At 38.0% G+C, this 72,089-nt stretch overlaps 4 protein-coding genes and 1 long non-coding RNA gene across 10 annotated transcripts in view; 2 read left to right on the forward strand and 3 right to left on the reverse strand.

Annotated features, from left to right (window-relative positions):
* Positions 1 to 915, forward strand: part of LOC109239463 (inositol-tetrakisphosphate 1-kinase 3-like) — a 6,823-nt gene extending 5,908 nt beyond the window's left edge. For all 3 annotated transcript variants that reach the window (XM_019406033.1, XM_019406031.1, XM_019406032.1), the window contains exons 9-10: positions 138 to 222; positions 344 to 915. In XM_019406033.1, the coding sequence (XP_019261578.1) occupies positions 138 to 222; positions 344 to 414 (156 nt within the window). In that variant the 3' untranslated portion in view covers positions 415 to 915. The remainder of the gene's footprint in view (positions 1 to 137; positions 223 to 343) is intronic.
* Positions 916 to 9,115: 8,200 nt separating this feature from the next.
* LOC109239457 lies at positions 9,116 to 11,417 on the reverse strand. The gene is made up of 4 exons (XM_019406025.1): positions 11,245 to 11,417; positions 10,332 to 10,401; positions 9,659 to 10,060; positions 9,116 to 9,574 (listed from the first exon to the last, which is right to left on the reverse strand). The coding sequence occupies exons 1-4, from the start codon at positions 11,415 to 11,417 to the stop codon at positions 9,116 to 9,118; spliced, it is 1,104 nt and encodes a 367-aa protein (XP_019261570.1).
* Positions 11,418 to 13,898: 2,481 nt separating this feature from the next.
* On the reverse strand, positions 13,899 to 21,203 carry LOC109239458 (uncharacterized protein At1g66480-like). The gene is made up of 2 exons (XM_019406026.1): positions 20,802 to 21,203; positions 13,899 to 14,150 (listed from the first exon to the last, which is right to left on the reverse strand). Exons 1-2 carry the CDS (start codon positions 21,201 to 21,203, stop codon positions 13,899 to 13,901), a joined length of 654 nt encoding a protein of 217 aa, XP_019261571.1.
* A 4,582-nt stretch (positions 21,204 to 25,785) lies between these two features.
* Positions 25,786 to 46,710, reverse strand: LOC109239464. Of its 4 annotated transcripts, XR_002069899.1 has the most exons (5): positions 46,655 to 46,710; positions 42,890 to 46,527; positions 41,793 to 41,896; positions 26,795 to 27,432; positions 25,786 to 26,524 (listed from the first exon to the last, which is right to left on the reverse strand). It is a non-coding gene; the product is annotated as an uncharacterized LOC109239464 (long non-coding RNA). The 4 variants fall into 4 exon arrangements; XR_002069901.1 differs by having other exon boundaries at positions 26,795 to 26,983; positions 42,890 to 46,703; XR_002069898.1 differs by having other exon boundaries at positions 42,890 to 46,703.
* Positions 46,711 to 65,037: 18,327 nt separating this feature from the next.
* On the forward strand, positions 65,038 to 65,652 carry LOC109239459. The gene has a single exon (XM_019406027.1). The coding sequence runs from the start codon at positions 65,038 to 65,040 to the stop codon at positions 65,650 to 65,652; it is 615 nt and encodes a 204-aa protein (XP_019261572.1).
* Positions 65,653 to 72,089: the final 6,437 nt, after the last annotated feature.

Below are 72,089 nucleotides of genomic sequence, written 5' to 3' on the forward strand. Positions count from 1 at the left end.
TCTATTCCACAAGGAACAATAATAAAGGAAGCGACTGCGTTGGCTTCCTGTACATGCCGTGTGTTCTTATCTGTAAGTTCTTGTTCTACAGCTTCATAATGTGTTGTTTTAAAGTTCTATTGCAATGTGTCGTGCAGGGTCTCAGGCTCTTCAACTTGGATATAATTAGAGAGCATGGGACTAAAGACCGCTATTACGTGATAGATATCAATTACTTTCCTGGTAAGTTGCGTCGTCATCAGTAGACTTAACTTTCCCTTGGCATATACCAGTTTCGTTTTAACATTATCCACCATTCCTTGAAACCAATGATTGTGACAATTCTTTGCTATATAAACTTCAGGGTACGGGAAAATGCCAGAATATGAGCACATATTTACAGATTTTCTCCTGAGCCTGATGAAGCAGAAATGAGAATGAAATCCTCCGCAATTACAACTTGAATGTAGAAAAAAAGAGGATATCATCCAGTCAGGAGAAAACTTACATGAGTGCAGTGCCTAAAAGCTGTCTGTTCGAAGAAGCGGTCAGAGAAGCAAGAAAAGAAGTTGCAACAACTCTCTGAAACTGCTGGCTGAAGGTTGCTCCTTGGGAACCTTGCCCCCGTTACACAATTCCGACATCCATGCCTGGGCTCCACTTTTTTGTTTCATTATTCAAAATTTTAGGCCATTTTGTTCTTTCTTGTTGTTGGGTGGGTTTACCATAGTACTGTGTCTGCATTCTCCTAGGGGTGATCTTTGGTTGGTAGTGGACTGAAGAAGAAAATGTTTTGTGAAGAGTGAATGTGCCTCATGTATCTAAAGTACAAAGAGTTTTGCAGCCAATCCACCTTGTAAAAATGCCTGTCTTGGTAGGAATATACACACTGTACCTTTTTGCTCTTTTCAATCTTCGCTTTGAGATTTGAAATCAGTGGATTATGTACTTGTACTTAAAATGACACTGTATAGCCGCTTTCAAAATAATAGCCAAAAAAATGTATATTTTGTATGTTATATACAAAAATTTTATATACTTTTTCGGCTACTGTATGTTCCCAAAGTATGATCAAATATTTGAAGAAGTTAATTTTTAAAAAGATTAATTTAGAAGTTTGCATCTCAAAAAATTAGAGGAGTGAACTTAAAATTTCAATCAAAAGTAACTTTAATTAAAAATATTGATGAATTTTATTATTAAGTGGTATCCTATTTAGTTTTGATTTTCGGCCACCGATTTTATTGAGTCGCCTCTAATCATAGTTAAATGTGGTAAAAATGGCGTGTGGTAGCCACTAAATAAGGTGATGTTTATTTTTTATCCACCAATTCTAATGTTGAGCAAAAATAGTCACTACTATATTAAAATTATTTTGAAAAGACAATTTTACCCTTTCTTCTATTCCCAAACCCTTTCTTCTATTCGTTTATTCCCAAACCCTTCTTTTATACGGTTCTGTGGTTTTAATTTGAGAGACAAAATTTAGAGGCAAATTTCGCTCCCTCAGTATCAGTATCGTTCCTTGCATGCAAATCTTTTTTCGATTTTGTTCCTGCCCAGCAATTCTTTGCGTGCAGTTTGTTCCACTTAATCTCTTTTCCTTTGTCATCTTCTCTGCATCGAACCAACGAACTGGTATGTTTTTTATTTTGCTTTTTTGCATTTTTCTTTTTGTATATCTCTAATCGCGATTAATGTTGTGTTTGTCATCAAGTATGTGTGAAATGTCGAAAATAATGATTATAACTTGATTCAGTATGGAATAAGGAGCGGATTTTTGTGAGGAAGTTATTCAAAACTTTTTGATATTGAAATGTGTTTGTGGTTCAATCAATATATTTGATTATGTAAGGACATTTCATAAAAATAGTCCTAAGAATTTGTAAGCTAACTGTGTTTATGATTTTTTAGTTAATTGTGCTTCTATAAACGATGAATCTAATTAGGTCCTGGATTATAGTTTTTTAGTTTAAATATTAAGAACATTTCGGAAAAATAGTCCTAAGAATTTGTAAGCTAATTTGAGTTAACTGTGCTTCTATTAAAGATGCATCTAATTAGGTCCTGAATTTTAGTTTCTTAGTTTAAATATTAAGGACATGTCAGAAAAATAGTCCTAGGAATCTATAAGCTAATTTTAGTTAACTGTTCTTCTATTTAAGATGCATCTACTTAGGTCCTGGATTTTAGTTTTTTAGTTTAAATATTAAGGACATATCAGAAAAATAGTCCTAGGAATCTGTAAGCTAATTTTAGTTAACTGTTCTTCTATTTAAGATGCATCTACTTAGGTCCTGGATTTTAGTTTTTTAGTTTAAATAATAAGGACATTTTAGAAAAATAGTCCTAATTTTTTATGTTCTTTTTCTTTCTTTGTAGTGTGCTAATGGAAGGAGATCGTGTTTTCGAGTTTGATGTTTGGCGTAATTCGATGAGCTATTTGAAAGGAGATTTTCAATTTAAGGAAACAATAAAAAGTTTCTTCTCGAACACGCAATGGAAAAAGTTGAGGGATAGTGTTTTCGGAAACTATTTTGATTACAAGGTGTGAAGTTTTGTGGTAAACTTATTCATTGTGTGTTGCTTTTAGAAATTGTAAGCAATGACCCGAATTCAATGACATTCAAGGTTTTTGATCATGAAGTGAAGTTTACACGTGAAGCGTTCCATATAATTACTGGGTTGAAATGTTCTTCTTCAGTGGACTTCAAAATTTTGAGTGAAAGAGAGAATAGGCTTTCGAAAGTCTACTTTCCTGGAAAGGATAGAATCGAGTTAGGCGATTTGTTGCATTTTATTACTAGTCACCCAGACGGTACAACTGCATCATTTGTAGGCAGCGATGATGATGCGGTGAAGTCGGCAACAATTTCTTTTGTTGAATCTGTGTTGATGGGGAAGCGCAAGAATCGGAATGTGTCTGAGCGGGTAATGAAAATTGTAGATGACGATAAACTCTGCTCTTCTTTCAGTTGGGCTCTCTTTGTTATGAAAAGTTAGTAAAATCATTGAAGAGTTGCTTGAATCCCAAACAAAATACTTCAGACAATGAGAATGAGAATGATAAGAGAAAGAAAAAGATAAAGACAAGGACAGTTATACTATACTTGGCTTCCCTTTCGCCTTCTGTGTTTGGAATATGGAATTATTCTCAATTTTTCAGGAAAAACAATTTGTGAACTTCAGAGAATGTGGGTTCCCTCGGATGCTATGTTATTCAGATATGAAATCTCCACATTATGATACCCTGTGTAAAAAATACTTCCATAATGAAAAAGTAAGTTAATCTGATTACTAGCTATTTTTATTTATTTATGTGTTTTAGTTCTGAAAACTTACGTTTTTTTCCCTTATATAATAGGTGTATCAGTTGGAGGTGGCACCATTTCTTTCTTGTGAAGAAGATGCGGAGCCCGTTAGTGTGCATGAGTCATTGTCTCAAGATCAAAGTTCAATGACTTCCACACAATTTGATGAAGTTTTGCTTAAGGAAATTGTTAACGTAGGTTTTCTGTCTTTGAATAGCATTAGTTTTTTATTTGGTTATTTTTGCTTAAGAGACTTTTTTATTTTTATGGTTTTTGATTCAGAGATTATCGGAGAAGTTCAAGAAGGATATGCAGGCAGAAGTTACTAGAATAAATCAAAAAATAGCTATATCAGGAAAAAAAAAGATTCAAAATGACATCAAGGTAATATCATTAATTTCAGTGCTTGTAACTCTAAGTTAAGGACACCACGTCCTTAATTTTTGAGCTTGTAACTCTAAGTTCAGGACTACATGTCCTTAACTTTTGAACTTGGAACTCGAAGTTCAGGACTACTTGTCCTTAATTTCTGTTCTTGTAACTCTAAGTTAAGGACTACCTGTCCTTAATTTCTGTGCTTGTAACTCTAAATTAAGGACCAAGTGTCCTTAAATTTTGAACTTCTAACTTGAAGTTTAGGACTACCTGTCCTTAACTTTTTAACTTGTAACTCTAAGTTCAAGACTACATGTCCTTATTTTTTGAACTTGGAAATCTAAGTTCAGGACTACATGTCCTTATTTTTTGAACTTCAAACTCTAAGCTCAGGACTACCTGTCCTTGTTTTTAGAACTTGTAACTCTAAGTTCAAGACTACATGTCCTTAAATTCTGTGCTTGTAACTCTAAGTTAAGGACTACCTGTCCTTAATTTCTATGCTTGTAACTCTAAGTTCAGGACTTCCTGTCCTTAATTTCTGTTCTTGTAACTCTAAGTTAAGGACTAGTTATCCTTAATTTCTATGCTTGTAACTCTAAGTTAAGGATCAAGTGTCCTTAACTTTTTAACTTGTAACTCTAAGTTAAGGACTACCTGTCCTTAACTTTTTAACTTGGAACTCTAAGTTCAGGACTACATGTCCTTATTTTTTGAACTTGGAACTCTATGTTCAGGACTACATGTCCTTAATTTTTGAACTTGAAACCCTAAGTTCAGGACTACATGTCCTTATATTCTGTGCTTGTAACTCTAAGTTAAGGACCAAGTGTCCTTAATTTCTTTGCTTTTACTCTAAGTTCAGGACTTCCTGTCCTTAACTTTTTAACTTTTAACTCTAAGTTCAGGACTACATGTCCTTAATTTCTGTTCTTGTAACTCTAAGTTAAGGAACACTTGTCCTTAATTTCTGTGCTTGTATCTCTATGCTAATTCTGATTCTTATTTTAAATACTCTCTCACAAGATTTAAAGAAAAACTTAGGATCAAAGATTGATACTTTGTTGAAGCTTCTTGTCAAACCTCATGAAAGGACCATAGAGAGGGAACCTAGTGTTCCAATTAGCAAAGATGCAGCTGATGATCAATGTGATGATACAGAACCTAGTGTTCCAATTAACAAACATGCAGCTGATGATCAATGTGATGATACAAATGTGCATGTAGAAGATCATTATGAAAGCGATTATAGAGATGCGCATCTAGAAGATGAAATTGATATTGGCATTGAAATTGGGAAAGGTTAGATATAGATTTTGAATTTGTTGTCATTGAAATTTATATTCAATAGCGTAATACATATAAACTTTTTTGTGATTACAAATGTGTGTAGAATCTATTGATGGAGTGGAAGTTCAAGATGGAGTGGAATGTCAAGACCAGGAAAATCCAAATGAGACATGAGTAACAGAAATAATTTGTAAATGTAGAGTGCAATCTCAGGATTTAGAAAATCCATTGGGAACAAGTATAAGTGAGATTGTATGCAAATGTGTTGAAGGAATATATGATCTCTCTACACCTCTCTCACTTAACGAGAAATTTAGAAATCAAAATGATGTCAATCAAGGTTAGATAAAACTTTCATGATATGTTGAATGTTAGTTTTAGTAAACTATTAGTAACAAGTATTAATTGTAAATGTTACAGAATCTTTTGAAGCTGCAAGGAAAGAAGATGGAGTGGACTATCAAGAGAGAAGTGGAGGACAATCTCAAGACTTAGAAAATACCCAAGGAACAAGCATAAGTGAGATTATTTGCAAATGTATAGAAGGAACATATGATCTCTCTACACCTCGCTCTCTTACCGACAATATTGAAAGCCAAGAAAATGCTATTCAAGAATCAAGATAATGATATAACTGGCATGATCTTGACAGTTGCAAAAGGTTAGACGGAGTTTTTTTAATCTTATACATATTTGTTTTAATCAAAGATTAGTAACAAGTACTAATTGTGTTAGCTCTTGTAAATATTTTGCAGAATCTTGTGAACTTGCAATCGAAGAACATGGAGAACAATTGCAAGATAAAGAAAATGCACAGTTGCAAGATAAAGAAAATGCAACCGATATGTCAGCTCGATTGTCTGTTGAAGAAATACAAGAAGGCAGCATGGCCAACACAGGTATTGATTGTGTCCTTAATATTGTATTCATAATTCAAATCGCCAGGACATTTCAAAAATTATGTCCTTAGTTTTTGTCTCTTCATTTAACAATTTGTCGTAGAATTGACGACTTGCAGCAAACTAATGTATATATAGTGTTGTTTGCAGAGCAAAATAAAGATGAAGCCGTTAACCAATATACTAGGAAAAGGAAGAGAGATAGTATTGGTTTTGATGGTCCATCATTTGCTATTCTTACCCTACTCCTCCAACTACACAAATGAGCATTGATAGGGTTTGTCTATGGAGGTTGAAGGAAATGTTGAAGAAGATCTTGGTCTAGGGAAAAGGAGTAAGAAGCTTAGTTGGCAATTGATATCTTCTTTTGAACAGAAAAGAAAAACAAGAACATCGATGGCGCACAATAAAAATACTCCCAAGTATACGGGCTGGATAAAATCAAAAAAAATATACTCGTACATGTATTTTTCATTATGCCAAAGATGATGAAAACTTATTGAAGAAATTCATTGGATGGTTGGGCAAGGAGAAAAGGAAAGGTCGCAAAAAAGCGTAAGTCCCTAAATGTATTCATTATTTCTTAATTGCTTACATTCGTACTTGAACTTGTAATTTTAAATTTAGGACTAAGTGTATTGAGCTTTCAAGTCCTAAAGTTAAGTGTCCTTAACTTTTGAGATTGCAAGTCTAAGTTCAGGACTAAGTGTCCTTAACTTTTGAACTTGTAACTGTAAGTTAAGGACTATCTGTCCTTCATTTTTGAACTTGCTACTCTAACTTCAAGACTAATTGTCCTTTAATTTATGAGCTTGTAAGTCTAAGTTCATGACCAAGTTTTCTTAACTTTGAACTTGAACTGTAAGTTCAGGACCAAGTGTCCTTAACTTTTGAGCTTGTAACTGTAAGTTAAGGACTACATGTCCTTAACTTTTGAACTTGTAGTTGTAAGTTCAGGACCAAGTGTCCTTAAATTTTGAACTTGCTACTGTAAGTTCAGGACCAATGGTCCTTAACTTTTGTAACTTGTAACTGTAAGTTAAGGACTACCTGTCCTTAATTTTTGAACTTGTAATTGTAAGTTCAGGACTAGATGTCCTTAATTAGGAATTGAGGACTAACTTCTAACTTTGATATTTTTAAAATTTTCAGGGGACAAACTGATATATATGCTGACGATAATGGTGTGAGAAAGAATACATATAAATTGTACCATCAAAAAATCAGTAGCAAAGTGTTCTTCCTTGAGCTTTCAGATAGTAGCTTTGTACTTGATGATAAGGTTTGATAACTCACAAGGCATTTTTTTTCTTTATTCTTAATTTATTGTTTTTCAATTATTTATGATTGATGGATTTTTTTTTTGCCTTTTTATGAAGCATATTGACATTGCCATGTATTATTTGAGAAAGAAGGAATGCTACCACCCTTGCGCCCATCCTTTTCGTTTCACAACTACAGATATACTTTTTGATAACTATATGTTACTTGTGTATAAGGATTTCAATGAAGATGCTACAAATGAGTTTTGGTGTGGTGATAATCAATTGGTTCTGACACTATATGTGTGGGGTGACAATCGTAGATGTGGAATTTCTTGGACAGAGGTTGACAAAATCTTTTTTCCATGTCGGCTTCCTTCAAAAGATAATGATGCTATGACACATTTTCTTTTGGGGTATTGGACTTGAATGAGAGAAAGATTGATGTGTATGATTCCATATATAGTGAGCCATATGAGAAAGGAATGAATCACATTGAAATGTATGCATGCATGATCCCCCACTTGCTAAAGTTCTCACAGTTTGAGAAAAATCACAAGTCTTTTAGAAATGCATTCATCAAATTTGATATTTAATGGCAAAGATCACTATACCACTCTGGATCGTACGTGTTGTCATTTGCTTATAATTTATATGTACTTTAGATTTACTTTATTAAAGATATTATTTAATTGACTCCATATCTTACATTTTTCTTAGGACTGATTGTGGTGCATTCCTAATCAAGTATGTGGAGTTGTTGATGATGGGAGATGATGTGGAGAAATTCCAACCTGAAGACATAACAAACTTTAGAAAAAAACTTACAGCAAATCTTTGGGCACATGGAGAGTGGAAAAGAAATTCTTATTATGATACACCACCAGAAAATGTCGGCGACGGCTATGATAGTGAAAATGAAACTTCCTGCCAAAAGGAGTTGTAGTTTAGTTGCAAAGAAAGTCAGATGTTATTGAATTTGGTATAAAATTGCTGTAAAGAATCCATATGAATTCTGAAATATCCTGTAAATTGTTCACATGGCACTTTTATTTTGTTTGCATAGCATAATTTTTTGGTCATAGCTATGCCAAATGATAGTATCTGCAGTAATATGAAGGCATCATGTTATTAATTTCTTTCTTTCTGTTAACTATTGATTTGTCCATTTGTAATTCCTAAATTAAATGTATTGAGCTTGTAAGTCTAAGTTCAGGACAAAGTGTCCTTAACTATTGAACTTGTAACTGTAAGTTAAGGACTACCTGTCCTTAACTTTTGAACTTGTAACTGTAAGTTCAGGACCAAATGTCCTTAACTTTTGAACTTGTAACTGTAAGTTAAGGACTACATGTCCTTAATTTTTGAATTTGCAACTCTAACTCCAGGACCAACTGTCCTTAATTTTTGAACTTTCACTCTAAGTTCAAGACCAATTGTCCTTAACTTTTTAGCTTGTTAGTCTAAGTTAATGACTAAGTGTCTTGTAAGTCTAAGTTCAGGACTAAGTGTCCTTAACTTTTGAACTTGTAACTGTACGTTCAGGACTATTTTTCTGAAATGTCCTGAACTTCTGAAAATCTAGACAATAATCCGAGATTTCTAGAAGTTAAGGACATTTAGAAATTTATATACTTAATATTAGATTCATAATTCAAATTTTCAGGACTTTTAGAAATCTATGTCCTTAACTTTTACTTGTACTAATGTGATTTTAAAAATAAAGATGTATCAAGCTGGAGGCGTCAAATTCTATAAAGGAAAAGACTTTCTTGTTAACTTACAACAAGAGTAAAATCCCATAAACAATAATTGGTCCGGCAAAGGTAAATTGAACGCCCAAAAAAAGAAAAAGAAACAAAGAGCACATAAGCGCAAAGAAACTTTGAAAATTCAGGACATCTTTTATATAAACATCTGCTCAAATAAAAACAATCTAAATGAATCCAATTTATAGCAAAAACTTAAAAGAGTAGACAAACATAAGTGGATATATCTATTATTCTCTATGCTTCCTTGAAAATGGATGGACTGCCGGAGAATATATACATGATGTTCTATTATGACCAATTCTTCTGCAACGACCACATTTGAATGTTATTTTTGATGACTCAGTAGCTGGAATATGCCTTTTCTTCTGCCTTCTACCTAGCGGCACTTTTAAATCTAGAGGTTTAATAATTTGTGACTTAACACTCTCTGGTACAATCCAAGAATCAGTATGTCCTACATGATGTATTTGTCTTTCATATGTTTTAAGCCAAGATTCCTTTAAGTACCAGTGCGAGCAGAAATTGGACTTCTTGATGTTTCTCTTCTCGATAGCTGCAATTACTTGTATACATGGTAATTTATCAAATTGAAACTGATAACAATCACATGTTCTTTTGTTTAAGTCCACCAAGAAAGTAATTCCTTCTTCCTTAACTCTAGAACGCCATGAATCAACAGGGAAGACCTTCAATGTTGAAAAATTATGAGTTAGTACATTATGTTAAATTATCATTACAATAATAAGCTAAACAAAGAATATAATACTTACATTTAAAGTAAAAGCTAAATCTATCTTTTTCTTCAATTCCTTTTCTACCCAACAAGAAACGTCATAAAACGTTCCTTCTGCTTCATTTCTTCTTTCATAAAACCAACGTTGTTGCTTCACTTGGATGAAATCCATCATTCTTAATATAGGCAGCTCCACTGCTTCTAATAGCACATAATTTATTGACTCAACTATGTTTGTTGTGAGCATGTCATATCTTCGTCGTGGACTACAAGAACGTGCCCACCTTTCCGGTGGTTCTTCCATCAAGTAGTCAAAAGTCTTCTTATCAACTTTTGCTATATCTGACGTGTATAGATCAACTTCTTTGCGCCTGTATACTCTTGCAGCACTTTGGAAAAGTTTTATGACCTCACTTTTCACTTTCCTTCGCTTTAGGTTCTGCTCCAAATGATAGATACAATCCCATGGTGGCTTTCAGGATATACCTTTGCAATGCCATGTGCATATAGATTGATGCCTGTCTGATAAAAAAATTAAATTGTCACGGCTCCTAATTGCATTGCGAAGCACACTAAAGTACCACTCATAGGAATTGTTATTTTCAGATTCTGGAATTCCAAAGGCTAGTGGAAATATTTGGTTATTTGCACCCTTTGAAACTGAAATCATTAAAACACCACGATTTTGACTTCAAAAAAGTTGCATCAACAGCAATCACTGGTCTACAATGATTCCAACCAGCTATTAATGATCCATATGCATAAAACATATAAAGAAACCTGAAAATACAGTATAACAGAAGGTTAAAAATATAGGACACCAAATTAAGGACATGTAGTCCTTAACTTAGAGTTACAAGTTCAAAAGTTAAGGACAGGTAGTCCTTAACTTAGAGTTACAAGTTCAAAAGTTAAGGACATGTAGTCCTGAACTTAGAGTTAAAAGTTAAAAAGTTAAGGACAGGAAGCCCTGAACTTAGAGTTACAAGCACAGAAATTAAGGACAGGTAGTCCTTAACTTAGAGTTACAAGTTAAAAAGTTAAGGACAGGCAGTCCTGAACTTAGAGTTACAAGCACAGAAATTAAGGACATGTAGTTCTGAACTTAGAGTTACAAGTTCAAAAAATAAGGACATGTAGTCCTGAATTTAGAGTTTCAAGTCCAAAAGTTAAGGACAGGTAGTCCTAAAGTTCAAGTTACAAGCTCACAAATTATGGACAGTTAGTCCTTAACTTAGAGTTACAAGCACAGAAATTAAGGACAAGTAGTCCTTAACTTAGAGTTACAAGAACATAAATTAAGGACACCATGTCCTTAACTTTTTCACTGCACGCATCAAAGTTAAGGACACCATGTCCTTAACTTTTTCACTGCACACATCAAAGTTAAGGACACCATGTCCTTAACTTTCTCACTGCACATATCAAAGTTAAGGACACCATGTCCTTAACTTTTTCACTGCACACATTAAAGTTAAGGACACCATGTCCTTAACCTTTTCACTGCACACATCAAAGTTAAGGACACCATGTCCTTAACTTTCTCACCGCACATGTCAAAGTTAAGGACACCATGTCCTAAAGTTTATAAAACAGACCAATAAACTCTTTTTGATTGTTTACCTGTTGTTGTCGTCTATCTTTATGTTAGTATATGTTCCCAGCTTTTTACTTTTCCTTATATACAAGTATGAAGACAATAATTCATAATTCTCTTCAGGAGTTCCTCTTATTAAAGTTGAAGCACGTTGAATAGCATGCCACGCCTTGTGATAACCAATGTCTAGTCCATGCATTTTTGCATTTCTGCCATGACAAAGGCTGGTGTAACTTCAAACCTTGGGTCTCGAAGATTGTCAATAATGTAGCACTAATCAACTTTGAAGTTGCATGCCTTTGAACAGCTTTCATAGTGTTAACTGAGCAGTCATGATTCTTCTCAATCTTTACAATCTTGAACAGTGTTGGATATTTAATTGTGAAAGCACGCACACACCACCCACACCTATCATCATTGCATTTCAAGGAATATCTGGTTGAGATTGATCTAACAACCTTGAATTCAAAATGTCCTTTAATTGCTATATTCGAAAAACAGTTAATTATACTCTTTTTTTGTCAACTATTGATCCCACTTTTATTTTATCCAACGAAGCATTTTCTCTTAATATCGTAGTTGGGGATTCTTTTTGTTTCGAATTCGAGCTTCGTCTGTTAGTTGAGTAGAGGTTTTTTTAGCAACTTCTTCTATTACCGGTGCACTCTCTAAGACTTGAATACCCAAAGCTTGTTCGTTGTCAATCTCTGTAATGTTTTGTCCTTCCACTTGAATAGAATCAAATGTTTGAAGCATCTCTTCAGTTATTGGTTGAGCTTCAACCACATCTATTTCCATTATCTGTTGGCATTTGTCTTGATTGTCATGTTGATTTTCTCTATTGACATGTTCAAAGGTGCTTGTAGAACCAAAAGCTCTTTCCGAAACATCAACAGTGAAACGACAGCCCTTGAAGAGTGAATGACTTTTTAGTAACTCTATACATGTGTGAAGATCTAAATCCTTGGATACAAGCATTCCCTTGCTTGTTCCCAGGTTGATATCAAACCATATCATTGCTTCAAACTTGTCTCTATCCAATTCAATAACTTCAAAGACCTGTTTAATGAAATCTTCAAATCGAATTGCCTCAGGTACTAGAACAAGCTTTGTTTGATGATCAAGATACTTATAGTCTGCAGTCCATCTACCATTAAAAGCAACTATAATACATATTGTTTCCATCCTGAAAATCAAAAAATGGGAAATTCAGGACATATTTATACAACAATTGTGAAGTTAAGGACACGATGTCCTAAACTTTATCAATAGAACTTGCAAAACATAGGACACTATGTCCCTAATATTTAGAACAGTCATGAAGTTAAGGTACTCTATGTCCTGAATATTTACATAGTAGTCATGAAGTAAGGACACTATGTCCTTAATATTCAGAACAACAGCAAAAAAGTTAAGGACATCGTGTCCTTAACTTTTTCAATACAATTTGCAAAAACAGGACACTATGTCCTTAATATTCAGAACAACAGTCATGTTAAGGACACCAAATTCTTAACATTATGTCCTCAATATTTATAGAATAATCACAGAGTTAAGGACGAGATGTCCTTAACGTTATTAATCCAGAAAAGCAAAAATAATCAAATTCCTAGTAACGAAATAAAAATCCACACAAACACATAAAAGCATAAAGATATATCTCAAACATTAGAACTTACTGTAATTTTACGGTGAATTTCGGACGAGAAAGTTGAATTTTCTAGTTTGAAATCGGAAGAGAAGCTTCTGCAATTCTGGACGATCACAACATTTGCAAGTTACTTACGTAAGTTTGAGCTGCTGCTGCTGATCGTTAATAAGGAGCGTAGGTATAAGCCAAATCCTTATAACAGAAGGGTATTTTCGTCCGGGCGGATAAAAGTTTATTAAAGCGGTGGCTAAAGACTAAAGACATTTAAAATAGTGGCTTAAAAGTAAAGACATGTGTTATTAATGGCTATCTGTGCACATCGCCCTTAAATGTGCCTCAATTTCAAATACTTTTCTCTAATCTGATTCTTTTCTTTAATAATCTTTGCAGTCTGGACGTTAGAAAAGCAGCATCTTGCTAGTTACTACTTTTCTTTAATAATCTTTTCTCAGTATGATGGTTCCCCTTTACTACTTGGCGACAATTATTTTTTTTAAAAGTTTTATAATGATGGTGTTTGAGTTAATTTGCGCCTACACTTTGAATATTTACTATCTTCCACCCTATAAGTAACAGTTATATCTCTTCTTCCATGTTAACCAACTTAGAGCTGGAATAAGAAATATTACATAATAATTAAATTTCGGTCCCTATATCTTTTTTGAAAAATAATTTCTTTTAACCAATAAAATACTAAAAAAATATTTTTATCGTTTCTGAGGGAAACATTTTTATGACAAATATTATTCATGAAAAATAACTTTTATCCTATCAGACACACCCAAATGCAAAATGAGAAAGAAACTTAACAACCTCGGAGACTTGAAGAATTGGGTTTTGCTAATATGAAATATATTAGTACTTGCATCAAATATCAGGTCCCAAAAAAGCAACAATTTGCTTAAATTAGTGCTGAAAATATACATCTAAGCACTAAATGAGTGCTTCACGCCTAGTCAGGGCAACAGGGGATCTTATCAACAGGGTCAGTCAAGCGGGAGATTCCAGCCACAGCAGAGGCCCCATGCCCTAGGTGTGGAAAGATGCACTCGGGAGTCTGCTATATGGACCATCTTGTATGCTACGGGTGCGGTCTTGGGGGTCATATTCAGAGGAATTGCCCTTCTTCCCGTTAGAGCGCTGGTAGGGGGTATGGGCACATCCAGCCAGTTCAGCAGCCACCACTTCTGCAGCACCTCCTCCAGCTCGAGGTACTCTGCCACCCGCAGGCCGTGGTGCAGCTAGGGATGATTCAAAGAGTTCGGGAGGACCCAACAGGTTCTATGCTATGAGGGAGACAAGGGGTGGGAGGGGAAGAGAAGGAACCAAAAAAAGTAAATTCAAACATCCGCGCTCAAGTTCAAATTAACTGCATATTCACCATTTTGAGTCCACAGTTATGGTGGTTTAGTAAAAGGCAAAAGTTCTGATATAGGGTGTGTTTTAGTTGATCAGTTTGCTTTCAACCTTTTTGGTTTGCCTTTATTGAAATTAGCTTTTTTGCAATTGTATATTGGTGAATCTTTAAGGTGTTCTGCTGATGTTCATTTCAATGTAACTTGATCCTTTCCTATTTTTCCTTGAGAAATTAATGCAGACCTTTTAGTTGATTAACCCATTAAAAAGCAATCTTTTATAGTGGTTTAAAATAAACTAAGGGTTCGCTTGGTTGGAAACAAGTTATAACAAGATTAATTATCCCGGGTTATTATCCCATCCTCTCATAGCGATAAAAATAACACTACAATCCCGGGATAATTAATCTCGAGATTAGTTATACCGCGATTTTATCCCAACCAAACGCGGGATAAACTCATCTTAAATTTAATTTTGAAATTAATTACCCCTTATACCTCGTACCAAATGAGCCCTAATAGTATAAGAATTTTTTTATATTGCTGTTGTATATAACTTAAATCTTCTGCACATATACTTCTCCCGTGGGAAAAGAATGTGGTTGTGCTATTTAGGAATAGGAAGTGAAATAGTTTTTCTACCATGTTTATAACGTATTTTTAATTACAACAAATTTGATTTTAGAAAAAAAAAACGTAGAGTTTAAACAAATTTCACTAAAATTAATTCAGTTTTTTCCTCTCTTTCAAATATACATACACAGAATGATTTCCTATGCACACCAACAGATGTTACGAAACTTAGCTCAAAGTAATAATATAAAACAAGAAGATAGACAACAATGTAGAGAGAAAGAGAGGAGAGAATCTATTTCTTCCATGTATTCAAGTGTGTACAATGTGATGCCCAAACCCTCTATTTATAGGATGATATAGGTAATACAAAGGGACTCCATAAACATGGTATTAACTATTGAGAACATGGGGAAAGATCATGGAGGTGTGGGAGTTACATCCATAATGGTAAGAAGTAGTGGGAGGTTAATGGAGAAGAGTAGTGGCTGTTACTCCCTTATGAGTTATGGACATCCACCATAATCAAGTATTTCATAACACTCCCCCTTGGATGTCCAAAGATAATGTGCCTCGTTAAAACCTTACTAGGAAAAACCCTATGGGAAAAAAATCCTAGTGAAGGAAAAAGAGTACACATATCTGTAATACGCTTTATTTGCTGCCTCATTAAAAACCTTGCCAGGAAAACCCAGTGGGATAAAACCTTAGCTAAGGGAAAAAGAGTACAGCACATATATGCCTCCCCCTGATGAAAATATCACGACGAATTCCAAGCTTGTCTAACAACTTCTCTAATATTGAGATCGGCAATGCCTTGGTGAATTATTCCGCCAAATTATCACTTGAACGAATTTCTTGAACATCTATTTCATCATTCTGTTGAAGATCGTGTCTGACAAAGAACTTTGATGAAATATATGATTTATTCAGTCTCCTTCAATATTCTTCTTTCAATTGATATAAGCAAACAACATTATCTTCAGTATTATTGGAATCATCTCTTCAAAGTCAAGTCATACGTCTGTTGTGTGTTGAGCCCCTTGCTTTATCAGTTGCTTATCTTGGCATGACTTGAATAAGTATCAACAATTAACTGCCTTGTAATATGATAATATGACAGTACTCTCACATGCAAATAGAACGTTTGAAGAACGAACTTCAGGAAAATGCCTGCATTTGCATAACCAAAAAAATCTTGGCAATATTTGTTAGAATAAACAAATCTACATCAAGTATTCCTTTTGAAATATAATACTAATTGTATTTCAATATATCCACATTGAAATAAAACTATATCTTGCTAGCATATTGTTATACTCATGGTTCTAGCCAGATATATTAGTGCACCAATTGCACTAGACACAAAAATAAATCATGTACGCCATGATCGCTCTAATCTACATAAGGATCTGCCGAAGATTTATTTAATAAATTTCTTGGGAACCTTAATATGCTTCACAACAATTTAAATCATTCAAGGATTTTCATTATATGCATATCAAATTATTGTCAGACCAACATCTGAAATGACTCCATTCCCCATAGGAGAACATGTCTCCTAATACCAGGATATTAACGAAAATTTTGTGCCACAAGTCGTCTTTATGTCTATCGACTTGATTTTTCATTTCACTTTCAGGTGTGGGGACTATCTGTCCAACTTCACATTTTTCAGGTGAAGTCAATTTTCATTGCATATTTTTTATTTGGCCAATCATTTATCTGTCCAAATTCCATGACAGATTTGAGCTCAAGATCCTCGTCAATATTAATAATATTGAGCGCTACATTATATTAACAACATCGTCGACGATCATTTTACATTGGTTCCATCATCGCACAATAAAGACATAACTTATCGAGATCTCATTATTTTCAAGTACCTGAGCCTCTCCCATGAGGTCTTATAAAATGTTATGTCATGGTGCTCTTATAAAGCACTTGCCTCCTTATTATGACCATCTTGAACATTTGCTCCCTCCTTCTTCAAGGAGTTTTATCTTTGGAACCAACGTATCATAGACTCTGTCCATCATAGACTTTATTTTATTTGGAGCATTAGCAGCTGGAATATGACATTTAGCTTTGGGTCAGCAATGTGCCTGGAAATATTTTAGAAATGAATTATCACTTGAACTTCAAGTTCACATTTTCTTGTACGAGGATCTAGATGTATTCATAATAATTCATTTCACGTATCACTTTTTCAGCTACCCATTTTCTCCCCCTAATGTCGGGATCACCAACGCATTTTCCAACCTTCTTTGGAAACCCATCTTTGTGTATTGTGGCAGCACAATTAAATCATATAGCACATCCATATTTCTAGATGGGAATATTTGGTTCCTGACCGTGAACCAATTGTGACGGGGAGAATTTATCATAACTTGGTGGCTAGATGCGTAAAAGTGTTGTTGTATATTAAATAATATACCTCATACCAAATTTTTATTTGGGAGTTTTGTTCTCATAACCAATGGTTTAGCTATAATTGGAGGCATACAATTTCTGCTAAACCAACTTGGATTTAAACCAGCATTATCAAGATAAATTATTATGATATATATTCTGGAATTGTGCTCTAAGAATTTGAGCAAACAACCTTGCAAAAACCAATGTGCAAGCTGATAACACATGCACATGTGACCATACAATAGATGCATCTATTAAAATTATATAATAGTAAACGGTCCACATGGCAGGTGATTGGGCCCATACATATATATCACCTTTTATTCGTTCCAAATATCAAGGGATTCAACCCCAACCTTAACTGGTATATCATGAGAGAAAAAACATCACAAGATAATTCTTAAAGAATCTTCTATTTCTTTAATATATGCCAATGTGAATTCTCAATCAATTTTCACATCATAATTGAACCGGGATGGTCAACCGGTCATGCCAACTAATATTTGTTTCAATAAACCTCAAGTTTACTTATGGCATGTGATTCTATCAGCATGCTTATACATTTGTAGTACAAATAAAAGAAAAGTCGGGTAACCTTTTATATTTACCCGGTATGTTATAGTAATATGAAGATAATCAATTTTCCTTTCATTTATAGTCTCAATATGCCAACCACTTTGGCTAATACATTTGAAACTCAAAAAGTTTCTTTTGAGACGTACTATAATATCAATATCATGAACATTTTTATTCATCCGGATGGTAACAAATTAGCTCTTCCGGAGCTCTTAATTAATTTTGTACTACAAGATCTTCTGTCACACCATCCATACGGTGAATGTCTCCTTCACGGAGAAAATCATATCATAATAATTGTCATGGTCAAAATCATCATAAGCAAAATCATTTCTTGCTTTACTTTTGCCTTTAATAACTTTTTATAAGGCATGTCAAATTATTTTTTGGCGTACCACATGTACGCGACCAATGACATATTCATGTAATCACACAATAATATTCATTATCTCTCTTTCTCTCAAACCTCCCGTAGAGGTGAGTTGTAGTATTTATTCAACCATGCATAAATACATTCTTGTGGATAATTTGTATCATATATATATGTTTACACTCATTTTAGAAATGAGTCTACATTTACAATGCTTATCACAAGTCGCATTCTTTCAAAAAAAAAAAAAGGACTATAATCATCTGAGCGTGCCTCATATTTACAGACCATATTGATACACAATTCCTTCACCTTTGAAGGATTATTTTGAGAAACCTTATTGTTCTCCTTTTTACGATTACCATAATGATGACTATTATTATTTTGGTCTTTGGCACACCACTTTCATTGAACAACCACTTGTCTTCATTTAGACTTATTATACACCGCTATCACATTCACTTCAAGAATGGTGCAAATCAAGTGGGACAAGATTCATGCTTTTCCATGAAAAATATATTGTTTTTCTTTAGTCATCATTATATCATCAATACGGTGTATTGGGCTCAAATCCAATGCCTTACCATATAAAGGCATGTTAGGCCAAATGTGTTGGGACTCAAACCCAACTCTTATCATTATAGTGAACCATAACATAAATCTGTTGTCTTACCCTTAACTAGTTGCATAACAGGCCAAAGTACAAGATTAAATTATCAATCTTGTGGTCAGAAACATAAAAAAAATTAGTTATAACAAGATTTTAAAAAATAACCACTTTTTAAGGTTGCAGGATGAAAACGTTTCAGTCATTCTAAGTATTATGTATTCAAATAAAAGTGCGTTCAGATAAATACTAGATAATCTGTTCGAGCGTTCACTAATTTTATAAATGATAAACCAATTCAATAAACTAAGAATAAAAATTAGGACTTGGAAGCATATATATAATTCTTGTAGTACTTTCAGTATCTACACATGTGATCCAATTCACATCACAATATATAGATTATAGATGATAGTCAAAGGCTAAGATTGACCATAAATAAGAATACTTGTTATGATTACGACTATCCTGCAACAGTATTATGTTCTTTTATACATGCATTTAACCAACTATGCAGAAATAGTACCAGCTTAGTTCTATTTATTAAATATTATCATAGTAACATTTATCTTAGCATGAAAAGTGAAAAGGACACATTGGTTATCTGGTATCTGCGCACATATATGTAAGCACTATTAACACTTTAAATGTAAGTTAAAGAATTGAGTAGAGAGTACCTGTTTCAAAACTTAATTACGAAATAAATATTCATGCATTTTGATTTGGTTCACGAATAGATACCTTGAAGGATAGCCCAACGACAACTAAAGATTCAATATAAGACGTCATGAAAGAATAGAGAAAAGTTGTATTTTCCGACGCAAGACTTGCGCACTTTCAAGCTATAACAACATGGAAATGAAATACTGAAAGCAGCTTATTGTGAGTTATCATGGAAAAATAGATAAATTTTGAGACTAGTGAAAGATAAAAATAAAAATATAAATAAGCTACAAAGATGAAAACTTATCTTCTATTAGTATCCAACCCATTAGCTTCCATCTTCATTTAGTTTGATAGCCATAGAATTGTTGGTATAAGGATAGCAAAACACAGAGTCTATGCCTATACGGTGGTGTACGAAAACAGAAGCACATTCGTGCTGATAACGTGTTACGAAACTTAGCTCAAAGTAATAATATAAAACAAGAAGATAGACAACAATGTAGAGAGAAAGAGAGGAGAGGATCTATCTCTTCCATGTATTCAAGTGTGTACAATGTGATGCCCAAACCCTCTATTTATAGGATGATATAGGTAATACAAAGGGACTCCATAAACATGGTATTAACTATTGAGAACATGGGGGAAGATCATAGAGGTGTGGGAGTTACATCCATAATGGTAAGAAGTAGTGGAGGTTAATGGAGAAGAGTAGTGGCTGTTACTCCCTTAGGAGTTATGGACATCCACCATAATCAAGTATTTCATAACAATTAGAAAATATTACTATTATTTTTACAGAGTTCATGCATTATTTTTCACCTATTTCTATAGAAAAGATCGTACTCCCTCTCCACTTTAATTGATTTTGTGTTTTTTTTTTTTTTTTGTGATTCATAATATTTGATTTTTTAAATATTAAGAAGGAATTAATTTCTTTTCTCAAAGTTGCTCTTGAAGTAAAGAGTCTCGAAGTATTTGTAATATTTTCAATGAACATATTAAAGATATACATAGTAAATATCAATTTTATTACTAATTAATATTAAAATATGAATTTTTTAGTATGTATAAGAACAAAAATAAAAATAAAACAAAGTGAGTATATAAGTAAAATTAACACTTTGAAGGAATTACACAAAACGAGATAAAAAAGATTTCCACGGAACCAACGGTCAGTTGAACACCTCAACTGAGATTATTTCCAGTTAAACACTTCAAGTACTTATAAAGTATATCAAATAAACACTTTGCGCTGACATGGCAAATCAATTGTGTCTCACTACAAATTGAGCGCGTGAGGACATGAATTGTGTTCTTTTCTTTTTCTTTTCAGTTTAAAAAATAACCTTTATTTTTGTGGACCCACATACCTCCATCTTTACTTCCCCTTCTTCTACCGGCTTCTGAACTAAACTCCTCGGTTGCTTCATTTTCAACTGAATCGGTCCATTATTCGGCTTCGAAATCGACAAATCAGAAGCCGATCTTCGTGTTAACATGAGACACTCGAGTCGATCCTTTGCACTCATCTGAACAGCAGATTTCACTCTTCTTGGAACTCTACTAATTTCTTCTTTAGGAAACAAAGGCATTTCAACAAGGAAATATATTTTGTTTGGCTTCAGTTCTTGTTCTGGTTTCAGTGGCTTAGCTCTGACACCAAACTTCTTCACTGCTTCTGATTCCAGTAAAACATGACCTGGGTAGTCTTTTACTACGTCCAACGTTGTTACTGGTGTTTTCAGTTTCAAGATTTCGCCATTAATCTTCATCACTTCAAGGTTCAATCTAAATTTTTCTTTGCCCAATTTTTTCAGATGAAATGGTCGTCATGGGTTCAACGAGTAAGGGGAAGGGTTTGAGAAAGCTTGGAAGAAGAGTTAGGGGAAGGAGGAACGCTGGTTTAGGAGAAAAGTTTTTTTCTTTTTCAAATATTTTTTTTTAATTATATGTGTCAAATTCTTATGACAAAATTACACATGTCATTTTTTGATTGGTTCATTTGCCATGTCATCCGCAAGTGCAACTCATGCATATGGCCTGCTGTGTTGAGGTGTTTACTTGACCTACTTTATAAGTACTTGAAGTGTTTAACTGGAAATAGTCTCAGTTGAGGTGTTCAACTGACCGTTATGGACAACTTGAAGGGGCCGTTTATGTATTTTGCCTTTAATTATCTAATGTTCTTTTACTTATTTAGACCAAAATACCCTTCCATTTCGATATGCACGAGGCTAAGCAGTGCCTTCAAAATTAACCTCTTTTACCATGTACCTCTCTATATCAAGTTTTTTCACTTCCATTACTTTTGTGGCAAATGGAGTTTTCAAGATTTTGGGTTTGGAGAACAAAAAAGGGGTTTGGGATCTTCTGTAGCGAGGATTTTGCTTTGCTTTAGGATTTGGTTTCTTGATAGAGGGTCTGTGAATCTGTATAAAGGAGAAGGGTGAAATTCATATTATGGGACAGACATGGATATTTAAGGACCTTACATTTTAAGTAAAAAAATACGGAAAATTGTCAAATATATTCTTGTACTATTGAAAATAGTTTAAGTATACCCTTCGTTATACTATCGGTTTATTTTAGACCCTACCTTATACTATGAAACAAATATATCCTTATTTTGGACAGAATGCCACGTGGCTGCACGGGATTAAATTGACCCATTTTTATTTTTTCTAACCCGATTCACTTAAGAAAAACCCACTATCCGACCCAAAGTTCACCCCCACGGCTTCTCTCTTTCCTCTTTTCCTCCACTTTCTCTCTTACATCACTGTTATGACTATGGTTGGAATCTCTATTGGAGAATTCGCCGGAAATCATGGAGAACCTTATGATTTGTCACCTCACACCTTCTCTTCCCCTTTCTCTATACCTACACACACATTTATATATGAATCTAGAGAAATACATACTAGATGCCGGAGATCTGAAAGTTTTGGGTTTGAAATTTACTTGATCTGACCGGAAATACATTTTCCAGCTAGCCATTGTTCTCTTTTTCATGTGTTCGATTTATTTACCAGATCTAGAAGGGAGACGAAATAATAGTTGAAACTCCGACCATGGAGTATGGTCGGAATCTTGTCGAAGAATTTTTCGGCGAGCTTTGTGCACCATGTTTTCTCTCTGACCGCTGGTCCGGTGTCTAATGCCTTCGTAACAGCCCCTCAGGCGACTTTCATTGCAATAACAGCGGCACATTCGATTCAACTTGCTCATGGTGGTAACAAATTGAAGAAGTACAGTGGGAGACCTTTGACTTTTGAGAAGACTTCAAAAGTTTGTTTGACAAGAAAGTTTTTCAACATATACTTGCAGATTTGTATCATGGAATTTTACAATCAATTTTTTAAATTTTTTTCTCAAATGAGATCAGATTTTTTCATAAATTCATCATTTTTGCCCTCCTGTTTGTGAATTATTTTGATCAGTTGAATCATTTGTTTCCTGCGGGAGTATGATATGGAAGTTTGACTTGATAGCAACTAAAATAATTGCGCTTCCTCTTATCACTAAAAAAGAAAGAGGGATTATTTCTTTGGATCTAAATTTGCACCTAGAAAGAAGGTTTGGATGTTGTATCGTCTAAACTGCTTATGTGGGTTTGTATGTTGGCAATTGTTCGATCTGTAAGGGGGTGGATTTTGGGTCGGATAGTGTTTTTTTGAAAGTGAATCGGGTTAAAAAAAGGGAAAATGGGCTGATTTGATCATGTGCTACCACGTGGCAATTCCGTCCAAAATGAGAATATAATGAATGGTATATTTAAACTATTTTCAATAATACGAGGATATATTTAACCCTTTATATTATCATACATCTACTCCCTCCATTTTAATTTAGATGATGTAGTTTGACTTGACACAAAGCTTAAGAAAAAAAAAATGACTTTTAGAACATATGGTCCTTAAAGCTTAAGGAGCAAACGCTTTGTGGGCCATAATATTTGTGTGGCTATAAAAGCTTCTCATGAAGGATAAAATGAGTAAAATAAAAAGTTCAAAGTTAAATTGTTTCCAAATATGAAAATGTGTCATTTTTTTGAACAGACTAATAAAGAAAGTGTGTCATTTAAATTGAAGAAGAAGGAGTAACAGATTTCTTTTCTTTTCTTTTTAAGTTTAAGCTTCACGACAGTGTAAAAGATATTTACTAATTCCGTAATGATTTAAGTTATATATATACTATTAATGTAAAGATTATTTTATTTTATTCAACGAATTTTAATATGTGATACTATGTTACTCACAGTATACGTTTAAATTGTCGATTAATATTTTAAGATATTTAGCTGTAATTACCTTCTACTTCGTTCACATCTTGATTATTTATTTTCTTTTAGGAACATAGCTCGTTCATTCAGTTGCTTATAAACCCGTAAAAATAGCACGGTATAGCCAGTTTTCGGACTGGTCAATCAAAAATAGCCAGCGTTTACCAAGTCAATGAAAAATAGCCACTATTTTGCTGCAATAGAGACCGGTCCAGCATAATATACTGAAGTTCGCCGCACTTGTGTATGAACTCCAGCATATTATGCTGGACCGGTATACTTTGCTGGCTCCAGTATAATATACTGGAGACTGGAGCACCGGTGCTCTAAACTCCAGTATATTATACTCGACCAATATACTTGCTGGAACTCCGATATATTACGCTGGAGTTCTAGTATACTTATGCTGGAACTCCATCATATTATGCTGGAGTTCCAGCATACTTATCCTAGAACTCCAGTATAATATGCTGGAGTTAAAGTATACTTATGCTGGAACTCCAGCATAATATACTGGAGTATTTTTTCCGGGTTTTGAACAGTGTTTTCGCTCAGATTTATCTTTACATAAAAAGTGGCTAAATTTCGATTACTTTTGAAATTGGGCTATATTTGAACGATCAGTTATAAATCTGGCTATTTTTAAATTTCTCCCTATAAACTCACAGCTATCACCCACCACAAATACTGCACAACTTGTCCAATAAAATTTAGACTGATAAATTACTCCACTTATTCTTTTGGCTTATGCTGCAATTTGAAATATGATCTCTCAAAATCTTTATTCCAATTTTATTGACTAATAGTCCACGCCTTTGGACGTGATATCCCCGAATGAAGAACCAGAAGTGTAAGAAGTAAGAACGGAGCCTCGAATCAAGAAATGAAAAAAGTTCCTCTCCAGTTAATTTTTTCAATTTAAAATGTCTTAATAATATAGGCTCAGTTAGAGTGGAACAAATTTAAATAACATATACAACAGACCTTAACAAGATTGAAATTGAGGTGCAATTGATTCATTGATTCCTTTTTTTAGACGGCCTCTACCATTAGTTCTTTTTTTTTTTTTTTTTTGTGCAAAGGATAACTAGTTATATTATATTAAAGTGGAGTAGTACAAGAAGTAGGGGAGACCCTACGCATTGTCCTAAGGGGGCGACCTCAAGATGGGTCGTGACAAGAAGGGGGTCTTCCAAAAGATGGTGGTTGTGCAAAAACAATGATGCCTGCCGAACTATCCATTTGGCTACCAAACTTTGGCTGACTTAATTTTGTTCCCTGCAGGTGTAAAGCATATCTGGATCATCCAAGTGCACGAGCAGAAACCTTGAATCATTTATGAGATTAGTATACAAAGGATGTGACGTCTGTACAAATAGTTATAATTCCCTGGACGTCTAAATTCACTTCGAGAGGTTTGTATCTATGAGTAAAAGCCAACTGTAAACCATGATATAACGTAAGTAGTTCAGATTCCACGCTCCCATGAGTTAGATATTGTCCTGCAAAGCCCAAAAGCCAATGAGTCACGTATTACGCCCACCAACTCCGTCCTTTCTTGTAGTCAACCTAGTGGAACCATCGGTGTTTTATTTAAAAGGTGTGGAGTGAGGGGGTTGCCATTTGATATGGAGAGCCATGTGAGGACGGTGGGCGGGAAGTAACGTAGTAGTATTCTACAGCCATATTGAGGATAGGGGATGAGGAGGGAGGAGTGGAATGTGCGCAGAAAACTTTTCCATTTCTAGCTAGCCAAATATGCCAGAAACAAAAAGATACGAGGATGGAATTGGGAATATTGAGTGTGGGTTGGGAATGTTAGTGTCAAAGATAAATTGTTTTAGCCACTGAATTGTAGGGACCCCCTGAGCGATGAGTTTAGTGATTTCCATTAGTTTTTTGTTAAGGTCAAGGTTTTCTTCTTCTCCTCCATCTTATTTTCCAGTACATTCCTCTTTCCAAAAGGTAAGCTACTATTCTGCCACTAAATTGCATCAAATTGAGATTCTACCATTTATATAAGAACACGTATATTCGAGCTACTAGGCAACGGAGAAGCCATACTGTGCTGCTCTAGAAAAACAATAGTTTGAGCAAATTATTTTACCAAATTAGTTTTAGAAAATTGTATTTGAAAGTGAATCATTTTAACATCCAGATTAACATCAGCAAAGATGTTCCTAGACTCGAGCACCATATATAGGTCTCAAATTAACATCTAGCTCCAAAATGTTTCAGATCACACGTGTACAGCCTAATTCAAATATTTCTAATCTAAAACTATTTCCAGAAAGACTGACAAAAAAGAATGTAAATAAACCAAGTAAAAGATGAGGCTTCGATTTTTCGCCTATTTGATCGCAGGAAAGAAGAGAGTTTACACTGCCATGGCTGCAATTATCAGTTGCCTTTTATGAGAAAGACATTCCAGCGGGACAAAAGATCATTCACAAATAGAGTTTGCTGTACAATACATTCCGTATTTCAGCATATGGTTGACCTCATGATCATCACCCAGTGGATGCTGCAGCAATTGCAAAATATTTAGCACAAAATTTGTCAACAGACATATCGTCCATATTAATCAACACTATTGGGTGAGAAAAAGAAAGATCATGGTGCAATTGATAGCAAATAGCATTCAAGAACAAAGCAATAGCTCTGAACTTCAGTAGCCAAGAATCAGAATTGCATCTTTGAGGCCTCACGCAAGTAGTGAAGCTGAGGCAATGCAACATATGGCGTGCAACCCCCTTTTGGATGTCCAACATAAGCTGGTTTTTCCTTCTTGTATTTGTGGATGCCTATAAACTGCCATTCCATCTATAACTAAATTAGTAGGCATTCAAGAGTACTGATTAACGATATCGATAGCTGCATAAATTTACTCTGTAACATGTTTTGCGATAGCAGTTCAATTATAGAAGACGATACAAAAATTTAAGCACAACATAGACATATTAATCATAAAGTAGTACTGCCATATTATTCAGTTTGAAGATATTCCAAGATGCAGTTCAAAGTTTGCCAAAATTGACCTTAAATAAACACAACCAAATTGGAGAAGGTAAAATTTATTACCTTTTCATGCGGGCAGATCCAATTTCCATCAACCCAATCAAGACTGAATTTTAAGTCCGAAGGAGAAAACTCAAGCTCCTTATCAAGATCGTTGAAAGCCACTCGAACTGGCAATATAACAAATGCTTGTACTCAACCCAGAAACCCTATTTCTCTTTAGGATTTAGAGTTGGAAGCCAAAGCTGTTGACTTCAGTGGTTCCATAATGAAGGTAATCAAAATCTATTTCCAGAAAGACTAGTAAAAGTGTACATAAACTACGTTAAGAATGAGGCTCAGATTTTCGCCTATTTAATCAAAAAAAGAAAAGGAAAAAAGAGCAGAGTTAACACTGCCATGACTGCACAATCTACGGTTGCCTTATAAAAAAGACCTTCCGATTGGACTCACCAAGCCAGGCCATGAATCAACTCTAATCTTCTTCACTTTTCATTTTCATTGTATATAATCTTCACTGCCTCTGAAACTTCAAGTATTCAAGATTGAAACAAAGGCATGAAAATTTGAATATTGTGTAGATAACTGCAGCAACAACTAGCTTCAATAGTACCCCTGGTTATAAGACAGTATATGAATCCTCAATATTCACTTCCTTTCTCTCTGGACTCGTTTCATATCTTCTGAAATGAGGATTCTTCCTGATATGCAGAAGAACGAACACGAACATTCAAAGAATGAAAGAAAAAGGCTCAGCCAATCTGGTTTTAAAGCTGGAGAATATCATCACAGCCTCATTCACAATCTTTAGGGTTTAGGTTTCGTGTTTTTCTGGACAAATTTAGGGGGCAACATATAAATTTTCTCTTGAAGGGCTGTTAAACTTTCTCTTTATAACTAAAAGTATAGGAAAATTCATTGGCTAAATTGAACTTCAGAGAAAGAGAGTACCCACCCTTAACAAATCTCAACCTTCCTCCGAGTTCCATAAAAATCCTCGTTCTTTGAACACAAAAAAGATATTTGGGAGGCTCAGATTTGCCTTTTCTCAGACATAAGCTAAACCCCGCCGTGGCTGCAAGCTTAAGAAGCCTTTGCAAGACACAGAAACAAAAAAATAGCTTCAATATCCACAAGACCACCAAAGAGATGCCACCCCAAGATATAGCAAAGCTCAGGTCAACCATCTGATGAGTAAAGAATGAAAATCTTCACTGCCTAAGTGAACTTATTTTGCTAAAGAGTGGTTTGAAATTGGGAAATTTTGAGTGGATCATTGGGTGCTACGAATGACAGAGAGGGGCAACCACTCACAAAACTCCCCGCAACTCTCTCAATCCAGCAGCCTCGGACTTAAACTAATGAAACTTTTGCCATTTTTGTTTCACCTTTTGCTTCATCTATTTGCTGAAACAGTTTCCTCCATGTCAAATAGAGATATAGGGGACAACTGAGGCTCAGATCTTATTCATGTTCAGGCAAAGAAAGTCCAGCCACGCCATGGCTGCAATACCCCCAGGTTGCATGTAAGAAAATACATGCATCTGGGTCATATCAGGAAGAATCCTCATTTCAAGATGCCCAATTACTGGCTCAGAAGGATAGATTTAAAGATCATCACTGCCTCAAGAAGGGACCATTTTGGACATATCCTCATGATATGTATAAATGTATGTATGCCTGCATGCATGTATATAGGTATGTAGTATAAAGACAATATACATGAGCATCATGTACATAAGTGGCTCAGATTTCAATTGAATCAGGTATTGGGTTTAATCAGAAACTGCCATTGCTGCAACTTTCCCACTTTACCCCGCCAAGATATGGCTGTTATCATCTCAACGCCTAACCCAAATTGCTCAAAAAAGAAAAAGGCATTACAATCACAGCATAAGTCCTTACATTGATCTCTTGCTGTTTGGTTCATTTTTTTTTTGATAAGGTGAAGATTTTATTAAAAACAGTATCAAGCTGATACTGTAAAAATACAAGGATACTGCTGGCTTAAAAACATTAAAATCCTAAGCGGTCTAGCATGTCCAGCATATCATGAAAATTCATAACATTTCCATCTTTCCAATAGTACAAATAATGTAAACAACTGTATTTCACATATTGCAGTTGCTCCTTCTTGCCTTCAAAACACCTATTATTTCTTTCTTTCCATATCGTCCAAGCTATGCTAAGAGGAATATCTCTCCAAAACTTCTTTAAGGATGCTTCTGGACATGCAGGTTCCCAACACTCTAATATATTCCTGAATTTCTTAGGACTTGCCCAAAGGATGCCAAAGTTAGCCGTGAACATGGACCACACCTGCCAAGTAAATTCACAATGCAAAAAAAGATGGTCCACGGATTCACAAGCTTTCTCACACAAGTAACACCTGCTGCACATTATACAACCCCTTCTCATCAAATTTTCTTGAGTCAGACATGCTTCATGTGCTACTAGCCAACCAAAACATGCTACTTTTGTTGGGACTGTAGTCTTCCAAACCATCTTCCAAGGCCACTTTTGTGCTTGCACCGGCTAGGTAGCATTTAGTATTTTGTAGAGTGAACTAACAGTAAAAAAACCTTTTTTACTAGCTTTCCAGAGTAGGCTGTCTTCTTTTTCTGGCGATAACACCACTGATTGCATCTTCTGAATAAATATATCAACCTCATGCATTTCTTTGTCGAAGAGATTCCTTCTGAACTGGAAGTCCCAACCTGTATCAGTAAATATATCAGCTAAGAGGATTTTTGGATTATTGGCCAATCTGTACAGGTTGGGAAATTGAATTTTCAGCAGACCAGAACCATCCCAATTATCTTCCCAAAGTCTGATTTTTTTCCCGTTGCCCACCCTCAAGCCAACATACATGTTAAATTTCTCCCATAGGTTACAAATCTGTCTCCAAACAGCTACCCCATATGGAGTTTTTACTGTTTTAGGTGCAAAGAAGCCCTCTTTTCCATATATCACCTCCACCACTGCTTTCCAGGGAGCTTTTTTCCCATCGTTTAACCTCCATAGCCATTTGCATAGCAAGCTTTGATTGTGAGCTCTAAGATTTCTAACTCCCAGACCCCTTCTTTCTTATGTTTTGTCACAATGCTCCACTTTACTAAATGATATTTTCTCCTTTCTGTATCACCTTCCCACAAAAATTTCTTCCTAATTTTATCAATTTTCTTTTCCAAACTAGCTGGTATAGGAATCAGAGACATTAGATAGGTTGGTATTCCATCAAGAACACTGTTTACTAATGTCAATCTGCCCCCAAGTGATAAGTATTGCTGCTTCCAAGGAGCCAACTTTTTTTCACACTTGTCAATTACACCATTCCACACTGATTTGTCCTTGAATTTCGCACCTAAAGGCAACCCCAAATAGGTAGTAGGAAACTTTTCAACCTTGCAACCCATGATATCAGCTAACATATTAATATCACTGTCAGCATTCAAAGAAAACATTGAACTCTTGGCCAGGTTTATTTTTAATCCCGTCACAGCTTCAAATGCCAACAGAACCACCCTCAAGTGCATCACTTGATTTCTATCAGCCTCACACATCAACAAGGTATCATCAGCATAAAGACTATGAGAAATTTCTATACTATTTCCTGAATGACCCTCCATTTTAAAGCCTTTTATCCATCCACTTCTCACAGCAGTTTTAATCATCTGACTCAACACCTCCATTACTAGAAGAAACAAGTAGGGAGACAGAGGGTCTCCTTGCCTTAAACCTCTTCGAGAACTAAAATAACCTACCGGACTACCATTGATTAGTATTGAGAACTTTGTAGTGGAGACACAAAAGTTTATCCATTGAATCCACTTACCCCCAAAATTCATCTTTTCTAGCAACTTCAGCAGACAAGGCCAATTGACATGATCATAGGCCTTTTCTAAGTACAATTTGAACACCATACCAGGCAATTTTCTTTTCCGGTAGTAGTTTATACATTCATTTGCCAACAGTGATGCATCTGCAATTTGTCTACCTTTCAAAAAGGCATTCTGATTCTCAGAGACCAACTTGTCAATCACCAACTTCATTCTCTCAGTAAGGACTTTAGCTATCAACTTGTATATACTCCCAAGCAAACTAATAGGTCTGAATTCCTTGATGTTGGCAGCCCCTTTCTCTTTGGCATCAAGNCTACTCTAGTTACCTCTATTTCATCAAAAGGTCTCTCCAACCACTCTTTCTCTTGGTCACTGATGCTAGCAAGTTCTGAACAATTCCATGAAGGTCTCCAGTCTCTCTTTTTCTGAAAAAAGATCTTTATAGAACTCAAGTATGTGGTTTCTAATCAAATTTTTGTCATCTGTGAAGTCCCCATCTATTTCTAGCTTATCAATCCAATTATATCTCCTATTTGAATTTGCTATTTTGTGAAAAAATTTTGTGTTCTTATCCCCTTGCTTAATCCATAAAAATCTGGATTTTTGCCTCCAATGTATCTCTTCTACCTTAGCTATGTGATGCAACTCATTTATTAATGCATTTTTAGCAGGTTCTTCTTCCTCTGTATTACTATCATGATTATCATTTTGCTGCTCCATCTCCAATTGATGCAAGATCTGGTCTTTTCTTGTTCCCAGGTGCCCAAAAGTTTCTTTGTTCCACTTCTTTAAATCTTCTTTTAACTTTCTAAGCTTTTTTGCTAGAACCACATCCGGTCTTCCTTGAAATTCATACGAATTCCACCATTTCTCCACTGTGCTTATAAAATTAACATGTTCAAACCACATATTTTCGAACTTGAAATACCCTTTACTTCTCTCCCATTCCCCACACTCCAATAGTATTGGACAATGGTCTGATTCCACCCTAGGTAGCACGCTTTGTTTAATAGCTTTGAAGGAATTATCCCATTGACTTGAAATTAAAAATCTATCTATTCTTGAGGCTGAATGTTCATTATTGCCTTTGAACCACGTGTACTGCCCACCATGTAAAGGAAGATCAATTAACTCCATATCATCAATGAACCTTGAGAAATCTCTCATAGCCCTAGTATTTTTTGCCCTTCCAGTTCTTTCTTCCTCAAACCTTGTGATATTAAAATCGCCTCCAACTACCCAAGGCCAATCTTCTAACCCTGCAACTGCCCCAAGTTCTTTCCATAGTTCTTTCCTCCTCTTTCTATCACAAGGCCCATATACCCCAGAGAAAGAAAATTTAAAATCAGAATTTTTATCTTCCAAAAAAACACTTGCTGAATACTCCCCCACCAATTTCTCATTACAACTCCATCTCCTTTTATCCCACATAAGTAAGATTCCACCACTATTTCCTCTTGCTTTAAGCTCTAACCAGTCTGTCCATCTACCTCCCCCAGCCTGCCTCGTTAAAGAACAATTGCACTGCTTTAGTTTTGTCTCGCTCAAACAAACAATATCAGTGTTCCACTTTTTTATCAGTGACTTCACTAGCCTCCTTCTTTCTGCCTCGTTCAACCCTCTGACATTCCAGCATAAGATTTTAATCTTCATCTTCTATTTGTAATGGCCTTCCTTCCTCGATCTCTGCTTTCTGGCTTATCCCCATAATTAACCCCAAAATTCTTCAAACCCTCTATTTCCCGTTGATTCCTCTTATGTGAAGATGGGCTTTTGTTTTGTGGCTTAGGTCTTGCTAATCTACTCCTTCCAATTCTCATGAGAAGGTTCAGCAAATCATTCTCCTGATCATCCGCCTTGACAACCAATTGACGACATAACTTTAGCATGTTCGATTTCACCCAGCGAGAAGCATCAGTGAAGTTTAGTCTCTCCTGGATATTGCATGGGCCATTTTCGTACCAAGGAAGCATTAATATCTGAGAAGGAGAATCAACTGCATGTATACTTTCCACTTCATTATATGGAATTTCACCATCATCAAAAAAATTAATTACAGGACCAGAAGACTCTTGAACAATCATCTCCAAGTTTGGCTCTATTGGATGTTCTTTTGTTGTTGTACTCCCCTCTATGTTTTCTGTCATCTCTTCAATCTCTTCAAAAAATTCTTGACAACTGCTGCACTCTGCTGGTACAATTGCAAATTGATTAGGGCTCAGAAGAGAGAAGCGGTTCCTCAAGAACGGGGGATCAGGAAGACATATATTCACTTTATAAGAGCAACTGGGTCGGGTCTCCTGTTCTTTCTGATTAATAATCAGTCCTGTCTGAACACTTGGACTTAATACACTCAATGGGCTTGTATTAATAGGGCCCATAGATAATTCAGATGCACCACCTATTTTAACTGGACCCTCCTTTTGTCCAACATCTCCTATTTTATCACCATTTCCAGGATTGGGCTTCTTAATGGGCCTGTAAATCTGAGCAACTTTTTTGGGCCTCTGTATTTTATCAATATATGAGCCTTTTCCTTTAAAATCCTTTTTCATATTATGACTTAGAGCAACATGTTCACTATCAGACTTCTTCATATTTATTCTAGGGTTTGCTCTACGAGGATCTCCATTTATTCTTTGGTCCCTTTGCAAGTTTCCAACATCTCGCTTATTATGCCAGCTGTCACGCTTGCCACGCGTGCCTGCTATTAATGAAAATTCTCCATTGGGAACCTGCGGCTTCTTCTGCTGCCATAATTGCGCTGCCTGTTCATATTCCCAGTCTCGCCGGCAATCTCCAACAATTTTCCGATCAATTTTTTCAACCCAAGCATTAGATTCCACCAATACTGGGACAATGAACACTAAATCATCCACTACTAATTCTATATTTGCTGGTACTCTGACATCTGAATATCGAACACAGATTCTGGCCCATCTCATGTGCTTTCTTTCTCTGGTATCTTCATCCATTTCAATGAATCCACCCAGCTTCTCCCCTATCGTTCGAAAGATATTATCTGACCATAGATGGGTTGGGAAGCCCAGAAGTTTAATCCAGATGTAATTGGGGCACCAATTTTTCCAATGACACAGACTCACCGGCGACCACCATTCCAAATGTAGTTTGCAGTGATTAAGAGACCAGCCACCCATTTTAATTCTTCCTTTCTTGAAGGAAATTCAAATAAAAAGAGGACTCCATTTAACTCTTTAACTTTAACCCCTGCCGGAATCTTCCATGATTTTTCAGCCCACCTTAAGACCTCACTCTTACTGGGAATGGTCGAGTTTACACTTCCAAAATACCCAACCAGGCATCTTTGCAGATACTCCACCCTAGACTTCAAGGAACTTTTGTCAATGACGATCACATTCTGTTCTTTTCTGACACCTTCTACTACTTTAACTTCATCCTTGGGCCAGCTTTTGATTTCAGCAATCTCTGCATAGCTTTCATTCTTTTGCGGCACCTGATTGCAATTTTTGTTTTGGCTTACTTCTTTCTCCAAAAACTTTATCATCTTCTCAGCAACATCAGCCCATCCTGCATCAACGTCAATTTCTGGAATGATTATGGTTGACTTCTTCTTTCCTTTTTGTGACACTATTCTGATATATCTTCCATACACATTAAAATTTTGAAAGATACAGTACAAATACAACTGATCCTCAATCTTCCACTTTCTAACAATATTTCATTTCCCAATTGAAGCAAGTTTAAGGTATTTGCAAACCTCCAGAAGATTGATCCTATCAACAGTTAATCTGTTAACAAAATTCCTCCTTCTCTCAATAATCTCGTACCAATTGTCTCCATTTCCCCTAATTTCAAAAGATTTACCTCCCACAAAAAAGAAAGCATTCCTTGCCATGAAGACTCAATCAGCTTTATAACAATCACCTTTCTCGTCGCCGTATAGCTAGGCTTAAGTTACTCAGTGATTGCAATAAGATCGAAAGAAGGGAAAGAAACTAATGGCAAGAGAAGAAGTAGAAAAGAAAGAAAGAATAATTGAAGTAAGGAGACCAGAAATAGCTTTAGAATCTCGCCGGAAAAGTTAATCGGATTGGAGAAGAGGAGAGAGAAATATAGTTAGCACATCTCCCAAGAGAGACCACACTAGGACACCTTATTAATTGATTGATTATCTTAGTCCATAGAGAGCTTGTAGTTGTACAATACCAATTTCAACTATTTCCTTTTCTTCAATTTAATCTTTATCCTTTCTATATATGAGAAGAAAAAAGATGGCAGAGAGAGAGAGGAGGTGACTAAATGACTGGCATCAAAAGCCAGTGGAGAAGATGAGGTAGCAGATAGGGGAAAAGAGTGAAAGAACCCTGTTTGGTTCATAAAACAGCCCAATGGCTGCAAGAATAGGAGAAAAGACACTTAACAGGTGCTTTGGTGTCTTCTTTCAGTCTAAGGGTTTTGGACTAAAACTGTTCAACCTTTTCAAACATAAAGGACCATTTCTGTTAAGGCGTATATATCAAGAACCAAAATAGTCAGATCCCAATACATTAAGGACAACTCAGATTTTTTTTCTCAATATAACAAGGCTCAGATTTCAATTTATCAGGCATTGAGTTAATCAGAAACCGCCATGATTGCAGCCTGCAACCTCTCTAGGCTACCCCCCCCCCACCCCACCCCATGATATGGCTCTTACCATCTCAATGCCCAAACCAAATTGCTCGAAGCAACATTATAATCACAGCCTTAAACTCTCCCTGTTCTTAAATTGATTTCTTATTGTTTGGTTGATAAGAACAAAGTTAACAGAAGAAAATGCAGCAGCAGCAACAACAACAACAACATGCCTCATTCTATGAGACGATATTAAGAAGAAAATGACATGGGTTTCCACCAAAGAGGTCCTGAATTTGCGTCTCGGAACGTCCAGAGGGACTAGTTGGAAATTGAGGCTCAGATCAGCAAAAAGAATGGGGCAAACAGAAGACGACAACGTCATGGCTGCAAAAGAACCGGTTGCACATGAAAGAAAAGACTTAATCACAAACCATCTAGGTTTGTCGTGCCAAGATACAGGTTGTATTATCAATATGCGCCGAATATCAGACCAGACGATCAATATTATCACTGCCTCTTTCCAAAAACGGGAACTTTTAAATAAGAGCCTGTTTGGAGAACTTCAAAAAATTTCTTAAAACAAGTGGAAATTTCAGATCTGTGGATGTTTTGGACCAAAAACATTTGGTCTAAGCTAGCTCAGAAATATCAGAACATTGAATAGTATTACTGTTATCAGCGTCACATTTGCAGAGGGTTGTTTGGTTTGGTTGATGGAGAATTCATAGGAAGAATTCCCTTTTCTCCCTGTTGGCCTCATTCTTCATATTGGGCTGAGCCTCATTAAGGGCTGTTGGTTAAAACTTCGGCTATTCTTCAAATAGGAGTCCTAAAAACGGTTATATGTGCACTTCGCCGACATACATACTCTAAAAGGGCTGTTGGTTAGAGCAAAGGAGAAATCATTGGCATATTGGAGATGGTCAACCACCTTTAAACAAATCCTCATTTTTCTCCGTTGCCTCATTTTTTGAGCTAAAATGAAATGGGTTCCCATTTGGTTCAAATCCTGCAAATTCCACAATGACTCATCGGTAGTTCAGGCTCAGATATGTGTAAAATGGGGTAAAGAGAAGATGAAAACGCCATGGCTGCAAAACCAGTTGCCTGATCCGGGTTTGCCTGCCAAGATACAAGTCTGTTTTTCTCCATGCCCCAAATTTTAGCCCAGATTAGCAAATATCAAAACTGCCTCTCTGGAGAGACGGAAACTTTTCCATAGAAATTTGGATAGTTTCAAAGGCACATAAATTGGAACAGAGGGAGTACTACTACTTCTGCTATCAACATTGCATCAAAGGCACAGATATTTGCCTTCTTTTATGGGAAAATTTCACAAATATACCAACAAAAACTACAATAATAAACCCAGTGTAATCCCAGAAGTGGAGTTTGGGGAGGGTAGTGTGTACACAGACCTTACCCCTACCTCGTGGAGCTAGAGAGGCTGTTTCCGATAGACCCTCGGCTCAAAGCAACAGAGTAACAGCAACAAAAACAACAAGGGTATATACAAAAGATCTATCTGTTACACGCATACCACATTTTTCAAAGCACCAAACATCCCGAGTTCGATTTCCAGAAATTTGAGGCTCAGATACTGCATTTTGCTCGGACAAAGTGAAGGCAACTACGCCATGGCTGCAAAATCACCAGTTGCATGCACAACAAGGGATTTGCCAGGCCAAGATACGGATTGTCCACAATGTCCAATTTGTTTAGCCCAGAAAGTGAAAGAATATTATCATCACTGCCTCTTTTGTAAAATTATTCCAAAGGAGGAAAAAGAAACACACATACACGGAGGTCCATGGCTTAAGCTGTACACTGAAAAAGCATATGATGTTTCTCTGCATTTCATGAACAAGGGCTGTTGGTTTAGTAGCTACAGAAAATGATTGGCACAACAGAGAAGGGCAACCACCCTTAACAGAAAATCCCTTCACTCTGTTAGCCTCATTTCTCTTTGCGGCCCAACCTTTTTTTTAGAAAATTCTCAGCTCTCACCTGACGAACTTTCTTCTTCTCAGAGTTGTACATTAGTAACCAAATACTGATGTTTTCCATCATACCAAAGACGCCCTTTTAAAATAACAATACAATACACTGGGTAACAACCATCCGAACAAGCTATAAGAGTAATGGAGGCTCAGATCTGTTGATAGGACAAGAGAATGAAGACATCGCCATGACTGCAAATACCGGTTGCATGACACAAAGATCACTTGCCATCCGGGTTGCCCCGCCAAGATACGGGTCCCTTTACTTCTCTTGACCAATTGATTAGCTCTTGAAAGAAGAAAAGACAGTATCATCACAGCCCCAGAATCCTCTCTCTTTTGCTTAAAAAGCTATGTAATGTCACAAATATACCAACTGGGAAAAAAAAGGAAGAGGGTTGTTGGTTTGGTTGGTGGGGAAATCATAGGCCAGCCAGAGAGGGCAACCACCCTCGAAGAAATCCATTTTCTCTCTATTGGCCTCATTCTTCCTTCTGGGCCAATTCTCAGCTGTGCAAAAGACTCCCCGAAAGAAGCAATAATCATAGCCCACTTCAGGTGATCTGCGAGGGAGATTTGCACATATAGGATCATTATTTAAAACCCTTCTCTCAAAAGGGACGTCCGGTGAAATTTTCAGGATCTATGAAGATCAGCATCAGTCGTGGATTCCAAATACAAATCCATAAAAGTGGATATTTGTGTAAATCAGCAGAAGCAGAGAAAAGAAGAGCAAAGCCCTTTTTAGAGAAGTACATACTCAAGGGGTGTTGTTGGAATGGTTTATCATATTCCTTTTCTTGTTCTTTTTTTCTCAAAGGGCTGTTGGTTTTATGAATGGAGAAATCACGGGACATAGCAGAGAGGGGCAACCACCCTTTTAAGAAATCCCCTCTCTGATTCCTCCTCCTTCCTTTTTGAGCTAAAATATACGAGGGCTTCGCCAAATCAAATACACCCAAAGTAAGATATGGGAGACAATTGAGGCCCAGATTTGCTTAAAATGGGGCAAAGAGAAGGTGACTACGCTATGGCTGCAAAAGAACCGGTTGCATGTGACAGAGAAGCCTCAATCACAAACCATCCGGGTTTGCCCTGCCAAGAAATAGTTCGAATTGTTATTATGCCCCGAATATCATCCCAGATTAGCAATATCACCACTGCCTCTTTTGAGAAATGGTAACCTTTCCATAGAGCCCGTTTGGCCAATATTTGACAAACAAAAGCTAGGATCCGAGGATGTTTGGTAAAGCTCAGAGAAATCAGAATTTATGATTCAGAAACTAGTAGTAGTAGTAGTAGTAGTACTTATAAAGAGGGTTGTTGGTTTAGTAGATTGAGAAAATCATAGGCCAAGTAGAGGGGGCAACCACCCGGCAAGAATTCCCTTCTCTCTGTTGGCTTCATTCCTCATACTGGGATCCATTTTTGTGAGTTAAAACACTCTGATTTTGTAAAAGAGAATTTATAGAGCTCAGATTTTACTGTGTATGAACATGCAAAGAGAAAGCAATACATGCCATGGCTGCAGACACCGGGTTGCATATAATGCTATACCAGGTCGCCCCGCCAAGATACTGGTGGGATTTTCTCAAAGCAATAAACTAGATAGCCCAGAAAGAAGCAATCATCATCACAGCCCATTTTCAGGTGATCCGCGAAGATTAATCAACATCAGTTGTGGCATTAGCACCATTGAAAGTGGCTAGCTCGTGCCATTTCCTTTTCTTTCTTTTTTTTTAACCAAAAATTGGTTGTAATATTATTACCCAAAAAAGTGTCTCGATCGTACACAAGTAAATACTAAGTAATTAATTTTGGAGAGATCAAGCTTTCTTATGAACGAATCCATTCTGAACGGTACACATCGAGGCCATAATTCAGAAGATCCTGTGGATGTCCTCAATACAGAACCAAAATGTTTCAAAAGTTCGCAACAGAGTAGCACTTCAACATCCAAAATCTATATTTCTGTATGGCAGAAAAGACAGACCTTCTATATTAAACAAATTATTCCAAGATTTCGACACCATAATCTTTCATTACCCATAACTTAAAAGTGTCCTTCCTCTGATGGTTATAAGTAGAATAACCACACAACATTCTTCCCAAAATTGAAACGCCACTTTGTTTAAAATCAAGCACAAATGCACAATCCCTCTTATCTCTCTGTACACCTCATTTGAAATACTAAATGAAACCACAGAATTATTCAGTGACAAAGCAAGACAATGAAATGCTCCATGTACAAATGCCAAAGAGTCCATATAAGACAACACATGGTAAATGCCAGTAGGATGTTCATCAATTTTTCTCCAGGAACCACTTTTCAGCACGAGAATTTCACTGTGTGCTGTGCGATTGATCTTATAGTCATCACTAGTTGAGTCATATCGCAATCCACAAGTACAAAATTACTCCGATGAAAATTTTGGATGGGGAACTACTATTGATTCTCTTGTGGAGGGGTTCCCATAGCAAAAGTATGAGGTGTTTATAGGACAATTATGAACCCCAATAAGAGACAAGCCATTACAACATCAACAGATTCTGAAACTCGATGGTTTACCATTTGAAGGCCAATCAAGTTTTTGTACATCCTCAACAAGTCGAACCGGCGATAAAGAAGAACAATAGAAGGAAAGCTCATCGATAGAAAGATAAAATTGGCTAACAAGAATTTTTTGGGAATTTTGGCTATTCTTGGCATCTTAAAGTACGGCTCAGTGATTAGTGTCCTCCAAACATTTGAGAAAATCCCTTTTCTCTCTGTTTACCTCATTCCTCATAGCTCAACCTCCATTTTTGTGAAGTAAAACACACTAAACTATCAGAGAGAATTTACAGGGCTCAGATTTTGCTGTATATGAACATGCAGAGAGAAAGCGACACACACCATGGCTGCAGACACCGGTTTGCATATGATGCCATACCAAATCACCCCGCCAAGATACGGGTCGGATTTTCTCAAAGCAACAAACTAGATAGCCCAGAAAGAAGCAATCATCATCACAGCCCATTTTCAGGTGATCTGTGAAGATCAATGTAGAAATGACACCAGGTATAAAGTTCTAGGGCTGCTGTTATCATAGATAGCAGTGGTAGCAGCAGAAGCAGAGAAAGAACGAGCGTAGCAGTTTTTTGACAGAGGTAAATACTGAAGGGGTGTTGTTGAGGTTTATCATTTTCCTTTTCTTGTTTTTCTTTTTCCCAAAGGTTTGTTTCACGGATGGAGAAAACATAGCAGAGAGGGGACCACCCTACAGAAAATCCCATCTCTCTCTGGCGTCTCATTCTTCTTTTTTGGTAACTACGAGGATTCTGCTACACAATCTATAAAATTCAACAAACATATATATAAAAACCATGTAAAAATATTATAAAAATCATCACATATTTTAAAAAAAATTGAGACAGTATTGTTTCAATTTTTTTGAGAATGGAGAACCAAAGAAACAATAAACAGTCAAACCTACACATCTTGTGTGGAAGACTCGTACAATGCTATTAACTTGAGCGCTAGTTGGTCTTGGTTTTTCTACTTTTGCCCAATGTATTAAGGATACCTCGGTCTTTTAGGGCTGAAGGAATTGAGAAAGTAGGTTTACCATAAACTTTCACCTATCTGTATACTAATTTGAAATATATCAATCAAAATATCCAACAATAATTCAATAACTAACCCCTGCACTACTTTCTAACCCAAACGACCCCTTACTTCATTATTATGTAGAACTAAAAGTCAATTTATAATTCACTAATTTGGACAAAAAGAAAAAAAAAAAAAAGACAAGCCAAAGTAATTCAGAATTCTTCAAGAAAATCAAACAACCCCCCCCCCACCCCCACCACCACACACACACACAAATATACATGTATGCATGTACAAAAGATAGCAGACAAATACTTAAAGGACTAATGAAGCAGATTTTGGAGTCCAGATCCAAACAGTGAACGGTGTTTTGTGTGTTTTAACTAGTTTTAATCTACTCGACTTCCGGTTTAATAGAAAAGTTCCCGGAAAAGCCAGGGCCATGCATCACCAAAGAAGATAAAAACTACCAGCTTCTAACGAGGGAGTGGTTGGGAAAAGAGAACGAAAATGAAAGAGAAAGTTCAAAAGTCTTTATGCAACCGAGGGACTCCAAAAATAGCCTTTATACTCATGAGTTTGCATTAAGTCTTTCCAAACGAGTCACTCATAGTGGAAAATGCTGTTATTCTTAGTTGGTGTCATAGTGCATCTCAAATTATCAGAATCTTAGAAAGGTCAGCTCCATGACCACTTTATATTTGGCTCTTCAATAACAATATGAGACAATAGTTCTGTGCTGAATCTAAATCTAAGTTTTGACTAGGCATGAAAGGTCACCACAAACAGAATCTTAGTTCCTAAATGATCATTGAACTGCTTGATATTATCTTTATGGAGTTGGAATTCGACTTTACACAGGTTAAGCCAGCAGCTGCATAAGTTTCGTTCTTAAATTGGTGAACAATCTCATCTAAGAGTTCAAGAGAAATTAAGGAGCATACATACACTTGATTTAAAAAAAGATAAATTAAGGAGCATTAGCTTAAACTTGAATTGAGCATATTTACTTAAAGAAATATGATTACCTCGATAAGATATTCCCTTCATTCACGACTTTGCGGAGACCTCTGTTTTTGGTAAAGAGTTGCCCCAGCCTGGTAAAGCAGGGCCCCTAGAAACTACTGTTTAACTGGGATAAAAATTACCAAAAGAAAATGAAATTAGAAACGAAAAACACTGAGCAAGTTGCAATTTAGCACTGCACAAAAACAAATCCTGGTCAATTTGAGAAACCATAACTCCCTCCAATCTTTAACTAACCAGTAACCACTCAGGATAAAGAAGCACCTGAATTCAAAATAATAGACCAAAGACCACGAAAATATTTTCTAGTCTAGAATTATCTCCAGAAAGACTTGTCAAAAAAGAAAATATAAATAAACCAAGTGGAGGATAAGACTCACATTTTAGCCTATTTAATCAAAGGAAATAGCAAAGTTAACATTGCCATGGCTGCAACCATCAGTTGCCTTATAAGAAAGACCTTCCGACTGGTCTTGCCACACCAGGCCAGGAACCAACTCTAATATTTTTCACTTTTCATTTTCATTATACATAATCTTCACTGCCTCAAAAACATGGGATTTTCAAGATGGAAATAAGGCATGAAAGTTTGAAAAATTGTGTAGATAAAATCAGCAACTAGCTTCAATATCAAACTGGTTAAAGACAGTTATGAATTCGTAATATTCACTTCCATTCCCTTTGGACTTGTTTCACATCGGTACCTAATAATTTCACTCTTCCAAACTGTGCAGAGAAACACATAACAGTTTTTATTTGAAACTGGGATTGTTCCTGATATTTTGCAAAAGCAGCGTCGAACATGAATATGAAAGGAACACGGCAACAACCTCTCAATCCCAGACAAGCTGGGTCAACTATATGAATCCTCACTGAACATGTCATTCCGTTCATAAATCATGTAACTCCACGTAGACGGCATCTCAGACCAATATTATACAACATGAGCATAAAAAGAACAAAAGAAACAGACCACCCATTGTAGAACAAACATAGCACAGAAAAGAGGCTCAGATTCGATCTACCAGACGAAAAAAAAACTAATCCACCATGACTGCAAAAAGCATACGCCTTTGTGAGAGAGCACGTGAGAACCCACCTCACAGATACTGCTGCCTTTGCCTAACCAAGATATGAATCAGCTATAAACTCCAACTTTCAAGCTTCCTGGAATATCACCATAGCCTCATTCACAAAGTTCAGGGTTTAGGATTTGGGTTTTTCCGAACAAGTGTAGGGAGCAAAATATGTATTTTCCCTTATTATTACCATAACCATGGCTATCGTCGTCACCATAATCGCCATTCTGCTGATGAAAGGGCTGGTGATCTCTCTTCATTACAAAAGTATAAGATAATTCATTGGATATACTGAACTTCAGAGGAAGAGAGTAACCACCCCTAGAAAATCTCAACCTTTCTCCGAGTTCCATAAAAAGCCTCATTCGTTGAACACAATCAGACATTTGGGAGGGGCTCAGATTCGCCTTTTCTCAGTCATAAGCTAAACCCCGCCATGGCTGCAAGCTTAAGAAGCCTTTGTGAGACACGGAAACCAAAATAGCTCCTATATCTCACAAGACCCCAAAAGCTGCCACGCCAAGAAATAGCAAAGCTCAACCATCTGATGAGTAAAGAATGAAAATCTTCACTGCCTTATTTGAACTTCTTCACTAAAGAGTGTTCTGAAATTAGGAAACTTTCAGTGATCTGCTAAGAATAACAAAGAGGGGCAACCACTCAAAGAACTCCCCACAACTCTCTGAATCCAGCAGCCTCAGACTTAAACTAATGAGATTTTTGCCATTCTTATTTCCCCCTCTGCTTCATCTTATAACGCTCTAATTTTTTTTTTAATAACTGAGGCTCAGAGCTGTATTTACGCTCAAACTGAGAAAGTCCGGCCACGCCATGGCTGCAAATACCCTCAGTTGCATGTTACAATTTATCACATGCATCTGGGACATTGCCCTGCCAAGATACAGTTCAGGTACTGTCTATGCTCAATTACTAAATCAGGAGGATAGATTGAAAGATCATCACTGCCTCATAAAGGATCAATTTGGACATTTTCTCATGATATGTATGGATAAAAGCACTATCTTTATGATCAGAGCCTCATTTTTTTCTATTTATATGTCAATCTATCAACTACATTCACTGAGCAAGCAAAGTGCTTTTTGGATTGAAATCATGTATTGATACCTGAGAAGAAAAAGTACACAGGTGCAAAATTAGCCCTCAACTATTAAGTGGAGCGCAAAAGTAGACCATTTCATGTAGTACAGGTGTAAATATGGACCTCTTTCACATACAAAAAGGGCTGTTGGTTAGAGCTAAAAGTAAAAAAGAAATCATAGGCATGATGGAGATGGTCAAACACCCTCAAAAAATCCCCTTTTTTCTCCAATTGCCTCGTTTTTTGAACTGCGTCTGAAATGGGTGTTCAAGAAAAAACGGAAGAACCCAATTGGGCCTTTAGGGCTCATATTTTGCTGTAATTCTATGAACATGCAAAGAGAAAGGGACCACACTGTGGCTGTGGCTGCAGACACTGGTTTGCAAATGATTGCCATACACAGGTTGCCCTGCCAAGATACGGGTCAGATCTTTCTCAACATATGTAAAAGTAGATAACCCAGGAAGAAGCAAACGATCATCATAGTCCATTTCAGTAATCCTATTTGTGCAAATCAGTTGTCACCTTCGCAAATATAAGGGGTCATAAAATCGGCTATTTGTGCAATCAGCTGTTGTAGCAGAAGAAGCAGAAACATTTTACGTTTCTTTTCTTTTTTCCCAAAGGGTTGTTGCTTTATTGAATGAAGAAATCAGGGACACGGCAGAGAGGGGGCAACCACCCTTTACTGAAAATCCCATTTCTCTCTTTGATGCCTCATTCTTCCTACTGAGGGTTGAGGCTCAGATCTGTGTAAAATGGGGCAAAGAGAAGACAACAACGCCATGGCTGCAAAATGAATCAGTTGCATGATCCCGGTATGCCCTGCCAAGATACGAGTCGGTTTTCTCCATGCCTCCAATTTCAGCTCAGGATAACAATAATATCACTGCCTCTTTGGAAAGATAGAAACTTTTCAATAGCAATTTGGACATTTTCAGTTCACATAAATTGGAACGCAAGGCGTACTTAGTACTGCTATCATAAAAGAAGGGCTAATCCGACATGGCTGCAAAAAGCAGATGCCTTCGTGAGAAGCACATAAGAACCTACCTCACAAATTCCCTGCCTTTGCCTAGCCAAGATACGAATCAGCTCAAAAATCTGATTTTCAAGCTTCCGGGAGAATATCATCATAGCCTCATCACAAAGTTCAGGGTTAAGGATTCAGGTTCTCCGGGACAAGCTTAGGGGGCAGAATATGTATTTTCCTTATTGCAATAACCATGCCTATCTACCTTCACCAGGTAGGGGTAAGGTCTGCGTATACACTCCTCCCAAGACACCACACGAGGGATTAACTGGGTTTGTTGTTGTTTGTTGTTTGCTTGCCATAACCATGGTTATCGTCGTCGTCGTCATCATCATCAAGAGCATAATTGGCATTAGCTGATGATAGGGCTGTTAATCTTTATCTTTGTAACAATAGTACTGGAAAATTCATCGGCTATACTGAACTTCAGAGGAAGAGACTAACCACCCTTAGAAAATCTCAACCTTTCTCGACTTCCATAAAAAGCCTCCTTCTTTGAAAACATACAGATACTTGGGCAGCTAAGATTAGCCTCTTCTCAAGCATAAGCTAAACTCTGCCATGGCTGCAAGCTTAATGGGAAGCCTTTGTGAGACACGGAAATCAAATAGCTCCCATATCTCAAGACCAACCAAAAGCGCCACGCCAAGATATAGCAAAGCTCAACCATCTGATGAGTAAAGAGTGAAAATCTTCACTGGCTCGTCGAACTTATTTTGCTAAAGGGTGGTCCGAAATTGGGAGATATTGAGTGATCATTGGCTGCTAGGAATGACAGAGAGGGACAACCACTCAAACAACTCCCCACAACTCTCTGAACCCAGCAGCCTCAGACTTGAACCATTGAGATTTTTGCCATTTTCATTTGACCTTCTGGTTCATGTTATAGTTCTCTAATTCTTTTGAACCTCCCAAAAATATGGATCTCATTGTAAAATAACTGGCCAAACCGAACCATTGATACCCCTAGTTTCCGGACAATATACATGCGCATCATGTTAAGAAGGACAAGTGGTCTAGTGGAAGAATAGTACCCTGCCACAGTACAGACGCAGCTTCGATATTTTCTAATAAAAAACATATAGAGATGCGCATCATGTACCCTACAATCTCTCCAGGTTACCCCGCCATGGCTGCAACCTCTCGGGGTTACCATGCCATGATGTTTCAATCGAGGCATCTTTGTGAGTATATCAGAAAACCATACTTAGGACAAGGGAAGACCCCCTCCTTAGCATTACCATCACAGCCTTAACTTCTCCCTTGTTACATTGATCCCTTGCTGTTTGGTTCGTAAAACAGCCCAACAGCAGCAATAACAGCAAACAGCACAAACAGAAGCAATTCCAGCAGCAGCAGCAACAACATGGCTATACAAAAAAGATCCAATTTTTAAATGCATATACCACAATTCTCTCTCATACCTCATTTTTTGAGCGATGCTAAGAAGAAAATGACATGGGTTTCACCAAACAAGAGGTCCTGTGTTCGAATCTTGGAAAGTCCCTCTCTTATCTATGCTTTGCCTAAAACGCAGGAGCAAAGTAGTCACAGATAGAGAGACAAAAAGAGACATACAATACACACACATGCAAATATTGCTGTTGATTGAGCAAATTAGAAATCGTAGGCATGGCAGAAATTGTCAAGTACCTAGAAGAATCCCATTTTTCTTCGATTGCCTCATTCTTTGAGCTAAAAGAATTAGGGCTCAGATTTTGCTCTATATAAAATAGCACGGGGCTCAGATTTTGCTCAGTATAAAATAGCACGGGCTAGCCAATTTTCGGACTGGTAATTGAAAAATAGCCAAAATGGCTAAATTTCGATTATTGGCTATTTTTCGATTACCACTATAAAATCTGGCTATTTTTTAATTTCTCCCGTATGAACATGCAAAGAGAAAGCAGACACATGCCATGGCTGCAGACACCGGTTTGCAAATTATTACCGCACACGGTTTGCCCTGCCAAGATACGGGTCGGATTTTCTCAAAGTAGAACATTTTGCTAGTTGAGGGGCAAATTTGGAACTTTTTCCCATACAAAAAGGGTTGTTGGTTAGAGCTGATAGTAACTAGCAATCATAGGCATGCTGGAGATGTTCCTCATTTTTTTAGCTAAACCCCCCCTCCCCCCCCCCATTTTTCTTCAATTAGCTCGCTTTTAAGCTAAAAATCTCATTTTGCCTCCAATTACCTCATTTTTTGAGCTAAAAATCCCATTTTTCTCCAATTGCCTCAATTTTTTAGCCAAAAAGTGCATTTTTTTCTTCAATTGCCTAATTTTTTGAGCTAAAAATCATTTTTCTTTTTCTCCAAGTGCCTCAACTTTTGAGCTAAAAAATTGATGGGAAACTGCATCTGCAAAAAAAAAAAAAAAAAAACTAAAGAACCCAAAATGGGTATCTAGGGCTCAGATTTTGCTGTATATCCCATGAACATGCAAAGAGAAAGCAGACACACGCCATGGCTGCAAGACACCGGTTTGCAAATTATTGCCATACACGGGTCGCCCCGCCAAGATACGGGTCGGTTTTTTTCTCAACGCATGTAAAATAGATATAGCCCAGAAAGAAAGAAGCAAATCATCATCACAGCCAATTTCAGTATCCTATTTGTGCAAATCAGTTGTCACCTTGTAAATACAAAGGGACATAAAAGCGGGTACTTGTGCAAAATCAGCAGAAGCAGAAAAAGGAAGAGCATAATAGCTCCTTTTTTCTAGAGATTCAAGAGGTTTTGGCTGATATATAGAGTCAAGAACCAAATTGACGGAGAAAACTTTTCTGTTGACGAGAATGGCTATTTGTGCTATTTTCCTTTTCTTGTTTTTTTTTTCAAAGGGTTGTTGGTTTTTCAAGAATGGAGAAACCATGGACATAAACCAGAGAGAGGGCAACCACCCTTTACTGAAAATCCCATTTTTCTCTCTGATGCCTTCTCATTCTCCCTTTCCGGGCTAAAATTAGTAAGGGTTTTGGCTGTTTATATAAATAGCGCAATGTCCAAATTCCAATTTCCAAGTTCTTTTGCTCTTGTCATGGCCGACCAAGGGGGGCGAAGCAAAAAGTATATTCCTTATCCATCCTGCTAATTACATAGTATTATAATTACAATGGCCTATTTGTCCGTAATTTGTTTGTTGACGTAATTTCAGTATTTACATGTGTCATGTTTGATTGTACAATTATAATTACATAGATAAATAAATATTTTTTCAGATTAATATATAAATAATTTTCACTATATGATAAATATTTATATGTATAGTAGTATTAAATTATTATATATTAAAATCCGTGCTCAAGTTACAGTCAAAACCTGGCCTCAAGTCCTCCATACTGGCCCATCATCAGCATACCGAAATCACATCTCGCACCTCTTCCATGGAATCACAAGTCGTCGATGCACAGCTGATACCGAGCGCTCATGTGCGCATACGAATGCGTGGAAGGAATTCAAAGAGTTAGGCTTCAAGCTAAATCCATGCCGCACGATAAGGAAAGAAAGATGGAAAGTATATCCTAAATGCCCTGTAGCCTCTCGATGATAGGTATGGACGTCATCATACCGATCCGCAAGATTCTACTAGACATTTGCTCATGACTTGTAGAACCTATGAACCTAAAGCTCTAATACCAATCTATCACGATCCAAAATCCACTCGTCGTGATGGCACCTAACCCAACCTGCTAGGTAAGCCAACTAATAACTATCCAATTCCAATAATATTAATAAGACAATTAGACAAAAGAAAATATTTGGATCTATTACATTTTCCAAGGACTGGTAGTACAAATCATGAGCTTCTAAGAGTAGAGTTTACAAAGTTGTATGAAGTAAATACATCTTCTGTTTGAATAGTACATAAACAGAGTTTTATAAACTAAGGCTACCATGAACAAGAGGCAGCAACAATAGGGACGTAGGTACACCTTCAAATCCAGCTCCCGCCATGCACGGCAATATCGGCATCCGAAATCTGCACGCAATGTGCAGGAAGTGTAGTATGAGTACAACCGACCCCACGTATTCAATAAGTAACAAACCTAACCTTAGGTTGAAACTAGTGACGAGATGGAACAAGGTCGGGTCCAACACCAATAACCAATAGCAATTCATAACAATGTAAGCAAGTAGACAAAGAAGTAGCTCAGAGATAACATGTTCAGCCTTTTCATAGTTTTTCAAAAAATAGCCCCTTTTTTCAAGAATATCAGTGAAAAACCCAAATCCTTTACCGAAATCTTCGAAAGAAAATATGAGATAGTTTGAAAACAGAAATTTTTCCCAAAATCATTTCCAAAACAAATAAGATGTTTCATTTTCTTTCCAAATAACAAGTGTGAAATACTTCCTTATGCCCATATATCAATGTGTGTAAACGAAAATCATGAACGACGTGATACCGTACAGTATGAGGAAAATACATCTCTATGCATGTATGTCATGTATCCATGCAAATACCATGTATCCAAGAGATGAAACATGTGCTCACACTCTCCACTCATAAATGCTCAACCACTCGGTACTCTGTATATGGCTCGTATGGCCCAGGGAAGATCCATCCCGGAATATATACATCACTGATCATCAGTCACTCAGTACCGAGGAAGGCCATTTCGGTCCCATGGAGAAGATCCATCTCCAGGTATATATAAATGCTCACCACTCAGTACTGTATATGGCCCATGCGACCCAAGGAAATCCATCCCGAAACATATACAAAATTGACCATAAGTCACCCAGTATTGAGGAAAAAGGGCAATCGAACCCTGTGGAGAAATCCATCTCCAGATATCAAATACTCCGAACAAATCCATGTCCTGGGAAATCCATCCCTCAATAATATCATCCGCGCTCACTAGGGGTGTTTTACAGACTCTGGAGGGGCTCCTTCAACCCAAGCGCTATGATAAATCAAAATAACCGTTGCGGTGTGCAGTCCGATCCCATAATTGTCACTCATAATCAGGCTCTTGGCCTCACTCAGTCATCAATCTCTCCAGTCTTACCCACGGGCTCACAATGTCATAAAAATTAACCTGGAACAATGATATGATGTATCAATAAGTAACAACTGAGACTGAGATATGATATGAATGCATGAATGTGACTGAGTACGAAATATCAGTGAAATCAACGAGATGACATCAAGAAACGACCACTATGGGTCACAACAATATCAGCATAAAGCCTAAACATGATATCTAGCATGATGTGCAGCTCAATTACTTTATCACATGGAGAAAACATAGATATCAACAAAAATAGGGCCACTATTCAGTGCCCTAGAAACAATAGAGCCACAATTCACAGGGTGCACGCCCACACGCCCGTCACCTAGCATGTGCGTCACCTCAACATCAATCACATAGCACGTAATTCGGGGTTTCACACCCTTAGCACTAAGTTTAAAAGAGTTACTTATCCTAAACAAGCCAATTCCGACGCTGAGCAAGCCAAACGATGCTCGAAGAATTCCATCACGCGCGTAGCGACCACCGAACGGCTCAAGACTAGCCAAAAGCAACTCAAATACATCAGATAAAGCCCAAGGAAATAATTTCAAATGATAAGGATCGAATCCTAAGTCAAATCCCAAATCTGGCCCAAAATCACACCTGGGGCCCGCACCTCGGAACCCGACAAAACTCACAAAATCCAACAACCCATTCAATTACAAGTCCAACCATACTAGTTTCACTCAAATCCGACTCCAAATCGGTATTCAAATCTCAAAAATTCGTTTTATGAAATTTCTACAATTTTCCCTAAATTTCCATCTCAAAATACTAATCGAATGATGAAGACAATGATATATTCATGTATATTAATCAAATCCGAGTTAGAATCACTTACCCCGGAAATCTCACGAAAAATCGCCACAAACCGAGCTCCCAAGGTCCAAAATGTGAAATAAAACCCTAAGCCTTGCTTATATAGCACTTCCTCTGAACTTCACTGTGCGGTCCGCACAAATGCAAGTGCGGCCGCACACTGCCCAAATCCTGCGGTCACACAAAAATCGTGCGGCCGCACACCACAGTTTCCTCCGTACCAAACTTCAGTATTTTGACCATAACTTTCTCTATAAGTGTCCAAATGATGACTTCTTTACTTCTATGAAAACTAGACACGAAGGTCTACAACTTTCGTTTTTAAATCATCTCCAAATTCCTTGTGCATCAAAAGATATAAGCTTTCGAAGTCGGACTAGCGGATCTGCAGAATTCTCTGATGTGCGGATGCACATAAAATTGTGCGGTCCGCACTCCCCTTTGAGGTCCGCATATTTATGTTGCGGTCCGCACTTTTATGTGTGGCCCGCACCTCTCCTTCGCCTCAGCACTCCAAAATGTGTGGTCCGCACTACCAAAAGTACCAGAACAATATTAGAGTGCCGAAATGCCCGGACTCGCTCAAAACTCACCTCCGAACACACCTGAGGCCCTCGGGACCTCAACCAAAGGTACCATCAAGTCCTAAAAACACTATACAAACTTATTCGATCCCTTGAATCACATCAAACAACAACAAAAACATGAATCGCATACCAATTCAAGCTTAATGAACTTGAAACCTCAAACTTCTACAATCGATGCCGAAACCTACCAAATCATGTCCGATTGACCCCAAAATTTGCACACAAGTCATAAATGACATAATGGAGCTATTCCAATTTCCGGAATTGGATTTTGATCCCGATATCAAAAAGTCAACTCCCCGGTCAAACTTCTAAACTTAAATTTCTGTTTTAGCCATTTTAAGCCTAATTAAACTACAGACTTCCAAATGATTTTCGAACACGTTCCTAAGTCCAAAATCACTATACGGAGCTATTTTATGCCCTCAAACAACCGAGCGGAGTGCCAATGCTCAAAACGACAGGTAGGGTCATTATACTTCACAATTTTATTCGTAAGTGGAACTGGGAAGATGCATATTTTGAAGAGCACATGGAAGAGGAAATAGAAGATTCCCATAATTTGGATGATATTGATTCAGATTCAGATGACGAAGAACTTGGACGAGGCCCGACTGATGTTGACAAACAATATATGTGCAATCTAAGAGATGAAATAGCTCATCAGATATGGAATGCTAGATCAATTAGATGAAATTTTATATACATCGTTGTTATGAGAATTTTGTATGAGGAAGACTTGTAAAAAAAAATAATTTATATTTTACTAATTTCGTTTTCTTATCAATAACATAAATATTAACTATGAGATTTTGATTATGTGAGCACGTGCTTTTAAACTTGTATGTCCGGTAGCATCCCTATGATTGGCATTTGTGGCTCGATGAGCGGTTGGATGACTATATAACGAGTATGATATGACTACGGAAAGTGTTAGATTGTTCGAATGTGACGAAAAGAGTTTGATTGAGATGTAAATTTGGTGCTTGATTTCCGTCTTGATTTGACGCATAGTCTCGAGTTATGGGTGTGTTAAATGATCTTTTCATGTTGTTTAGTTAAGGAGTGAAGTAGATTTTCATGTCGTGTTATGAGTTCAGACTTAGGAAGATTAAGTGATTGCGTAATGGTTATGATTGTGGAAGGGTATAAAGAGATGTTAGTTTGAGGCGAAGCAGGTGGGTTATCTCCTGCGGGGTGTCCTAAGGTTTGAGTGATCCCTATGTTGTTTTGTAGCGAGTTCTCTTTTACTAGTGGGTTATAGATGTTGCGATTTGAGTTTGGATTAGTTGAGAAAGTTGGTCGGACCGTCATGAGGATGAATGCGAGCTTAGTAGATGATTTGAAGTATTAGATGGTTTGTGTTGCATGAGCTTATGAAGGATTTAGTTGAATCTCACTATGGTATTATAGCAGTAATAGAGAATGGGCATTGTGAGCTATTATGTGTTTTGATCTATGGCTTTGAGCCAAGTGGGGGAGTTTGCTATTGATAAGTTGATTGCACGATTATCTGTTGTATTAGTTTCGGTTGAGGTATACTTGTGAAGCAGTTAGGGCTTGCAGAGGTCGATTTTGATGATGAATTAAACAAGGAACCTCTGGATACAGGTTATGTTACACTTTAAGGGTATATGTGAATCATGGGATTATTGAGTTGTTATTCGTAAAGGATGTAGTGTGCATGGAGTAGGGATTCACTTGGTTGCTTAGAAGTGTGGATTACTTCTTGGAGTGTTTGTGCAAATGGGGCACAGGTCGTTCGGTCCATTTGATCATTTTAATTGAGATTTGAGCAGAGTAAATGACTCTCGAGAATGGTTCTAATGGATTCCAGATTTATATGTAACAATTGGGAATCTTCAAGATGTGTATTTGGCTAGAAACTGAGATTTACATTGGATGGTGTCAAGACTCGTGGCATTTCTATATCATTATAGATTCTACATATCAATATCAGGGAGGTGAAGGTAATGTCTTTAGATTCGCAGGAAGTCTCTTCAGAGTATGTATTTGGGTTGTGGTACTTTTGGGATACTTAAGAGGGAATTTAGTGACTCGTGAGCCTTATGACGGTGTGGTTCTATGCTAAAGTTCGTGGGGCAAGCTTTGGTTAAGGTTAGTAGTGTTCTAGCAAGGAAAAGCATCAATTTGAAGGCAATTCGGAAGGAACTCGAAGAATTAGGACAAGTTGGTAGTAGATTGGATAGAAAAGGAAATAATTAGGCTTTGAACTTACCTTCTCTGGATGGAAGGGGTGACCGGGATAAGTGATATACGAAAAGCGATATGCTTTACACGTCTTAATGGATATGATCGGTTCTTTAGGTGCTTATGATGTGGCTAGTCTCTACAAGTGTCTCGTGGTAATGCTCTTGGGTTTTGGTGACCTGGTTGGCTCGGTTGAGTTATGGAGATTTAGTTCTGACGGCTTGATTTTGTGCAAATGGATCCAAGGTATTCTCGATGGTTTCTACCATGGTTTGAGATGTATATTTCTTACTGGTGTGTGAAACATGTTGCGTATTGTGATTTTCTCCTGGATGGGATCAAATGGAAGATTCTTAGCTAATTGAGTATGTAGTTTGCTTGCGACTCAAAGTTGATTTTGAGATTTTTGTATTTTTCATATGATGGCATAATAGGTGTGGTATGTTGTGTAGGATTGAGATTTGCATGTGCAAGGTCATGATTCGGTTTTGAAGGGAAAATCATAAAGTTCTTAGGCAGCATGGACGGTTTCAAATGTCTAGGTAAATGATATTACTATTTGGTATGGTTTGATGATATTGTACATTTCAGAAGGGGCAATGTGTTTTGATTTATGGATACTCCATTGGTATTGCGGCACTCTCCTAGTTGATCGACTATTGATATTCAATTTTGCCATGAGGCACGAAGAATTGTAGAAGTATTTCGCGTGGGATGATCGCGTGTATGAGATGCATTGAACATTCAGGCGGTGGAGTTGAGATCAGATATGGTGATTCGTATATTCTATGGATTTGGAGACTGGGAGTTCTAATAAACAAGTTATTTCGTGGTTGTGGACTGTGAAGATGTGGGCAAAGCTAGCCAGATGATAGTATGTGTTATGATTCAGTCACTGTAGACTTTCGGAGGGTTATTTAACTTTTGTGGGTGTCTAGAGCTGATTCGTGGGTCCATTGGTAGGCCCAATTAGGATGTGCATTCTACACCGAGCCGGACTGTTGGCTCCATATTGCTATGGTTGAGGGATGTGCCCTTCGGTTGTTGTTGAGCTTATTCGTGTTCTGAAATGATCTGTGAGTTACTTTTCTATGTCACGAGGAATTGTGATTCGTTGGTTATATGCACATATGGTATGGTTCTATTGGGGTCTTATAGCTGAATTTGAGCGAGATGAGTAATGGGTATTGCATGATTGATTGCACGCTAGCTATGTTCTTTCTGGATTGTGGTGCTGTGTTATTTGCTCTCCGGGGTTATGGTAGTGCATTTTGGGTACTTGATGTTGAATTTCGCGTGGTTGTTGATTTTGAGCAAGGTGGCTTGAGGTATATGCCGTGGACCAGGGTTTGGATGGGGTCACGCATTGTAGCGGAGTTATATTAAGGTATGATCGTTCGTACTAGATTCGTATGTTTCGGTTCTGCGGTGTGTGATGGGTTCTTAGCATTGCGTTGTGGTAGTAACCGTTGAGATTGCGGGACGGTTCTCTCGTTTGAGTCATTTTCCATGATTGAGTACATTTGGAATGTTGTTATTTGGTGCACGGATTGCACGGGTTGTGGCTTTACATTGTATTGATGTGTCATGTCACTAGAGTGGTCGTGTTGGATGAGATGAGGTCATTAGACCTAGAATGGATACTATTGGAATTGATTACAGCGTGGTTGGAAGGATAATATCGAAAGTTGGCTTAGAAATTTGCTATAGTCCTTGTCGAAGGAGAGTGAGCTCCATGACTTGTTGATCTGACTAAAGGTTATGAGTTTCTACGTGTTTCTTTCATCATTGGCAATATATAAAGATGTTAGAACGAGGCTTTATTTGGTAAGAGGTTTACCACTGGCATTGGGCTGTTTTGAGCAGCTACTGTGATTAGAAATTATCGCTATGAGTATTTGAGTTTTGTGGAATATCTTGTGATTACATCTTGGGTTATAGTGAAGGCTTGATACACCTTGTTCAGACTCATACAGTGTGTAGATGCGAGATTTTGATCTTATAGAAATTCCGAATGTTGGAAAATTGGTTTTGAGTTTATGGGCTAGGATGAATTATGAAATTTATGTTATGTTGTGTTATCAGACCTATATGGGATATGGTGACGTGGGATTACCCCCGGGTATGTGCATGGTGAGGTTACACTGCGGTTGATGGCTTTGAGAACAACTCTTGGCACGTTCGAGGACTAACGTGTGTTTAAGTGGGGGAGAATATAACGACCCGACCGGTCATTTTGAGCATTTGCACTCCGCTCGATTGTTTGAGGGCATGAATAGCTCCGTATGGTGATTTTGGACTTAGGAGCGTGTTCAGAAATCATTTGGAAGTCTGTAGTTTAATTAGGCTTGAAATGGCTAAAACGGAAATTTAAGTTTGGAAGTTTGACCGGGGAGTTGACTTTTTGATATCGGGATCGAAATCTGATTCCGAAAATTGGAATAGCTCCATTATTTTATTTATGACGTGTGTAAATTTGGGTCAATCGGACGTGATTTGGTAGGTTTCGGCATCGGTTGTAGAAGTTTGAGGTTTCAAGTTCACTAAGCTTAAATTGGTATGCGATTCATATTTTTGTCGTTGTTTGATGTGATTCGAGGGATCGACTAAATTTGTATGGTGTTTTTAGGACTTGATGGTACCTTTTGTTGAGGTCCTGGAGGCTTCGGGTGTGTTCGGAGGTGAGTTTTGAGCGAGTCCGGGCATTTTGGCACTCTGATATTGTTCTGGTACTTTTGGTAGTGCGGACCACACATTTTGGAGTGCTGAGGCGAAGGAGAGGTGCGGACCGCAACAGAAATATGCGGACCTCAGAGGAGGAGTGCGGACCGTACAATTTTATGTGCGGCCGCACATCAGGGAGTTATGCATATTCGATGGTCCGACTTCGGAAGCTTATATCTTTTGATCCACAAGGAAGTTGGAGATGATTCAAAAATAAAAGTTGTAATCATTCGTGTCTAGTTTCCAGAAAAGTAAAGAAATCATCATTTGGACATCTCTAGAGAAAGTTATGTACAATTTACTGAAGCCTGGTAGAAGCTGTAAAGTGCGGCCGCACAATTTTTGTGCGACCGCAGGACTTGGAAAGGTGCGACTGCACTTGGAAATGTGCGGATCGCACATTGGGAGGTCAGAGGGTGTACTATACAAACGAGGCTTAGGGTATTATTTCACATTTTGGACCTTGGAGGCTCGGTTTGTGACGATTTTTTGTGAGTTTTTCAAGAAATTCATCGGGGTAAGTGATTCTAACTATGATTTGGTTAATATACATGAATATATCATTATTTTCATCATTTAATTAGTATTTTGAGATGAAAATTGGGGTTTTGGCCTAAAGTTTCATAATATGAATTTTTGAGTTTTGAACACCGATTTGGAGTCGGATTTGAGTGAAACTAGTATGGTTGGACTCGTAATTGAATGGGTTGTCGGATTTTGTGAGTTTTGTCAGATTTCGAGGTGCGGGCCCGGGTATGATTTTTGGCCAGATTTGGGATTTGATTTAGGATTCGATTTTTATCAATTGTAATTGATTCCTTGGGCTTTATCTGATGCATTTGAGTTGTTTTTGGCTAGTTTTGAGCCGTTCGGAGGTCACTACGCGTGGGATGGCATTTTTGGAGCATCACTTGGCTTGCTTGGTATTGGAATTGGCTTGTTTAAGATAAGTAACTCTTCTAAACTTAGAGCTGAGGGTATGAAATCCCAAATTATGTGTTATGTGATTGGTGTTGAGGTGACGCACATGCTAGGTGATGGGCGTGCACCCTGTGAATTGTAACTCTGTTGTTTTCAAGCAACTGAATAGTGGCCCTATTTTGTCTGTATATGTGTTTTTACCATCTGATAAAGTAAATGAGCTGTACATCATGCTTAGGCTTTATGCTGATATTGTTGGGACCCATAGTGGTCATTTCTTGATGTCATCTCATTGATTTCATTGGTATTTTGTACTCAGTCACATTCATGCATTCATATCATATCTTAGTCTCAGTTGTTACTTATTGATACATCATATCATTGTTTTGGGTCAGTTTTCATGACATTGTGAGCCCGTGGGTGAGACTGGAGAGATTGATGAGCTCCACAAAACGCTCGCGAGCTTTTTAACTCAAGACATTCAAAACTTTGAAATGTGGTGGAGAGGACATTTGCTGTTTAAAAAAAAATTCCTATATTGGTGACTCCTCCATCTTATACTATCAAAAAACAAAGTTGGATTGTGCTAGCATGTTGTATACTTCATGTCACGATAAAAAATCCACTAGTCGTGATGGCACATAACCCAACCCGCTAGATAAGCCAACCAATAACTATCTAATTCTAATAACATTAATAAGACAATTAGACAAAAGAAAATATCTGGATATTTTCCAAGGACTGGTAGTACAAATCATGAGCTTCTAAGAATAGAGTTTACAAAGCTGTTATAAAGAAAATACATCTTCTGTTTGAATAGTACATAAATAGAGTTTTATAAAACTAAGGCTACCATGAACAAGAGGCAGCTACAATAGGGACGCAGTTACACCTTCAAATCTAGCTCCCGCCATGCACAGCAATATCGGCATCCGAAATATGCACGCAATATGGAGGAAGTGTAGTATGAGTACAACCTACCCCATGTACTCAATAAGTAACAAACCTAACCTTACATGAAAGTAGTGACGAGCTGGAACATGGTCGAATCCAACACCAATAACCAATAGCAATTCATAGCAATGTAAAGCAAGTAAACAAAGAAGTACCTCAAAGATAAAATGTTCAGCCTTTTCATAGTTTTTTCGAAAAATAGCCCCAATTTTCAAGAATATCAGTGAAAAACTCAAATCCTTTACCGAAATCTCCGAAAGAAAATACGAGATAGTTTGAAAATTGAAATTTTTCCCAAAATCCTTTCCACAACAAATAAGATGTTTCATTTTCTTTCCAAATAGCAAGTGTGAAATACTTCCCTATGCCCACATATCAATGTGTGTAAAAGAAAATCATGAATGATGTGATACCGTACAATATGAGGAAGAATACATCTCTATGCATGTATGACATGTATGCATGCCAATGCCATGTATCTAACAGATGAGACATCTGCTCACACTCTCCACTCATAAATTCTCAACCACTCGGCACTCTGTATATGGCTCGTACGGCCCAGGAAAGATCCATCCCAAAATATATACATCACTGATCATCAATCACTCAGTACTGAGGAAGGCCGTTCTAGCTCCTTGGAGAAGATCCATCTCCGGGTATATAAATGCTTAACCACTCGGTACTGTATATGGCTCATGCGGCCCAGGGAAATCCATCTCAAAACATATACAAAACTGACTATAAGTCACCCGGTACCGAGGAAAAAGGGCAATCCAACCCTGTGGAGAAATCCATCTCCATATATCAAATACTTCAAACAAATCCATGTCCAGGGAAATCCATCCCTCAATAATATCATCCGCGCTCACTAGGGTTGTGTTACAGACTCCGGAGGGGCTCGTTCAGCCCAAGCACTATCATAAATCAGAATAATCGCAGCGACGTGCAGCCCGATCCCATAACTGTCACTCACAATTAGGATCTCCGTCTCACTCACTTGTGTTTGGCTCCATTCCCTCTAATGACATCGTACTACACGATAAGGTGCTAAAAAAACCTTTTGTATTTGCATAGCCTGCATCAACTATATGATATTTTCCTACAAAGTTACAAGTACAAATGAAATATTTAAAAGAAGATAATAAAAATGAATAGGTATATGAATTATTTGTAAATTACCAGTTGGAATTTTCAACTTATTTGATGATTTCTCCCAAACGGCATTTCTTAATACTCTAGAATCTGAAGCAGAACCTTCCCAGCCAACAAGCACGTATTGAAAATTTATATCAAAATCTACCACAGCAAGGACATTTTGATAAAGAACTCCTTTACGATTTCTATATCTTGGTTGATCTTCCATAGAAACAAATGCAGGAATATGAGTTCCATCGATAGCTCCAATACAATCCTTCAAAAACTTACAATAGTTTTAAGATATTGCACAAATAATTAATAATATTGTTAATAAGTGTAGAATGTAATACTAAATACTAACCTTGAACCAAGGATAGAAAAGTGGATTAGATGATATCTGTTGCGGAACACCTTTTCTTGCTTGTTTGACATAGTATTTTTCTAGTCGTAGACAAGCCTTCAAACACTTGTTAAAATAATAGCTAATGGTTTCTCCTGAATGTTGAAAACGATTTTGTACGACTCTATCCCTTTCACTGTGAGCTAATGTAAACTCAAATATGGCCAATTGTTCCTCAACTCTAACCATTCTTGAATCAGTTAATAAACCTCTTGTTTTCATCTCATCTGCAAGTTGTAAGAAACATCCGACATTCATACATAGTAGGTCATAGCATCCACGGGAATGTCCTTCAATCAAATCTTTAATAAACTCTGCTCCAATTAAAATTGAGCGGTGCACTCTTTCTTTTGGTCCAATACCTAAATATTTTACAATAATGCTAACTAAAAGCACACATTTTGCAAGAAACATCATGAATTTGTCTTCATTTGCCATCCTATATGACATGAAAAAATTAAAATTTACAACTGTAATATCATAAGAGAAAACATAATGCTTTCAAAAACAAATAAGATAAGTTTAAGTCCATGGAGCTCATTGTAGCAAATAATAAAAAGAACAAAATAGGAAGACGCTATATAAAGCATTGATGGTCCATTGATGGATTAAAATCCATGATTTTCACATAATATATAAAGCATAAGCTAAAGTAGAAAGTGCTCATGTCTGCAACTAACAGTTAACATAATCCAAAAGAAAATAAGATACTAATTTATAACTTCATCCAAACAACAAAAACACAACACTAACAACATCAATCATATAATCCAAGTTTGTGCATGACCCAATTCTTTCTAAGCGGAGGAGCCATAGCAGCAAAGAATACAACATTTCTCTCATTTGTAAGGATAACAATAACTCGTATATTCCATGCGTCGTCCAATTCTAGTTCCATTATCAAAGGCATTAATTTCTCCGCAGAAGTATTTTTTGGTTCATGTTGTAGCCTTATTTGTTCTTCAGCTATCGCTGTCCATCTATCAACAGATTTTGCCAAACTAATTCCAATAGAGTTCCTAATTCTTTTTGGACGAGATGCCAAAGTTTGTTCCTCAGCTAAACGTCCTTTTCCTGCTCTCTTATCTTGACCAGTTGATTGAGTTGTTTCAGTACCCGTAAAGCTTATGTTTTGATCAAGATATACATGGTCAATAGACTGTGTATCTTCAGAAGCAAGTGTAGTGATTTTTTCGCCAGTTATCTCCTCATCAAAAAATTCATTTTGAAAATCCTCTGTATCATTAATTTCACATCCATTCCTACCATCAGCGACATTGTCTCCAAAAATCGAAGCCAAAGTATTATAGTCTGGCAACTGCCTCATCTCATATTTAGCATCTTTTGGGTGAGCCCATAACATAACCAATGTTCTTAATTAGAGAAACAATTAACTTGTATTCAAACTTTAGCTATAAAAGGAAAAAAGAATAGTATGACTCACTGCAAGGTACTGCTCCCAAACATCATCTTCGGCATCAACTTTTCCAGTTTCTTCATTCCACCCAAATCCTATTTTTTATTTTCGTCTTATCTAATTTGTCCCCATATAACTTATTCATTTCTCTTTTTACACCATCGCATCCCTCGGTTGTTAAGCCACCTTGTTGCATTCTTCCTAACTTAACTTGTTCAGCAATAAAATAAATGAAATGTTCATCTTGAACTTCACTCCATTTGGTGTATGATTTTCCAACCTTAGGTGTTTGGTTAGTTTACATCCTACGTAATTATAATTATATGGTTCTGCAATATGTTTGTGAGATTCATATATGCATAATCAAGTCAGGCAAGAGGTAAAGGATATACATGGCAGAATATGAACAAAGCATAGTGATTATAATTGCACAAAAAAATTATAATTGATTATCCAAGAGCTGACGAGCAACTCACTTTAAAGTAAATATTCTAATATATTAAGGTTCTCCATTTCTATTTTAATGGCATAAATTAGGGATAACTTAATGGCATAAATCGGAAAAACACAAAGATTTCTTTTCACACACAAATAGTGCCATTTTTTTTATACAAATATATATTTCTCCTTCCAATATAATACACTACACAATATGGAAACTGAATATGACAAGAAATGGTATTTGTATGCATTAGTTGTGAAGTAGAAATGATATGCTTAAATTTAAAATTATTTTTCTACCCAAATTTCACCCTTCTAAAATTGAAAGGTAAAGATTCCAACACTATAACTCAAGGCAACGTGAAGTTATGGAAATAAAATAGTTCAATATGAATCAACTATTTAGAAAATATGAAATACAAAAGGGGAAAGAAAAGGTTACCTGGAGCAGAGACGGTGCTGGAACTGAAGAAGTCAAGTAGAGATGTTTTGATTTTTCTATCGTCTTTGTTTCCAATGAAAGAATAATATAATATTGAAAGAGAAAAAAAAAAGGAATTGGAAAGGTTGCCTTGTAATTATACCCAATTCTTTACCCCCTCCTCTCCCCCCATAAGAATTGGAGGGTGTAATTACTCTCTCCCAATTACACCCAATTCCTCACCAACTAAGTAATTACTTGGTGAAACAAACATGCCAAAGTGTGTAATCACACCCAATTACGCCCAATTCAAATTCCCATGTGGCTTTCCAAATAGGCTCTTAATGAAAATCTAACGCAATATACTTTTAGAATTATTATATAAATATTACGTAAAAGTTATAACAATTGATACAGTATTTTTATTCAGATTTTACTTATATAATTGTGTTAAGTTTTGAAGTTTAATAATGTTCAATAATCCTAAAGAGGCTTTGACTAATGATATATTTCTTGTATGCATATTCTGGTGAGCAACAGTTGTATAGGTCAAAATTTGCCTCAAAGGGATTTAGCATAAATGGGTATTATGGGTATCGATGTGGCCGAGGTCGAGTAGTAAACAGTAAGGCTCGTAGCCGGACGGTCAATAACGACCGAGGTCAAGTATCAAGGACAGTTTTAACGGCTAGTTTTTGTAAATAAGATAATATTTTCTGTACTTGTACTTTTAGGGTTGACTAAGGATATATCCCATATAAATAGAAAAAGCGATAAGGGGAAAGGGCATGTATTATTCATTCTGATAAGAACACTTTTGAGAAGAAGACTCTCTCCCTAGAAAAGATGCAAATATTGTCTTTTTAATAAGATTCTACTATCCATTATTCAATACTTTTTCATCAGATCAGAGAATAGTTCCAATATTTTAGGATTTGTCTGTCATTCATCACTGTCAAAAAGAAAAATCATCCACCTCATTCAATATTGGGTGAATCATTCTCTTTATTTATATTAATGCCATTTATTATTATTTATTAATTGATATTCTTCTATCATTACTAAAAGCGCTTGGAATGTTAAATGCATACTGCATTTAATCTCCTACCAATACTACTTTAAGTTATTTGTGTTAACTAGTTATTAATCTAGGGATATTATCATTAACTAGGTTTAACCCCTCATTATATAAAAATAATTAGTTTAACCCAAGATTTACACTTTTTGGTCAGATAATTTGGCGCAGTATGTGGGGATCTCCTAGTTAGATCTTTAGTCTCTTCTAGATCTATAACTAGCACGGTTTACAAAAAAAAACTCCTTTTTCCTTGTACACACGGATCTGACATGGCAGGTAATGAGAAAAAAGAATGAGGGTAGTGGCTGACCTCACCACCAACCTTTTGAACACCATCAATGAGGTTCCTGAGACAGAAGGCGAGGACATAACGCCCAACGCCTCCCCCAAGCGAGGCGGGTCGCCCATCCCTCACGAAAGTATCGCAACATCCCACGGTAAAAGGAGCTTCCACATCCACGGCGGAAGAGATGCCACCAGCTGTGAAAAAGCTCCTTGAGACTTGGCTAGCTAACACGTTAACCGGCATCCTCAACAAGCCCACTCAAGAGACAGTCAGAGAAAATGCAAGGACTTGCATTACGCCGACAATAGTCGAGCAGCATGGCCATTTCCCCCCAGTAACAGGTATTACTCACACCGTTGATAATGCAGGTGACGACACCCTCACAACCATTTTGAAAAAGTTGGAGGAAATGGAAAACGAGAACAAAGTGCTTCGAGACCAAATGAGAGAACACCAAGAAAGAGTCGACAAAATACCAGGTGCCCCGAAACTCTTGCCAAAAAGAGATGCTGGTCGGTTTGTCGAGCAACCATACAGTGACTAAGCCGCCCTGCACGCAATACCAAAGACCTTCAAAATGCCGCCCTACCTGAAAATATATGACACCACGATCGATCCCGAAGATCATGTGACTCACTATGTCACCACTGTAAAAGATAATGACCTCGCCAAGGAACAAGTGTCCTCTGTCTTGCTAAAAAAGTTCGGCGAGACCCTCACTGGAGGAGCATTAACTTGGTATTCACAACTGCCCGTGCATTCCGTCGAAACATTTGAAGAGATGGCCGATAAGTTCGTAACGACCCATGCTGGGGACAAAAAGGCAGAGGCAAGAGTGAACGATATATTCGCCATCAAACAGTCGCCCAGAGAGGGATTGAGGGACTTCCTCGCTCGATTCAACCGAGTAAGGATGACTTTACCAAATGATCGGAAGGAATGATAGTAGCAGCTTTCCAAAACGGGCTGAGCAGAAATGGTTCAAGGGCGACCATAAAGTTATTAAGTCGGCTTATGAAATACTCTCCAACCACTTGGGATAAGATACATAACGCCTATTGTGCCGAGGTCCGTGCAGACGTGGACGACCTAAATGGGCCAACCCATCGGTTGACCTCGGTACAGCCTAGTCCAGGAGGGGTTGAAGAAACAATGTCAGGAAAGATCTCGCAGCTCCACGACCTAACCGAGAACGGCAATAGTCGTACATCAGAAGCGCCATCATGTCCCCCTCACGCCGCGTAGAGGGTCTACCTAGACCAAGGACAGGGACTCATCAGAACGGGAGAGGTATGCCCTCTTTGTTATCCGCTCATAATTTTTGTGTGTCACCTTCAGAAATAGTCTACGCCTTGGAGAAGCTTGGACCAAAAGTAAAGTGACCACAAAAGATGAGGTCAGATCCAAGCACCAGAAAGTCAGACGCCCTCTACGAGTTCCACTAGGAGCAAGGTCACAAAACTGAGGACTACATTGACTTGAGGCAGGAGGTCGTGAACATGCTTCGCCAAGGACACCTCAAAGAATTGTTGAGCGATCGGGGAGGACCTACTTTGCCCGAGGACGTGAGCAGCACCAGGGACCGCCAAAACTACCCTCACCAATCCGCACCATTCAAATGATCACCGGGGGCGGCGATGACGCTTCAATAAATAGTGTAAAGTTTACCACAACTCACAAGCTCAAACGATCGATCACTCACGAACAGTATGACGAACTCGAAGAAAGTATCATCTTCGATAAGTCAAATACCCATGGTTTGGTTTTCCCTCATTATGATGCCCTGGTTATCACTTTACGCATATTAGATGCATATGTGAAACGCATTATGGTAGATGATGGGAGCGGCGCGTGCATTATCCACCCTCGAGTACTTGCACAAATGAAACTCGAGGATAGGATAGTGCTGCGGTGCATCACGCTAACAGGTTTCAACAATACAGCTGAACGAACGTCTGGAGAAATCACATTCCCCGTCTTGGCCGGCAGCGTCACCCTGGAAACCACATTCCGCATCATAGACCAGGATACGACGTACAACGCCATAATAGGCCGACCCTGGATACACTCCATGAAGGCCATCCCCTCCAGTTTATACCAGGTTATCAAATTTCCAACCCCATTGGGAATATTCAGCATACGAGGAGAACAACGCACATCTCGAGAATACTACAACATCGCCTTGGATTGTAAGACCACCCAACAAATGAAGGGCAAAGCAAAAGAGGCATAGCAATTAACAAGGCCGAGTCGAGTTGCAATGAAAAAGAAAACGTCATTAGAGATCCCGAAACATTAGAAGCCGCGGAATCAACCATAGAAGACCTCGACCCCGTCCAACTTGATGACAACGACCACAACAAGAAAGCCTGCATCGGTTTCAAGCTTCAAGAACCAGGTAAATTCCATCAATTCTTAACTGTTAACGCGGACTTATTTGCTTTTAGCCATGCAGATATGCAGGTATCCCAAAGGAGATCGCTACACACAAATTGAACGCCGACCCATTCAACTCCCTGGTGAGGTAGGTTAGGCGAAAGTTCAATTACTCAATAAATGATGCAGTGCGCGAGGAGGACAAAAAATTATTGGAGAATGGCTCCATCAGGGAGTCAAAATACCCTCAATGGGTCGCCAATGTGGTCATGGTGAAAAAGAAAACGGGAAGTGGCGAATGTGCGTAGACTTTACAGATCTAAATAAAGCATGCCCCAAACCAAAGTCTCATTCCCATGACCTCATATCGACCAGCTCATTGATGTAACGGCCAGGCATGAACTGCTAAGCTTCTTAGACGCTTACTCAGGCTACAATCAGATCCTCATGGAATAGGAGAACCAGGAGAAAACCACTTTCATCACCCATCAAGGAACGTACTGCTACAGAGTTATGCCTTTCGGATTGAAAAATGCAAGGGCGACGTACCAAAAGTTGGTGACCCCAAAATGTTCAAGGATCGACTCGGCAAGACTATGGAAGTCTACTTAGATAGTATGCTGGTTAAGTCCAAAAGGAGAGAAGATCACATCGGCCACTTGAAAGAAGCCTTCGATATACTCAGGCAATACGGAATGAAATTAAACCCCGAAAAGTGTGCATTCGGCGTGACCTCAGGAAAATTCTTAGGTTTCTTAGTATCACAGCGAGGCATAGAAGTCAACCCCGACCAGATCAAAGCTATAGAAGAAATACCATAGCACTTAACTACTAAAAATTAGGCTCAGAGGCTAACTGGCCGTGTCGCCACCATGTCAAGATTCATCTCGCGATCATCCGACAGATGCCACAGGTTTTTCGGTGTACTCAAAAAGGACAACAAACTCCAGTGGACCTTAGAGTGCGCCCAAGCCCTGAAGGAGTTAAAAGCTTACTTTTCATCACCTCCGTTGTTGTCCAAACCAGAACCTAGGGAGAGCCTCCTCATCTACCTTGCTGTATCCGAAGTAGCGGTGAGTGCGGTCCTGGCGCGAAAAAATAAAGGCATGCAATCTCCCATCTACTACATTAGCAAAACTTTAGTCGACGCCGAGACGAGGTACCCCCACCTCAAAAAGTTAGCCATGGTCTTGGTAGTAGCTTCACGAAAGCTTAGACCCTACTTTCAGTGCCACCTCGTCAGTCACAACCGTCCCCTTGAGAAGTATTTTGCATAAGCCCGAGCTAGCAGGCAGGTTAGCCAAATGAGCCATAGAATTAAGCGAGCATGATATCATATATCAATCGCGAACGGCGATAAAGTCACAAGTCCTCACCGACTTCGTCACTGACTTCAGTGCAAAAATAATGCCCGAAGTCGAAAAAGAAGCCGCCCACGCTTCTCCACAAATACAAGATCTATGGGTTTTGTACACTGATGACGCTTCTAACGCATCAGGGTCTGGACTGGAACTTGTACTCGAAGTCCCGACGGGCGAACTGATTCGCCAGTCCATAAGATGCCCAGACATGACTAACAATGAGGCTGAGTATGAGGCCGTGATTGCAGGACTAAGGCTAGCACTCAAGTACGGGGCGAGACGGGTTGTACTACGCTGCGACTCTCAACTCATCATCAACCAAGTCACAGGGACTTTCCAGATCAAAGAACAAAGGCTGCAAAATACCAGGCCGAGATCTACAAACTACTGCCCGAGTTTGACGAGTGTCAGCTCGACTAGATTCCTCGAGCACAAAACATCGAAGCAGACGGCCTCGCCAAATTAGCAGCAGCCACTAAAAACATAATCGGAGAAAGAAACGTGGTCACCCTCCTCCACTCATCGATAAATCAAATCGAGGTAAGGACCATAAATCTAACTTGGAACTGGCGCAACCGTATTGTTACATACTTGCAGGATGGCGTGCTCCTAGATGATAAAAAAGAAGCCAAGAATCTTCGGATACAAGCGGCCAGGTACAACATCATTCATAACGACCTATACAAGAGGACGTATGGGGGGGCCCTGGCGAAATGCTTAGGCCCAAATCAGACGCGGCGCGTCCTTGAAGAAGTCCACGAAGGCCACTGCGGAGCTCATTCTGGCAATTGAGCTCTGCTCAGATGTCTCATACGGGCAGGTTATTACTGGCCGTATATGAAAAAGAGGCCAAAAACTTCGTGAAAAAATGCGAGAAATGCCAACAATACGCCCCAATGATCCACCAAGTAGGCAAGCACCTCCACTCGGTCACTTCCCCTTGACCGTTAATCAAGTGGGGGATGGACATCGTCAGCCCCCTCCCTTCGGGACGAGGTAATGTACGATTTCTTTTAGTTTTAACTGACTATTTTTCTAAATGGGTAGAAGCAGGAGCATTAGCCCAGATACGCGAACAGGAAGTGATCGCCTTTATATGGAAAAACATTGTGTGTCGTTTCGACCTGCCTGAAGAGATCAGTTGCGACAATGGACCCCAATTTATAGGAAAAGAGGTCGCCGGATTTTTTGGGAAATGGCATATCAAGAGAATACTCTCAATACCGTATCACCCCGCGGGAAACGAGCAAGCGGAATCCTCCAATAAATCAATACTGAACATCATGAAGAAAAAGCTTGAGGACTCCAAAGGACTCTGGCCACAATTATTACCAGAAGTGCTTTGGTCCTACCAAACAACGCCAAAGACGAGCACAAGAGAGATGCCCTACTAATTAGTCTATGGTACTGGTGCTGTAATACCAGTCGAATTTGGAGAGCCTAGTTTGAGATATTCCCATGAGAGCAGGCTGAGGAACGATGAAAACAGAAGGCAAGAGCTTGACGAAGCTGAAGAACGGAGAGATATGGCCTAGATAAGGATGATCGCCCAAAAACAACAGGAAAAACACTATTATAACAACAAGGCCAAGATCAGACCACTCAAAGTCGGGGACTAAGTGCTCAAAGATAAAACACAAGCAAGCAAAGACCCGCGGGAAGGCAAATTGGGAACAGATTGGGATGGCCCATACAAAATCGCGGCAACAACAAACAAGGGGTCATTCCAACTAGAAACAATGGAAGGAAAACTACTACCAAACAACTGGAACGTCGCCCACCTCAAGTACTTCAACTTTTGAGGAAAAGTGTTCTCCACGTCGTACTCTTTTTTCCTCACTTGAGTTTTGTCCCAATTGGGTTTTCTCAAGAAGGTTTTTAACGAGGTGACAAGGGGGACACTTCAAGTTAAAGTACAGACGGAAGAAGGCACTAGACGATCAGTTCATTGCCCAACCTCTCAACACTTCTCCAGGTCGCCCAATGAAGGGACTAGGTAGACTGGGACTGGAATGCCAGCCCAGAAAATATGTAAATTTCTCCAAGTATATGAACAAAATGCAAGTGCTTGAAGTTTGCCCATATTTTCCGCCAGAGCAACACTGCCTTAATACCTAATCGGCCCCCGGCCATAACAAAACAAAAGTGACATTCGACCTCACTCGAATTAACTCACATTCGACCTTGTTCGAATTAACTAAGTGGCATTCAACCTCGCTCGATTTAACTCACATTTGACCTCGTTCGAATTAACTAAGTGACATTCGACCTCGCTCGAATTAACTCACATTCGACCTCGTTCGAATTAACTAAGTGACATTCGACCTTGCTCAAAATTAACTGACATTCGACCTCGTTCGAATTAACTAAGTGACATTCGACCTCGCTTGAATTAACTCACATTTGACCTCGTTCGAAGTAACTAAGTGACATTCGACCTTGCTCAAATTAACTCACATTCGACCTCGTTCGAAGTAACTAAGTGACATTTGACCTTGCTCGAATTAACTCACATTCGACCTCATTCGAATTAACTAAGTGATATTCGACCTCGCTCGAATTAACTCACATTCGACCTTGTTCGAAGTAACTAAGTGACGTTCGACCTCGCTCGAATTAACTCACATTCGACCTCGTTCGAAGTATCTAAGTGACATTCGACCTCGCTCGAATTATCTCACATTCGACCTCGTTCGAATTAACTGAGTGATATTCGACCTCGCTCGAATTAACTTATATTCGACCTCGCTCGAATTAACTTATATTCGACCTCGCTCGAATTAACTTATATTCGACCTTGTTCGAATTAACACCTACTGACCCCCAGCCATGACCAAAACTAAATTCTGTTTCGACCTCGTTCAACACACATAAACCAAGCTTCTGCGACTAAAGCGGCCAAACGGCAAAACAAAATAAAGAAGCATACAAGCCCGAACAGAAGGAAAAGAATCAGATACGAACAGCGAAAATGGCATTTCATACTTCAAATATATTCTTTACAAAGGCTAGAACAAACGCCCGCAAAAGTATGTACAAAATTTACAAACAAAAGAAAGAAAAATAACTACTCGCCACCTAACCCAGCAGCGCTATCTCCACCATCGTCGTCGCCATAGGGATACTCATCCTCGTACCTGTTCAATCCCATCCACATCTTCCTCGCCATCATCGGCCTCTAGTGTAGCGGGGTCATAGCCACAAGCGATCCGAGCTGTACGCGCCTTAGTGCGAGCATCCTCGAAGTCGGCCTAAGGAACTTTCCCCGCCGTCATCAAATCTCTCAATACATCGAGCTGGGCCTCGGCATGAGTCCACTTCTGATATAAATCCCGCGGAATATCAGGGGAAGCAGAAGTATGAGAAGAGGACGGCTGAGCCGATAATTGCACCTTCTCAGCCTCGAGGACCACGACTTGGTCACCAAGGCTCGAAACCTCTCTTTCCAGCTCCCCTATCCATTCATCGAGCCGCTCTTCTCTAAGTTTGGCCGTCTCCAAATCATTTGCCCGCTCAGATTGAAGAACGCGGATTGTGGCCTCCAAAGACTCCACTTTCATTGACGCCCCCAGCCGAGCCAACTCAGTCTTCTCCAAATCCGCCATCTTCTCGGCGACCTCGCCACTCAGAGCATCGGCCCTGATGAAACATTGCTCGAGCTCAGCCCGCAGAGAGATCACTTGGGCCTGAAGGTCCGCACATCGAGCTTCAACTCCCTTGCTCACCACGAGCTCCTCTTCTTTGTCCCTTAATTCCCCTTCAAGGACGCTGCACTTGCCGATGACTCTCTTTAACTCGTCATCCTTCTGTTTCAACTCATCTCGGATGGCTTGAAAATCTCCACTCTCACCAAATCGCTTGCATATCTCTCGTTGATTGTAACGATAGTCATGATACTTCCGCTCCATCTTTCTAAAATGGCTCTACGCCTCTCCTTTCGGCGGGCACTCTCGATCTCCAGAATAATGGTCTGAAAATGAGGAGAAAGAAGAAGAACACCAAGGTCAAATAAAGAAATAAAATTTAAGTACAAGGCATAGAAATTGAAAAGGTCGGAGAAGTTTACCCTAAGGGCGAGGCCAGCTATACCTATCGATAGGGCAGCATCGTCCAGTTTTAAGAGAGTTCGGCCCTCCACATCGGAGCAAAGAGGACCTAAAGAAGGGACCACGTCTTCTGTGTTCACTAGCAGGTCCCGGTGTATAGGGACCACGCTGGTACGAGTGGACCCTTCCAACCTTACTTCCACCTGAGTGAACCCCTCACTCGACATCCGCACCTCATCGTCGTCAATATCGGAGCCAGTTTCGTAGCCATCCTCAGCAACACCCTTATCTCTCCCCTTCGGCAAACAAAGGAACGTCAGCCAGTCTCAAGGACGACAGCTCATCTTTAAGCACGGTACCCGCAACTTCTACAAAAGACCGGCCAACTCCAACCTCGGACTCAGGCAAAGGTACACCTTCCACGGTCCCCGCTAATGGTGGGACTTGAGACGGCAGGTTTGCATCACTTTCAAACATGGCAGTGGTCGGCTCACGATCACTCCTTGTAGAATCCACCGCTCAGATTGTTCCATCACCGACATCTACGACCTTCATTTAGGAGGAACCAAATCTTCCTCGCTTAGTGATGATTCTTCATCTACTCAATACAACAAGGGAAAAGCCGAAGCTACTAGTATTGATGCTGCTGATGACCGAGCCGACATAGAAGACATAAGAGGAGGAACGGAAGTAGAGGGCCGGGCGGACCTGGCCACAGTCACGGCCGGAGCGGACTCCGTTGTAATGTTTTTATGAAGAAACGCAGGAGCAGGCGCCCTTGGCCTCCTCGAAGATCCCCGGGCTAAAAACCAAAGAGAAGAAAGAAGATTAAGAGGTCGGTCCCCAAAACAGTAAGAAGCAAGCGACTAGAAGGTCACGACAATAAA

This window comes from Nicotiana attenuata, unplaced genomic scaffold (assembly GCF_001879085.1).
Source record: "Nicotiana attenuata strain UT unplaced genomic scaffold, NIATTr2, whole genome shotgun sequence".
Taxonomy (NCBI): Eukaryota; Viridiplantae; Streptophyta; class Magnoliopsida; order Solanales; family Solanaceae; genus Nicotiana; species Nicotiana attenuata.

Coding starts and splice junctions, on each gene's coding strand:
- LOC109239457 (XM_019406025.1), bottom strand. CDS start 11,417: ATGCATGGACTAGACATTGGTTATCACAAGGCGTGGCATGCTATTCAA. Junction 10,061..10,331: donor ATTGTAGACCAGTGATTGCT/GTTGATGCAACT, acceptor CATTTGGAGCAG/AACCTAAAGCGAAGGAAAGT. Junction 9,575..9,658: donor ATTTAGCTTTTACTTTAAAT/GTAAGTATTATA, acceptor TCAACATTGAAG/GTCTTCCCTGTTGATTCATG.
- LOC109239458 (XM_019406026.1), bottom strand. CDS start 21,203: ATGAAGATTAATGGCGAAATCTTGAAACTGAAAACACCAGTAACAACG. Junction 14,151..20,801: donor AAGGGGAAGTAAAGATGGAG/GTATGTGGGTCC, acceptor CTCATAGCATAG/AACCTGTTGGGTCCTCCCGA.
- LOC109239459 (XM_019406027.1), top strand. CDS start 65,038: ATGATCACCGGGGGCGGCGATGACGCTTCAATAAATAGTGTAAAGTTT.